The 68,551-nt window shown below is 53.0% G+C and overlaps 2 protein-coding genes across 3 annotated transcripts; one reads left to right on the top strand and one right to left on the bottom strand.

Moving 5' to 3' along the window:
• Window positions 1–8,594: 8,594 nt before the first annotated feature.
• Window positions 8,595–12,664, top strand: Prr36 (proline rich 36). The gene is made up of 5 exons (XM_023705127.1): window positions 8,595–8,787; window positions 8,950–9,040; window positions 9,207–9,349; window positions 9,445–11,700; window positions 11,882–12,664. The coding sequence occupies exons 1-5, from the start codon at window positions 8,595–8,597 to the stop codon at window positions 12,391–12,393; spliced, it is 3,195 nt and encodes a 1,064-aa protein (XP_023560895.1). The 3' UTR covers window positions 12,394–12,664.
• A 2,101-nt stretch (window positions 12,665–14,765) lies between these two features.
• Evi5l (ecotropic viral integration site 5 like) lies at window positions 14,766–42,249 on the bottom strand. 2 transcript variants are annotated; one of them, XM_023705117.1, is made up of 20 exons: window positions 42,149–42,213; window positions 30,921–31,104; window positions 29,359–29,548; window positions 28,863–29,087; window positions 28,713–28,787; window positions 28,107–28,232; window positions 26,893–27,036; window positions 26,704–26,793; window positions 25,951–26,048; window positions 25,807–25,867; window positions 21,416–21,469; window positions 20,334–20,366; window positions 19,265–19,405; window positions 18,253–18,381; window positions 17,198–17,338; window positions 16,966–17,121; window positions 16,724–16,870; window positions 16,555–16,650; window positions 16,352–16,447; window positions 14,766–16,227 (listed from the first exon to the last, which is right to left on the bottom strand). In XM_023705117.1, exons 1-20 carry the CDS (start codon window positions 42,159–42,161, stop codon window positions 15,949–15,951), a joined length of 2,478 nt encoding a protein of 825 aa, XP_023560885.1. In that variant the 5' UTR covers window positions 42,162–42,213; the 3' UTR covers window positions 14,766–15,948. The 2 variants fall into 2 exon arrangements, with proteins under 2 accessions (XP_023560885.1, XP_004644944.1); XM_004644887.2 differs by lacking the exon at window positions 20,334–20,366 and having other exon boundaries at window positions 42,149–42,249.
• Window positions 42,250–68,551: the final 26,302 nt, after the last annotated feature.

The raw sequence follows: 68,551 nt of genomic DNA on the forward strand, positions 1-68,551 counted from the left end.
TGGTGCTGGGGGATTGAACCGTGGTCCCTGTGCTTTGCTCAGCTTAGCTTGTTCTAAGTAGGTGCTTTAGACCACTGAGCCATCTCACCAGCCCCCTCCATTGCCATTTAGATTGACCTCTTTTTTTTTTTTTTGCGGAGCCGGGGATTAAACTCAGGCCCTTGCACTTGCCAGGGAAAAGCTTATTCCACTGAGCCATCTCCCCGGCCCCTGGCCTCTTTACTTTTGATTCTTAACATAAATCTGCCTAAAAGTCCCCAAAAGCAGCCACGTCACAGCCTCAACATTAGACTACCTTGAAATTTCTTCTGCCAGATTAGCATGCCTCCTTTAATCTCAGTCTCAGGCAAATTCTCTGGACATGCAGACAAACTTTCTGCCAAGCCACGGCACACATCACCTGGAATCCATCAGCCAGTGCAGTCCTCTCCAGCAGGAACCTCCTGGCCTGGCCTTTACCAGCAGGATTTCTACCAGCCTTCTGATAGAAGATCTGCCCAGACTCTCCCATACAGTACAGCTTAAATTCCAACTCTACTTTTTCAGCTAGAATCTCCAAATCTTTCCAAACTCTTCTCACATGTGTTTCCAAAGGCTCCTGAACCACAGAGTTAGGTATAGTCACAACAACCACCCCATTCCTGGTGCCAAATTCTTAGTCATAAATCTGAAATTGAGATTTTCTTTTTCTTTCTTTCTTTCTTTTTTTTTCTTTTATTTTTTTTTTTGCATTTTAGGGAGAGGTCTACAGGATGTTCTGAGTCTCACTACTAGATCAGACTCATAGTGATTTGCCTGTTTACAGTCTCCCAAGAGCTGGATTACAGGCACGTGCCACCACGACCCGTCTCTAAAATTGAGATTTTTTTCTTTTTGGCAGAAGCAGGGATTGAACTCAGGCCCTTGCACTTGCCAGGGAAGCACTTATTCTATTGAGCCATCTCCCCAGCCCTAAAATTGAGATTTCTGAATCATATGATAGTTCTATTTATGGGCCAGCAAGATAGCTCAGTAGTCTAAAGCACCTGCCTAGGCAAGCTTAGACAAGAGCAGGGACAGTGATTCAATCCCCGGCACTACATGCCATACTCTCCCCCAGGGAGAGCTGAATCAGCCATAAAAAGAAGAAAAAAAGAGGAGGAGGAGGAGGAGGAAGAAGAAGAAGAAAGAAGAAAGAAGAAAGAAGAAAGAAGAAAGAAGAAGAAGAAGAAGAAAAAGAAAAAGAAAGAAAGAAAGAAAGAAAGAAAGACTGACTTCTATTTAATTTTCTTGAGGAACTGCTGTACTATCTTTCTAACCAGTCACACCATTTTACATCCCCACCAACAGTGCCCAAAAGTTCTAGCTTTCCACATTATCACTAATATTTATTCTCTCTCTCTCTCTCTCTCTTTTTTTTTTTTTTTCAGAACTGGGGATTGAACTCAGGCCCTTGTGCTTGCCAGGCAGGCTCTTATTCTACTGAGCTATCTCCCCGGCCCCTACTAATATTTATTAATACTCTGCTTCTAAGATTTTGTGTCTGTGAGGTTCAGAAATGTACTGCTAAGTACCAAATTGTCATGAAACTTAGCAACTTAGAACAGTGAGCATTTATTGTCTCGTACAATTTCTGAGGGTAATGAACCTAAGAGTTGTTCTACTGGGTGGTTCATTGAACCTCCCTTCCCTCCCAGCCCCAAACAAGGAATCATTTGCTTTCTGTCACTATATATCTGGGGAGATGGCTCAGTAGAATAAGCGCTTGCCTGGCAAGCACAAGGGCCTGAGTTCAATCCCTGGTTCTGCCAAAAAACAAAAACAAAAAACCTGTGTCACTGTACATCAGCTTGGATTTTCTATAATTTTATATAGGGGAACTATATAATGCATACTTTATGTGTACTTTCTTGTGTTGAGCATTTTTTGTCTTTTTCTTTTGAGGCAAGATTTTGTTATACTGTTCAGGCTGGCCTTGAATTCACTATGTAGTGAAGGCTGACTTTAAGCTCACAACAATCCTGCTTCCACCTCCTGAGTGCTGGGATTACAGGCATACACCACCACTCCCAGTCTCAGCATGCATTTGAAATTAATCTTCCTTGCCCTCTCCTTCTCTCTCTGGCAACAATGAAGTCTTTCTATGTAGCCCAGGCTGGCCTTGAACTGTTTATGTAGCCCAGTCTGTTCTTTTTTTTTTTTTTTAGTGAGCAGAAAATATTTATTGAGGGAAAGAAAGCTCCTGTCCAAGAGATGGACAGGAGGGACCAGAGCAGGTAGTCCTCTCCCAGTTTGTTCTTAAACTTATGATCCTCCTACATCAGCCTCCCAAGTGCTGGGGTTATAGGTGAGCGCCACCATGCCTGGGTGAAATTTTATTTTTATTTATTTATTTGTGGTACCAGGGATTGAACTCAGGATGTTGCACTTGCCAGGCAAGTGCTTATTCTACTGAACTATCTCCCCAGCCCTCTGGGTAAAATTTTATAAAAAATATTGTTATAGACTTCTAGGGTCAATTAAGACTCAGGACATATGAGAACCTGTACTGTAAGGTCATGTAACTCTGTAGTGTCCCAAATTTTCTGATCAAGGAGATTATGGGGCCAAAGAGGAAAGTGATAGATGATGTAGAGTGTGCCTAAGGAGAGTCACATGGAGAGAAAACATTCTCTCAGGCTTTCACAGAGAGCACATTGGCCAAGCAATGGCCATGACTCATCCACATGGCTGACACTGACAAAGGTTCTACAATCCGAGGTACAGGATCTCAGGATAAATCCTGAGGGGATTTCACTGACCTTATCAGACCCAAAAGCTACAACTCTTGTTGCATAGGTCCTGCTTTACCTTGGTCTTAAGCATCCAGCAGAAAAGTATAAAAACGAAATATAAGAAGTAAAGCCATGGTGTTATGTTGAGCTGTAGGGGACTCAGGTCAACAATTTCTGACATTGCCAGTCAAGCGGAAGACCCAATACTATTATGGGCTACTGGACTCTTTTAGAATATTTTGCTGAGTTTACACACCTATAATATTCAAATAACGGAACTTAACAAAAAAAGGGGATTCAGATGAATGTCCATTTTGTATCTGTGTATTCAAAGTGGTTAGGATAGATATACAGTTACATTCTCTTAATGAATAGAGGGATTTGTTCTAATAGTGTTTGTAAAGAGGATATCATGTCTGCATCTTGTACAGCAATTAACCACTAGGAAGAATGTATGCAACGTGTGAATTATTGAAACTGTCCTACCGATTTGATTTGAAACTGTCTCATTACTATTTGTTTATCAATAAAATTATGGGAAAGATATTGTTATAATTTATGTCTGGATGTCCCGCCAAAGCCTCACACAATCATGGAGGATGGCCTTTTCAGAGATAGCTAGATATGGAGTTTGTGATTGATTCATGGTCCAATGCTGGGCTTATGGGTGTAAGGGCTACATGTGCCCTAGGTGGTAGCCTGCATACTACATAAGGGCCAGAGCGAGGCCTGTTCTCTCCCTGTCTCTCATATTGGTTTTGCTGTGTTCTGCCACATGAAGGGTTGCCCCTTTATAATGTGCCAACCTCAGAGCCAGCAGATTATGGACTGAACCTTCTAGAAGGTCAGACCTCTGAGGCAGGGCTGGACCCATAAGGGAGGCAAGCCAAAAGGTGAAAGCCCACTGCAGCTGTGGCCAGAGCCTCGTCACATGGAGCCCAAGCCTCACAGTAACAACAGAAGCACTAGACCTACATACTCTGTGTGTGTGTGTGGGGGGGATAAGGGCCAATGCCTGGTCTAGATAGACATCTGTCACCCCAGGGGCAACCAAGACCCCAGATCCTCGCCTACCTGAGAAGTTCTCTGGTCTTCCATGCCCACTGCCTACGTGGCTTCCGTCTCTGTTGGATCCGTATGACATAAGCAGCTACACTCAGAATCTCATTTGCTGATCATAGCTATAGCCCATATTGTACCCATGTGGGCATTGCTTGATGAAACTTCCCTAAAGAGTGGTGTCCCTGGGCACCCATTCAGACCCTTCCTGATCCTCTGACAGGAGCTTTCTACCTTTCAGTCAAGATTACCTACTCTTTTTTTCTTTTTTTGGTGGTACTGGAAATTGAACTCAGGACCTTGTGCTTGCCAGGCAAGTGCTTATTCTACTGAGCTATCTCCCTGGCCCCTACATTTCCTACTCTTAACCTCCATTGTTCCTACAATTCATGCTTTGATTTTTAGAGGACACAAGCTCAGCATCTCAGACATCTAATGGGTTGGGAGATACAATATTTCTCTTACATCCTATTTGGAGGTCCTGATGTCATCTCTTCAACAGTGCCGTGGAGCCCCAGGAGGGGTAGTCTTGGAGTGCGTGAGTATGCTGTTGCTTTTTATTGTTGAGTGTCGTTCCATTGCAAGACATCATTTGTTTGCATTGTCTAGCCCCATTTTGTTTGTTATTTTATTTATTTTTTAATTTATGTATTTGGTACAGGGTCTCACTACGCAGCTCGGACTCATAGTGATCGTCCTGTTTTCAGCCTCCCAAGAACTGGGATTGCAGGCGTGCGCCACCACATCTGGACTTGGTAGCCCACTCAGGTGCCTGGGGGTGGGGTTGGCACAGCATGTGGTGCTGGCGATCGAACTCCAGTCTCTGTGCTTGCCTCAGCATGCACTTAGTCCACCCATTTTGTTTGAGATGAAGTCTTCGTAATGCTCAGAGTGGCTGGAACCTTTAGGCTCGTGTGATCTTGCTGTATCAGCCTTCCGAGCAGCAGGGATACGGGCATGTGCCGTCTCCCCTGGCTTTGTGTCCCTGTGGGTGGACACTGGGGAGTGACTTTAAAGAAGGCAGGGGCCAGGTCCTAGCTAAATGCAGGGTGAGTTCAGTGCAGCCTTGGGATCCTTGGAGGACCCCTTCCACCATAATCAGAAGGCAGCCAGTCAGGAAGGGGTGGGGGATGGGTGAGCAGGTAGGCAGGGCAGTGTGAAGACATCAGACTATCAGAGGCATGAGTTCCTCGGCCTAGATGCCCAGAGGAAGTAGAAGCACAGACAAGGCTTTTTTTTTTTTTTAATATATTTTTTATTTTTTGAGGTATGGGGGATTGAACTCAGGACCTTGCACTTGCCAGACAAGCGCTTCTTCTACTGAACTATCTCCCCAGCCCTTCACAGAGAAGGCTTTAATGGGTATCCTGTTCCAGCACTGACAAAGGGCAGCTCAGGCCAGCATTTTTCAAACACAAGGAAAAATACTTGTGCCAAAATGTCCAGTCCAAGTCCTGCATGTACAGAAAGGAGTCTGATTGGCAGAGAGTGTCTGGTCAGTGTCTGGGCTCCGCTGCAGGCAGCTCTCTGCTCAGAGAGGCAGGCTTCTAGGAGGCTGATCCTGGCTTGGCTCCTAGGCAGTGTAGGATGAAAGTGGGATGTTTGTAGCTACTGTATTTTTAGCTCTGGGTTATGTGTCAGCCCTGGGCCCCCATTTGTGTTCTTGTTTGGCTTGGCTCTAAAAGCAAGGGGTGAAAAGAATGGTGGCCGGGCACGGTGGTGCGTGTCTGTCATCCCAGCACTCGGGAGGCTGAGACAGGAGGATAGCTGTGAGTCTGAGGCCAGCATGGGCCACAGAGTGTGCTCAAGGCCAGCCTGAACTGCATAGTGTCTCAAAAAGGAAAACAAGGGGGGCCAGGGAGAAGGCTCAGTAGGATAAGCGCTTGACTGGTAAATGCAAGGATCTGAGTTCAATCCCCGGTTCCGCAAAAAAAAAAAAAAAAAAAAAAAAAAAAAAAAGAAAAAGAAAAACAAACAACAGAATAGTTCCCGCAGGGCCCCATTCACAGCATTTGATAATTTTATTACATTTTGGGTGGTCCCTGAGTCTCTCAGTAGCTAAAGCAGGTGACAGTCAGTTGGTCTGTGTGGGAGCTGAGGCCCAGAGATCCAGCCAGGAGGCGGGGGTGGGGCATTCAGTTGAGGTCGCCGTCATCCTTCTTCTGTTTCTGGAAGCAGAAGTGGGCACCAGTCTAGAATGGAGGACTCTCAGGCTCCTGCTTCTAGTCACATTTCAGTCAGGAAGCCCTCTGAGCTCCAGGAGGAAACAGATTGCTCATGCATGTGTGTGTCCATGTGTGTGCTTAGGGGCCAGGGCCAGGGCCAGGGAGCTGGTTTTGGGGCAAGGGTGGAGGGCGGCTGAGTGCAGAGTGAGGAGACACTGTGGCAGAAGGCACACGGAGGGGCCTTGCGGACAGAGGCCCCAAGTCCAGATCTTCAGGCACAAGGAGAGGCTCCTCGAGATCCGCTCCTAGCCAGTGCGGTGGCGCATGCCTGTCATCCCAGCACACGGAAGGCTGAGGCAGAAGGATCGCTGTGAGTTGAGACCAGCTTGGGCTACAAAGTGAGCTCAAGGCCAGCCTCAACTGCCATGTGGCCCAGGTCAGAGAAAAATTCAGAGATGTCCTCCACTTCATTGTAATGACTTGGGATGGAGGAGAGGCACAGGAGTTCACCAGGGAACTGCTAAATCCAGAACAACAAAGCCACATTCTGAAATGTATGTTCAAACGTTAAGCCCGGTGAGGTGGCACAGCCCTGTAATCCAGCATTGAGGAGGCTGAGGCAAGGAAAAATCTCCTTAAAACTTAAGGCCAGCTACACAGTGAATTCAAAGCCAGCCTGAACTACATAATGTTACCTGTCACACCACCACCACCAGCCACCTAAAAGCTTCAGTCACATCCTGTGGCTGCCCATTAGGTGCCACTGTACGCTGCACACCAGCCAACTGATCCCAAAACAACAAGGCTTTTCCTGGCCAATTGCCCCTCTATCCTAAAGCTCTGGCTTCCAAAAGCACCTCCATCTTTTACCTGTAGCCATGTGAGATCAATTTAGAGCCTGCCTTACCCAAGTTTTTAAATAAAACTGTTTTTAGTTCTAGGTCCACAGGACATATCTTCAGGGCTCTGTCCTTGCTTCTAGAAGTTGCTGTAGCGTGTCCCAGGACCTGGTCCTTTTTCTGGCTGACACCCACAAAGGTAAGATAAACCCCTTTACTGCAGAGATCTTTTGGTCTCGAGCTTTGGGTTAACTCATCCAGGGCCGCAATCCCCTGTAAGATCCTCAGCCAGATTCCTCACAAATGCATGACACTCCACAGCCCAGGGTGGGCTGAAACCCTCACACGGGGTGCTCCGCGTTGCTTCATGGCCTGGCTTTGCCCCCCCCCCCCCCACGGCCCAGGACACCTGTGCTGACTACGCCTCCAGACAGCCCCGAGTGTGTGGGAGCGCAGGTGCTGTTCTGCGAAGGCTGGGTCAACTCTACCATGCTTTTTCTTCTTTCTTCCTCTTTCTCCTCCCTACCCCTTTTTTTTCCTCCTCACTCCCTTCATCTCTTCTCAAAAATCTAGGGTCTGCCTCCCATCCCCTAAATCTCCAGGCTGCTTACTTCCGGCAGCCCCACTCGCCCTCATTCCTGCCTAGGGTCTTAGAAGAGCTTTGGAGTCTGAGAGAGAGAGATTCCCACATACATCCCTGGCCTCCTCGGTCGCTAAGGCCGGGAACAAGGACCTGCGGCCTAGAGGGGCTGGATTGGTCGGTGGGCCCGAGGCGCAGAGGTCCCGCCCTCTGGTTGCCAGGGCTCAGCCAATCCACGTCCAAGCCGGCCTTGGTTTCCAGGTGGTTGCGCGTAGGGAGGAGGGTGTCGGAGCAGGTGCAGGAGAGTATGTAAAGGGTCTGGGGTTCTCCAAGGGATCGACCTTCTAAACCCCTCTGTTTCGGTCTCTGTGCTTGTCCGTAGCAGCCTCGGAAACCGGCTGCTAACCTACTCTACCCCCTACCGCTGCAACGCCACTCCTCCCTCCGGCGCGCACGCCTTTCCCCAGCCCCTCCGCGCGCACCCGAGTCTGGCTCGAGCTCCAGCCCTGGGCTCCCCCGCCCGCAGCCGAGGGGCGGGGCCGGCCCGGCTCCCCGGGCGCAGCCGTCTGTAGCCCCCTCCCCTCGCCTTCCAGCCGCTCCAGGCCACCGAGGCTCTCGGGCCAGGCCCCACCCAGGACCTAGAGTGGAGCGGGAAAGCCGAAGCCAGAGGTGCGCGCAGTTCGAGCAGGTGGAGACGCGGGTCTCGGAGCGCGGGCCAGGGACGGGCTGGGGGAGGGGTCGGGCCCCAGACCCGGCTCTTTGTCTCCGGAAGCCCGATTGCGGGCAACGAGGCTGCTCTTCCTCCCGGCAGGTGCTGGCATCCTCGGGGAGGTTGGGGAGGGCGCGCGCTCAGGTCCTGGGTGAGGGGAGCTCTAGGCTCCCTGTGGGTCACCGAGGTCCCTGATGGGCGAAGGGTAGGGGCGTGGATGTTGGTCTTGAAACCCAGATGAAGCCAGGGTGAGGTCGGTGAGGGCCTCTCAGCTTCGGGAAGAAGGAGGTGGGGGTGGGACTTAGGGACATCAGCGAGCAGCTGGGCTGCGGAGTGGGTGTGGGTGATGTGAGGGAAGCCGATTCAGGCACCCATGGGTGGCGATGCTGGGGGAGGAAGCTGCGAGGTGCCATGATCCAGAGCTCAATAGGCACCGCAGTGGTCCAGGACCTGGGGTGCTGATCCATCGGTCTCCTCCTCAGGTGCGGGATGGACAAGAGGGACCAGGCAAAGGCAGGGGGCACCGTGAGGGTGCCCGCTTCTCGCCCTCCCGGCCTACCCATCCCTAGGCCCCCAGGGTCTCCTCGACCCCCTCCTCCAGTAACTGCTGCAGCCCTTCGAGTTCTGGGAGCGGCAGGGGCTACAGGAAGAAGACCCCTGGCAGAACGCAGTGGGGGCGTCGGTAGAGCTGAAGCTGCCACTCGAGGAGGACCATCGCGAAGTGCTGGCACAGGTCCCCGGAGCCCAGGTCCCCAGCCTCCTCCCTCTGTCCTAGCCCATCTTCCCATCCCCCTTAGACACCCCTTCTTTCCGAGACACTGTTGACTTGACCATCTCTCTGCAGCTTCCAGGCCCCCAGCGACTGGGAGAGGAGAGCGGCCCCCTGCCAAGACCCCAGGCCAGGTCTCTGTCTCTAGCCCAGCCCGTGCCAACAGGTAAGGAAGGAGCTCTCTTAGCGGAGCACCGCAATCTGTAACCATAATGTTACACATGAGCTAGGGGTTTGGGAACACTTGACCCTCACTGGCTGCAAACTGGATGGAAACCATTATTGGTATCCCGGAGAGGGTGAGCACCTCTCTCTCTCATATAGTAATATAGTAACATAGAGCTGGTTTATTCCGTCCCCAGGTCAGGCCCAGGAGGCCAGAAGGGATCACAGCCCCCAGGTGAGGAGCCTCTTGCCAGGGGAAAAACCTCGGAGGCTCCCAAAAGGAATGCAGTGAGCTCTGGAGCGCGGAGAGGTACCTGGCCTGGGGAGGAAGTGGCCCCTAGGCGTTGGGTTGTGGGCTGCCTGGGTGTTATCTGAGACCCCTTGGGCCTTTTGGTTTGTCTCCAGACTCTTCAGGGCCCACCTCAGGGGCCCCCTCTCCAGCGGCCACACGTCGGACCAAGGCTACAGGCTCAGAGGTTGGACTCCCCCGACCGGCCCCCAGTGCCCAGCTTCGGCCCCAGACCGAGGTGCCCAGGAGATCTGTGAGCAGCGCCACAGAGCGCAGCAGTGCCACGGACTCCAGTCCCGCGGCCCGGAGGCGGCCCAATGCCGGAGGGGCCCTCCAGAAGCCGGCCTCGCGTTCCCTGGGCTCCAGCGCTACTCATCTGGCCTCCCCAGCCCGCTCTGGGGCCTCGCTTCGTGGACCCCGGGCTCCTGTGCAGGCGTCACAGCCCAAGTCCAAAGCGCTGCAGGCTGTGCGCCCTCCGCAGGCCGCTTCTCCTAGGAAGGAGGCGGCCTTAGCTCAAGGCCGGCCTTCTTCCTTGGCCACGCCCCCTCCACCTGGTACCACCGCACGGCCAGCACCCGCTCCCCTGCTCCCTGGCGCCCAAATGCTGGCCACACTCCCTCCCTCTCCACCGGCCACGCCCCCTCCACCTGCCGCCCTTCATCTTCAGGCTCCGCCCGCCCAGCAGGCCCCGCCCCCTCCGAGAATCCCGTCCCCTCCACTAGTCCTGCAGAACCTCCCCTCCCCGCCAGCCACCCCCCCTTCGCAAGCTCCACCCACGCAGCCCAGCAGGCCCTTTTTGGAGGTGGCAACCTTGCCCCCGCTGGCCAAGCCTGCACCCTCTCCCTCACTTTCACCTCCGCTGCAGAATGTCCTCCCTTCCCAGGCTTCTCCAGTTTTACCACCGCTTCCAACTCCCTTGGCCACACCTCCTCCGTCCTCCCCAGCGCTATCTTCAGCCCCGTCCGCTCTACAGACCCCCGTCTCTCCACCAGTATCTCCCAGGAACCTGCCATCTCTGTCCACGCCCACTCCGCCGGCTCTTTCCACTCTGCCCACGCCTCTCCGCAGCAGTCCTTCCCTGTCTCCATCCCCTCTCCAGACCCTGCCCTTTAAGATGCCTACACCGCCTTCGCAAGACCCGCCTCGGGCCATATCCCCTGCCCAGGGTCCTCTAGCTTCTCCCTCTCCTCCGGCCTCAGCGCCCTTGGAGGCCCCGCCCAAGCCCCCTCGGTGTGCCCAATCCCCTCTGACCTCGCCACCCGCACGAGTCCCACCTGCTCTGGCCGCGCCGCCTCCTCCGGCCTTGAGCCCTCAGCAGGCCCCACTTTCTGTGGGCTCACCCCCGCTGCAGGCCACGCCTTCTTTCCTGCCCACGCCCCTTATGCAAACCCAAACCTCTCTGACCTCGCCTCTGCAGGCGTCTCTGACCCCGACCACGTACCCTTTTCCCCTTCTCTCTCCCCCTGCCTCGCCTCCTCTACAGCCTCTTCTCTCTCCTCCAGCCTTACTGCCTCTGCAAGCCTCTCTGTCTCCTTCTGCCTCCCCTCCCCGGTCTCCTTTGGCCACTAGACCTCCACTGGCCCCGCCCTCTCAAGACTTGCACCCGCCCTCTCCCCTAGCCACGCCTCCTTCACAGGTCTCCCCTCTGGCCTTGCCTTCCCTGCAGGACCCGCCCTCTCCTATGGCTACGCCCCCGGCGCCGGCCTCGCCTTCCCGGGTCTTTTCGCTTCAGGGCTCTTCCTCTCCCAAGCTCACACCCCCTCCTCAGGGCCTACTTCCGCTGAAGGCCCCGCCCTCTTCGCTGACCACGCCTTCGACACAGACCCCGCCCCCTTTGGCCTCGCCCCTCCCTTCCTTTACCCTGACCACGCCGTCCGCAGTGGTCCCTTCTCTGGCCTTGCCCCCTCTGCAGACCCCGCCCTCTCCTGTGGCCACACCCCTTCCACGGGCTCCACTCCTTTTGTCCTTGCCGCCGCTGCAGGCCCCGCCCCCTGCACCGGCCGCGCCTCCCCCGCCCTCGCCCCTTTTGCAGGTCCCACCCTCTCCCCCCTCCTCCCCCGTTCGGCAGGCGCCCCGCCGCCCTCCGACCCCTGGTCCAGATGCCTCCATCTCCGGCCCACGGCTGACCCTAGCGCTAGCCCCGGCTCCACCGCCACCACCGTCGCGCAGCCCGTCCAGCACGCTGAGTGGTCCAGACCTGGCTGGGCACAGCAGCAGCGCGACGAGCACGCCCGAGGAGCTGCGAGGCTACGACAGTGGGCCGGAGGGCGGTGCTGCAACCTCCCCGCCAGCTGATGCGGAGCTCGCCGCCTGCCACCCGGCTGTCTGGAGCCGAGGCCCTGCCCCGCCGCTGGCCATCCGCGGTGCTCCAGGTAGGAGGAGTACATCTGGGCCCGGCCGGCCGGGGCAGGGGGCGGGGCTCGACTCAGAGGCGGAGCAGCAGGAGGGTTCTGGCTGGACGGTGAGGGGCGTGGTTAGAGCGAGGGAGTGAATGGAAGAGGGGCGGGGCGGAGCTTCCGGCTTCCTGGACCTGCCCTGCGCTTCTCCCGGCAGGAGCTTCTCTGCCTTGGCCTCCAGCCGCTGGGCCCGGCTCTGCTGATGGCCTGTGTACCATCTACGAGGCTGAAGGGCCCGAGCCGCCGACTCCCACCCCAAGCGCGCTGGATACGGGACCCGGGCCCAGCGCCGGCGGTGGAAAGACCGGGGCTGGCGCCGGGCAGGGCACCTCCTCTCGGAGCCCGAAGCCGGCGCCCCTGGGCGAGCTGCCGCTGGGGGCGCTGCAGGCGAGCGTCGTGCAGCACCTGCTGAGCCGGACGCTGCTGCTGGCCGCCGCCGAAGGCCCTGGGGGAGCCAGCGGCGGTGGGCCAGGCGGCGCGGGGGGCATTGGAGTCTCGGGGGGCGCCCGAGCTCCGCTCAGCGATGCCGAACTGGGTCGCTGGGCCGAACTGCTGTCTCCTCTGGACGAATCCCGTGCTAGCATCACTTCAGTTACCAGCTTCTCCCCAGACGACGTGGCCTCCCCGCAGGGTGACTGGACTGTGGTGGAAGTGGAGACTTTCCACTGAGCTCCTGCCTGGCTTTAGGGTCCGTTTTCCTTAGGCCCCGCTCTCGTACCCTACAGTGTGACTCTGGTCCCATTGGTTTTAGGCCTTAGAGCTCTCCGAATGTTTTGGCCCAGACTCCAACCTGGCTCAAGTGGGGCTCGTGACCCACCCACGCCCTACTGGTTGGCCCCTTTGGCTTATGATAAGACCTTGTTCCTTCTAGCCAAGCCCCTTGTCCAGTGCAGTGTCTACTACGTGCAGCCCAAGTTTGCAATAAACCCAGGACGCCGGAGCTCTCCTGCCTTCGCTGTTGCTCTGGGGCTGGGATTTGGGGTCCTCCCATGGGTCTGGAGGTGGGGGGCAGCTGAGTAGCGCCGGGGGAACAGGCATGTACATGTTAGAGCTCTGGTTGAATTGTGTGTTTTTTGTCCTGTCGAAGAGGAGCCGGGGAAGTGAGGCTGGGTCTAGGTCTTGGTGCTGCGCAACCGCATGCCCGAACTTGTGCTTCTTCTCCCCATCTGACTTCTGGTGGAAACGTCAGGCTGATCGGAGGAAGTTCTTTCCACACCGTGCTGGGGCACTGGTGCTCCTAGGGAACAAGTGAGAAGGGCTTGGCCTGGGTGGGGACTGCTTTCCAAACCTCTGTGCGGTGTCCACGCCCTTACCTGCATGTCCTCAGGTGAGGGACTTCCCTTGAGGGCAAGACCTGGAGCAAGAACTCTGTAAGTGGGAACCCAGGGAAGGGGCACATCCTCCCCTTGCCTGCCTCCTGACCCTGGGTGCTTGCTCTGCTCACCAAGGAGGCGGTTGTGCACAAAGCAGGCCAGCAAAATAATCCTCCACAGATGTGGAGTCCCTGGCTGACTCCACAGGGTTGGAGGTGCAGGGACGAAGCGGGCTATCCCAGGGTTGGATAGGGATGTGGAGGTCCACACTGCCCCTCTGGGTGGCACATACACAAGGGATTTTTGTCCTGTGTGCTACCTTGGGCATCCTCATTAACTTACACCCAGCCTCTTCACTCAGAATCCCTTTCCCTTCTTCCCCTAGCTTAGTCATGGACTGGCTTGCCTTCCTGCCAAATGCCCTTCCCAGGGAGCTCCTTGGTAGGTCTTTCTTCTCCAATGATGCTTGGCTTGGTACTAAGAATGAGTGCAGCATCCTCAGGGGGCAAAGGACAAACTAGGTCTCAGTGTGGGATCCTCAGCTCTCTGTCTGGGGCTGGCCCCTTTCTGCACTCTGTGACTATTGTGGGCATCTCTGACACATACCTCCCATCCTGGGGTCTGCATGGGCCCTGCTAACTCCTCTCTAGACAGTTGGGGGGAGGGAGGCCAAAAAGCTGCCTCAGTCAACCTGAGGTTTGTGAGAAACAATTTGCAGCTCCCCATTGGTGGGCACCAGGTTGTCCTTATTCTGAGTCTGCAATAAGCCCCAGGGGAGAGGTGACTCTGACAGACTGGGCAACTCCCCTGAAGGGGAAGGCACACATTGATGTCCTCTGGGGCCCTACCCCCACTTGTTGGAGTTAATCACCCTGTGGGAGACAGAGGTGTAGGCAGAGACCATTAGGTCTCAGCATTTACTCTATGTAATGCTGGGACAACAGGTGAGACCTGGCTGTCCTGAAGTGGAACATGTCATGCGCAGCTGTGTGGCTTGGGCAGCAGGAGGGGCCACTTTGTGGGACCACACTGGGGTACAGCAGGGCTTGGATGGTTCTGCCTAGACCTGATTAAATTTTTGCTCCTAGGTAGCCTTCAAGCTTTGCCATTTGTGCCCCTGTCCTCCACACGCCAGCCCTATGAGGAAGACCCAAAAGGATACTACGCATGCCTGTTGGGTCTTCTTCTGGGGATTCCCCCATCTGCTGTCCCTAGTGTCTGCCACACTGTGCTCTCTCCACTGGTGTCTCTGTCTCTTCAGCCACCCCTGGGCTCCTCACAAGCCTCAGTGAAAGCCATCCCCACTTGGCTCCTCTAGTAGCCCTGTCCTGGTCCAGCTTCACCTGTGTCCTGTTCCTCCTAGTGGCAACACCTAGCCTTTATGCTTTTGCTCCTAGAGGAGACGGACAGCCATGACTTCCTGGCGCAGTAGTCTGGTCCACATGAATGGCAGCTCACCCTCCAAGCCAGTGCTCATGCCTGAGGCCCCAGAAGGGCTCCAGAAGTGCATGTTGGATGAATGCAGCCTGATTCTGCCCTTTCCGAAGCCAGTATCCCTGCCTATCTCTTGTGAGGTTGGTGTGGGAGATGTTCCCTGCCCTGGTACCAACTAGCTCTGCCTCCCACCCCTCAGAGTCTTGAGACAACCGGTGAGCACCTGGCACCCTTTTACCTCTCCCTCCTGCCGCTCGCTGTCTGGCTATGGCCAGCACCCCTGGTCCGTGACTGTGTAAATACACTTTATTTTCCATCTTTCCCTCCTGGGCGATATGTGGAGTGTGAACAGGCAGTGTGCAAAATGGTGGTGGGCAGTGTGGGGGGCACACTGGGAGAGCCCCACAGGTGCCCACCCTGGTCCCCAGGCTTTGTAACACTGAAGAGTGGGTGACCAGGAAAGGGGACTGAACAGAGGTCCCCCTCCAGGAAGCGCCGGGGAGATTGCTTCTGACGCTACACTACTCTACTCAGGCTCCAGGAGCACTGAGAGGGTGGGCCGCAGGGTCACAGGGCCTCTGGGTTGGAGGGGAAAAGGGGCCTGGGGACACTGCTGGACTTTGGCACCTTCCTCAGTGCTGAGTGGCAGGGACCTCGGGGCTACAACCCGAGGCAAGGGGAGGTGGCTGCTGCACCACTCCACCCAGGGGGCTGGGCCTCGCCTGAGGTTGGGGCTGGGCCCCAGGGAAGAAAGGGGAGTGGCTGGAGGCTTCCACCCACAAGAGCAGGAGCAGGAGAGGGGACTCTCAGTCGCTGGCCAGGATGAGGAATGTGTCTCCCAGAGGAAGATGTGGGGCGCCCGCTGGAGAGATGGGTTTCTTCACTCCTTGCAGCTATTCTGGCCTCAGAGAAACCAGGAGACCTCACCAGGTCTGAGCTGTCCCCACTGGCCACTCACATCCCTGGTGGCCCTGCATACAGGAGGAGGGACTTTGGTTTCTGCTGCAGGGGCCAGGAGGCCCACACCAGGCAGGTGGCTCAGCTTCTGTGCCCCATGGCTGGTGACCGGTTGGCCAAGGGTTAGTGTGTTCAGTGGTGTCTTGGGGTGCTAATGTTTGGCCTAGAGCTGCCTCTCTTTCCTCAGACTTCTAGCTCCTGGGCCCTTCCTGGCTGGGCCATCTTGGGGTCAGAAGGAAGCCAGCTGGGAAGTGGTGCTTCTGGCTCACTCGGTCCATGTGTTGCGTGTCCCCTGCCCTCGCCGTTGGGGGATACAGCCTCGTCCACCACTGGCCCAGGATGCTCTGGGCCACAGCAGCGGAGGGGTCGGGCCAGGAGGGGTAAACACTGCTGGGAGGGAGAGCCTGCGCAGGCTGTACCCTCTGCTCATAGCCACTGCTACAGCTCCCTGACCTGGCCCTGGGGCAGGCGGAGCCACAGAGGCCTCGAGTCCCCGAAATGCGGCGCATAGGCCGCAGCCTCAGTTGTCCAGGCCCTGGCTGTAAGGCGCAGCCAGCTCGTCGGCATCACTGTCTGAGCTGCCCTCGCTGTCCTTGGCTGGCCGCTCCAGACGGCGGAAGAAGCGAGCGTCTCGCGGTGACAGGGGGTAAAGCGCGTCCTGCAGGGCTGCGCCCACACCCACACCCAGGAGCTCTTCGTCCGAGGATGGCAGCGAGTCCTCATCCAGGTGCCGCGCCAGGCTCAGACCGTCGAAAGCCAACGGGTCTTCGAAGGGTGGCGGACCCTTCAACAGCCGCACCTGGTGCGGGACGGTGTGCTAGAGGCGTGGACCGCGCATCCACAGGAGTGTCCGGCTGGGTGCCCCTCCCAACCTCCCGGCCACCTAGCCCTTCACCCGCCTTCCTTCCGGGCTCTGCACTCACCTCTGCCTTCAGCTCCTCGATCTGGTCCTTGAGCTCTCGGATGTACTGCGAGGAGTCCGAGTGGTTCAGCTGGCCCTGGATACGGCCCTCCTCCCTCTGTGGGGCAGGGCCAGATATCCTGGTCAGCAACAGCTGCCTCCCCTGCTCCCAGGTCTGCACCCAACCGCCTGCCCGGCCCGGCCCGGCCCGGCCCCGGCGCGCACCTGGATCTCCAGCTCCGCGATGCGCTGCCGCATCTCAGCCACCGCGGCCATGCTGTCCGCCTCGCGCAGGCGCACAGCCATCACCTCCTCCTTGCTCTGGGGGTGGGGACAGAGGGTGGGTCAGGGTGGCTCCGGGCAGGGGCTGCGCGGGCGTGGGGCAGGGCAGCACCTTGCACTCAGCCTCAGCCTGCTTGCGGCGGCTCTCGCTAAGCTGCGTCTGCAGCCCCTTGTTCTGCGCCGCCAGATACTGCAACTTCTCCTGCAGTGTCGCGCGCTCCGCCTCCACGCGGTTCAGCAGGTTGCGGTGGATGTGGTCCTGGGGACGAAAGGAGAACGGACCCGCGGGGTCACGGCTGGGGCAGGGGCGGCCGAGAGGCTCTCCCGGAAGGGCGGGCGGGCTTGCGTGCTCACCTGCGTCTCGAGCTCCACCACGCGCTGTCGCAGCTCGCGGCCCTCGGCCAGCGCCTGGGCCTCACGCAGACGCACGCTCATGAGCTCGTCCTGTAGCTCTCCCAGCACCAGTTTCCGTGGAGACTCCTTCCAGCGGCCGCCGCGGGACAGATGGGCCTGGGGAGTGTCCGAGAGGCCGGCGTCAGCCTCATCCAAGGAGCCCGAGGTGTGCCTAACACCAGGCGGTCCTCACCTGCCAGGCGTCCGACAGCTCCTGCAGCTGCAGTTTGAGCTCACGGGCCGAGGCCACAGCCTCACCCTCCCGCACTTTGAGCGCCTTCAACTCTTCCTGCAATCGAGCCAAGTTGTTCTCATCCGGCAGCGAGCTATTCCTCTGTGGGGAGAAAGGCCCCAGGCTCTGTCTGCGTGATCAACACTGCAGCCCCTTTCCTCTATGCTAGCTCGCCTCGCCTTCGGGCAAGAGAAGACCCAGGGCACAGGGCCCTGCAGCCCTGAGCAGACCAGTGCAACCAAGAGGCGCGCTTCCTCTTTAAAGTGGGCGGGGCTCATAGTGCAGGCCTGGGGCAACTCCACACATGCTGGGCCCCGCGATATGACGGCCACTAACAGGGGCAGGCACTGGCTCAGCTCCACCCCTTCTCCCTGCGCCTTCGACCAGACAGGGCATCTGACTACATTCCACGCCGGCCAGGCAGCCCTTCTCCCCAGGAGCACACAGGCTAGGGGACAGCTAGTGTCTGGTCCTGATGTCCCCTAGGTCGGTGATGGGGGATTTATCTGTTAGCAGCCTCGTGGCCAGCTCCTCACCGACCCTTGCGTGGGTCCAGGCCTGGCAGGCAGGCAGGCAGGCAGCAGGACCTATGTGGTGCACATTTTGCCCTCTAGAGGCAGCTGCGGGCCAGCGCCTTGGCCCGGGGCAGTGAGCAGGCTGGCATGGCAGGGGGCCTTTCAAATTACAGGATCAGTTTTGGCCTCTGTGTGGTGTGGGAGTGGGTCCTGGGGCTCCCCCGGCTGCTAGCAGCTCTGTGGAAGAGTCCATTAAGGGGAGCCTTAAGAGGACTGTGCCGCCTCTCAGGCTGCAGGCAGGAGAGGGGGCCCCAGTGGGACCCCTGAACGGTGTTTCCATGAAAGTGGGGAGAGTGGGCCCCGTGGGCTCCAGAGCAACCGGTGAGGGCACTTCCTCCATAGGGCCTGGTTGCCCTTCCTTCTGCACCCCCAGAGCTTTCTGGGGACCCCCTTTCCTTTCCGGTCCCCTGACACTTGCCCATGACACCCCCGTGGCTGCACCTTTTCCATGTCCAGAACCTTGTCCTGCATCTCCCGCAGGGCCCCCAACGTCTCTGTCTCCCGAAGTCTGGACTGCTCCAGCTCTGTCTCCAGGTGGGCCACAAAGTCCTCTGTGAGGCGCGGGTTCTCCTGGGGAGGCAGGGTGCCATGTGGGGCCTTGGCCCCCTCCACTGAGCCCCCAAGCAGGGGCAAGGATGCAGGTATGGGCGTGCTGGGTTAAGCCCCACTCTGCATGCCTGAGTGTCCTGTCCCTGGGTGACCCAAGTGGCCAAGACACTTTCCTAGGGAGGCTGTATTGAGGGAACTTTCCATGGCCTCAGAATGCCCTCTGAGGGACTGGTCACTGTGTAGTGTCCCAGGGTCCCTAGCAGGGTGGCCAGGGCAGGGCTTGGGATTCAGCCCTGGCCCCTGAAGTCCTTCCTCTGCCTCCCTGTCCTGCTCAATTTCAAAGCTTGATGGATGGGGACAGTTTGTTTTGGGAGGCCTGGCTGTACCTGGGCCTGAGATAGGAACCATGCTGCCCTGGTGGCCTGGCAGGGCAGATTCCTGGGGGATACCCTTAACCTCATCTAGCAGGTACCTCCTACCTTAATGAGGACCTCCAGCTTTGTGCCCTGGACCACTGTGGTGCTCTGGGTGTCTGGAGCCCTCCCTCGCTCAGGTGGGCACCAGGCGTGGAGCCGCACCTCTGCTGGGCGGGGCCTGAGCAAGCGCCCTTGGGCCCCGCCCATCTCTTCACCCCTGCTTCCCAAGCCAGAGCTCAAAGCCTCTGGTTCTCAGTGGCCTCAGTGCTGGGACCAAGGGTGCTGTCTGGCTAGATGCAGATGCCCCCCTGGAAGCAGGAAGTCAACCTCCAGTTGCCCCTGGGTCTGAGGCTGCTGCTGCTTGGAGGCAGCTGGGGAGGGAATGCATGCTGGTGACCTCACCCCTTCTGAGGCACAGGACAACCCCGCTGAGACGGGCCATCCAGGGCCCTGACAGGTACTAGGCAAGGGTGGCGCCTGGGGGCTACCTGCTGCTCCTGCAGCTGCCGGATGGTGCTCTGTGCCTTCTGCAGGTCCTCGGCAGCTGAGCTGCACTGCTGCCGCACCACAGCCAGCTCCCGCTTGATGACATAGTTCTCTTCGGCCTCCTGCGCGCGTGTCACCTGGCCCTGAGCACAGCGAGGAAGGGGCCATGACTTCCTGCCTTCATCCCAGTCCCTGCCTGTGGCCACAGAGAAGGCCCAGAGCGGGTGGGTGGGCGAGGAAGGGGTGAAAGCAAGGCCTCCTGCACTCAGCCTGGAATGGGGTGCCCATGCCAGTGTGGGGGTGTAGGAGGTGGGGGAAAGCAGGAAATGACTCCCCAGTTTATCATGCTTAAGTAAGGGACCGGGTCCCCCTCCAGGGATGCTGCCAGCCCCTTTCCTGCCCTGCCCCAGGGCCAAGGGCACAGCAGAGGCTGCCTGTCCCTTTCTGAGCGGGCTCTGTGGGGAGGGTGGTGTTCTGGGGCAGCCAAGAGCCCCAGAGCTCTTCTCAGGGCTGGGATGAGGACTATAAATCTCACTGGGCTCTTGCACCTTCAGGACACTGAGACAGCCCCCTGCTCTCTCATCCCCCCATCCACTTTGGACCCCATTCCAGGCTTGGAGCCACCAGGGTAGGAAGCGTTGAGATGAAGCCATTCAAGGTGAACTGGCACAGAAGCAGGTGGGGAAGGCGGCGGGCATGGTGGAAGCAGAGGGGCACGAGGGGCCAGAGGGTGTGTGCACGCATGCGCGCGTGCACATGCCTGGTGTCAGCGTGAGGTCTGAGCCTAGCACAGTGCGCGCACTGGGGCCTGAGCCGATGCCCAGGGTCCCAAGCCCTCCTGGCTCCCCCACCTGGCTCCCCACCAGGAGGGTGTGTTCATGCGCCCTCTCTATCCCACACGCCCCCTCCCTGGAAGAAGCAGAAGTGCCCCATGCACCGCACGATGTCAGGCCTGCCCCTCTTCGCCCCTCGAATGGCAGCGGCCAGAGAAGAGGCGGTGACTGGCTGTTATGTGCGGGGAAGGGGCCAGGAAAGACGGAACCCGGAGAGGGAGACAAAAAGCTACAGTACCTGGATTAACCTATCAGCCAGAGCAGCGCTCTCCTACCAGGTGGGCACGCGGGCGGGCGGGCGAAGGGGGTTCCGAGCGACAGGGGGAGGAGGCAGAGCGGAGGGTGCGGGACAGGAGAGGGAGAGACAGACAAGAACCACTCGTCACTAACGCAGCGGACTACCTCTAGAAGCAGGGGAGAGAGGAGTGAAGACCACAGACCCAGCAGGAGAGGACTCAGAGGAAGCCCAAAGCCAGAGCCAGCTCCATCCTGGAGAGGGGATCGCAGGGAGGGCGGGCGGCCGCAGGGCTGGGGCCGGCCAGGAAATCTCAGTGCAGTGCACGTTGGCCTCACTGGGTTTTTTTTTTTTTTGTTTGTTTGTTTGTTTGTTTGCTTGTTTTTGAGACAAGGCTTTGCTGTGTAGTTCAGGCTGGTCCTGAACTCACTATGTAGCCCAGGCTGGCCGTGAACTCAAAGTGCTCCTCCTGCCTCAGCCTCCCAAGTCCTGGGATTACAGGCATGTACCACCATGCCTGGCCTTTTAAAATTTTTTTGGAGACAGGATCTCACTATGTAGTCCAGGTTGGCCTCGAACTCATGGAAATCCTCCTGCCTCAGCCTCCTGAGTGCTGGGATCACAGGTGTGCACCACCATACCTGGATAAAACAGCTTCATTGTGAGGAGGAGCATCTAGGGAGGTCTGGGATTGGGAATATGTTTTAAGGGGGAGCAAGAATTGAGGTTTTTGGGGCAAGGGCAATACAGGCTTCCCATGACCCACTCACTTCCTGTGGTCAATGGGAGGAGCAGGAAGTGGAGTCCTGGGGCTGGGCCCAGGGAAGCCACCAATTCTACCCTCTTTAACAGTGCGGGGCCCAGGACTGTCATGTTTGCAACCCATGGTCATAACTCAGCTCCAAACCCGAGTTAACCACATTGCCAGTGAGAGCAGAGCCCCGTTACAGGTCATCCCAAGCCTCAGCCAGGCCTCAGTGGGTTCAGTGCTTCTCAGAGCCTGCTGGTTCAAGACAGGTCCCGGATGTGGGCCAGGAAGAGGCCTGTGCGACTCAGAGCCCCGGCCGGGCACCCACACTGCTCACCTTCTCCAGGGTCTCGATCCGCTGTTTCAGGAGCCGGTTCTCAGTCCGAAGCCTCTGCGGTGGGAGAGGGAGACACGTGAGGATCTGCCCCAGTTCCCACACACACGTCCCTCTCATGCACTCACCACTGAAGTCCAGGTGGGGCCCCCGTGGGGCGAGTCCACCTTCAGGCAGGACGGAGCCCGGGTCTTACATTCTGGATCAGTGGTTTCAGAGGCAGAGCCCAACAATCCCGTTCAGAGTCGCCCATTAAAGAAAATGTGGTACTGTATTTGTACACAGGGGAGCACTACTCTGCCATAAAGAAGGATAAATTGGAGTCATTTGTAGGAAAGTGGAGGCACTTGAGACCATCATTTTAAGTAAATTAGACACGTGGGCTTAAATTCTGCATGGTTTCTCTTATATGAGAAACCCAAATTATACATGAAGAGCAAAAGAAAAGAAAAATAGGAAACAGGGAGACAGATCTTTTGTAAAAGGGACAGGAACCAAGAAATGGAGGAAACAGGGAGGGAGGGCAAGGAGATTAAAAAAAGAATTAAGATGTGCTATTAAGTAGCCAGGCTTGGTGGGGCACACCTGTAATCCCAGCCCTCAGGCGGCTGAGGGAGAAGGAGCCTGGTGAGTTCGAGACCAGCCTGGGCTACACAGTGAGCTCAAGGCCAGCCTGAACCCGAGACAAGGAAACCCTGTCTCAAAAGAACAACAGAGGTGTGCTATCAAACACAGGTACCAACTCCCCATAAGGAGTGCAATCATTACGTACTACAAACATGTACTGATAAGAAATTTTTCAAAATGTAAAACAACATTGCTAGACACAGTGCACACCCTCAATCTCCTCAGCACTCTGGGAGGCTGGAGCAGGAAGATCTCAAGTTTGAGGCTAGCCTGGGCAACTCAGTGGGACCCCTGTCTCAAAAATAAAAAAAATAGGGGCTAGTGAGATGGCTCAGTGGTCTAAAGCACCTACTTAGAACAAGCTTAGCAAAGCACAGGGCCCGTGGTTCAATCCCCCAGCACCACATGCCAGCCCGCCCCGCCCCCTGGTGGGCTGAGCTGGCCACACACACACACACACACACACAAATAAAATAAATAAATTTTAAAAAAATAAAATAAAAAGGGCTGGGGGTGGGGGGCCGGGGAGATAGCTCAGTAGAATAAGCGCTTGCTTGGCAAGCGCAAGGGCCTGTGTTCAATCCCCGGTTCTGCAAAAATAAATAAATAAATAAAAAAGGGCTGGGGATGTAGCGCAGTGCAAAGGAGTTCCATTGCCAATGCCACAAAGAAACCAAGCAAAGCAAGCATGCAACCGAAAACTTTACCAAAGGCATTGAGAGCTTCCACCACTGTGGGATCCCCAGAAGTCTGTTTACAACCCATGCTTAGGTCTGTCAAACCCCAGCCCCTGGGTCAGGGTCTCCTGCAGGAACTGCTCTCTGAATCTGGGTCCTGCGTGCCAGACACGCAGGCTTCCCTCGCTCCACGGCTCCACCTCTGTGACTTTATGGAGACTTCTTTGCCTTCTATCCCGAGCTGAGGGATGCTGGGTAGGTGTTCTCAGCTTTGGGGAACTGGGACATTTACTGCGTGTGCGGTCTGCCCTGATCTGCACCCTGGGGATGGAAAAATGGTTTGGATCATGGGGTGTGGGTCTCGCCCGTGGGCGGCACGGAGCATTTCCTGTGCTGCCTGTGGGAGAACTGGTGCAATGGTTTCAGGAAGTGGAGGTGGTGATGGCCACCGACTGACATCGTGGGGGGAAACGACCGGTGGGGGCAGGGGTGTGTCCCAGTCTCCCAGCACTGACAGGGCAGGCATGGGTAGGGGCCCTGCCCCGAGGGTTGCTCTGCCTTCTCTGGCCTCAACCGACCTGTCAAGGTACCAAACAGGTATTGTTGGAGGACTTGGACGGGCCTGGCCCAGAAGTCCTCTCTTTCCTTCTTAGCCCAACGAAAAGGAGGCGAGGAGGACCAGGCAGGAAGCTATGCACTAAGCATGGATTTTTTTTTTCCTGTGCAGATATGGTTTAATGACCCACGTGTTCAATGACTGTTCAGACTTACAACCCAGCTGCTTGGACTCTTGACCTGTCTTTGTTTTGTAAACTTCTGTATATCTGGTTTATAGAGCCTTGGTCCTTTTGCATAATTCACCTTGTTTCTACATTGCTGTCTCTTGCTGATTGTGCTGTACAGCACTCTTGATCTACGTTACAGTACTGCTTATAAGAGTTACGCAGATAAAAGCCAAGCCATCCAGCTGGAGCTGCCTTTGGCCACTTCTTCGCGCTGAATGTTGTCATGCATGGACTGTACATGGCTCCTCGTTTAGCGGCCTCGAGGCAGGATCCGAACTCGATCAAAAAACGGGGCATGGGGTCTGGGGAGATGGCTCAGCAGAATAAGTGCTTCCCTGGCAAGTGCAAGGGCCTGAGTTCAATCCCCACTTCCACCAAAAAAAAAAAAAAAAAAAGGAAAAGGAAAAGAAAAAAAAAAAACAGGGAATATCTGCCTGTGCTTTACGGTGTGTCGACACCGTGCCTCACGAATTCTGGGTGAGCTCACTGCTAGGGAATGGTGTGTGCCTGTACCCAGAATCCGCCCAAAGCCCAAATCTCGGACCCCTCCTTTTCCTCACTGGCACACACCAAGCTGTTGCTTCCCCCTTTGGAAATCATCCCAGGCCTCGTCCTGGACAACAGGTGATCCCCTGTGGGTCCTGCCACTGTCCCTGTCAGGTGCGGAGCCTGTCCCCACCTGCCTGCCCTGCTCTGGCGGCTCCTCCTGTGGAAACCGCACGCGTGATGGCGTATCCCTGTTCACACCTCTGCCCCTGGATGCCTGCTCTGGCGGCTCCCGCACGCGTGATGGCGTATTCCCATGCACACCTCTGCCCCTGGCTGCCTGCTTCTCCTGGGCTAGCTGACACTGGCTCCACCTAGGTGGGCCCTGCCTGGGCTGGCTGTCCCCTCTCTTGGGACCTCTGAGTAATAAACTCTTTACAAGGTGTCTCTGTGCCTGTCGCCACGCCGTACCTGATGCACACAAATCTCTGGTACACTGCAAAACAGGCTACCGGTGGAGGGGAACGGGCAGGGCTGTGTGAGAAGGCGCCTGTGCGGTCACTTAAGGCCCCTGGGGCTCTCGCGGTCCTCAGGGGGGAGTGTGCAGGTTGGCGCCCCGGCCCTGGGTCTGCCGCATCCCTGCCACACTGGGCCTCACAGTAAGGACGAGAGCCCGTCCTCGGCTGTGTAGAAGCAAGGGAAGCACAAGTGCTCGGACCTGGGCATGCGGCAAGCCATGCTTCCTGAGAAAGGGGGTCGCTCAAAAACCCAGGGCACCAAGGATTTCTGGAATACCTACTGTCAGCGCCTGGACAGTAGCTGGACTCCTCCTCAGGTATGCGTGGCAGTCACCCAGATTCTAATCTACTTTCTGGCCCTACCTTCTTCCTACAGGAGGTGGGGACAATGCTGACAGCAATGGAGGGACGATGCTAATCCCAACAGCACAGCGAATGCCTCCACTTTGTGGACAGAGCCAGCTGAGGCCTAGAGAGGCGAGTTCACCGGCCAGGGGCCTGTGAGTGTCAGTCTGTTACACTCCACTTTCAGCCATTGTCTGACCCAGGTCCTAAAGAGGACAGAGCCAGTCTGTGTATCCCCATCAGTCCCTGGCAGCGGGCCAGAGGACCCTCATTCTCAGCTGAACCTTGGCATAAGCAGGTACTGAATGCTTGTCGGAGGGCATGGTGGTGCATGACAGTAATCCTAGCACAGGAGAGGCTGAGGCAGGAGGATCGCGAGGAGTTCGAGCTCAGCCTGGGTTACATAACTGGACCCTGTCTCAAGAAACCTCCAATAAATAAACCCATGCTTGAATGACTAATAGCAATGGTGCAGGAGGGTGAAATGGAAGGTGAGGAGGGGAATGTGGCCTCAGGGAGCCCCGATCTTGGCAGGGCTGGGGGATGGGATGTCAGGGTACGCGGCCCTGTGTGGGTGCCCACACGGGCGCCTGGTGCCTGCCCGCCTTGCTCTCCCGGCTCCCCTGCCACACCTCTTTCAGTTCCCTGCCGGGCCCTGGCGGAGCTTCCGGGCCGCCTCCTGGGCTTTCTGCCCTGGTTCACTGGGCCTGGCCTCCCCGCCCCGCGCCTCTCCCCCCGCGCGCTCGCGCCCAGAGCACTCTGCAAAGCCCACGCCATTTGAGTGGTTTATTACGCATCTCAGGCGGCCCTGGTCCCTAGAAGGGCAGGACCTCGACTGTCTTGTTTACCAAGGCGTTGCCAGGGCGGAGGATGCCGGGCCGCGCTGCCCTCTAGCGGCCAGCTCTGGAGCTGCCCTACAGGGTGCGCTGCGCTCCGGACTCCCTCCCGGGACTCACTTTGATCTCGATCTGCTCCTCCATCTCCTTGCTCTTCATGGCTGCATACTCCTTCTCCAGCCTGCGGGGAGGGGCGCATGTGACCCCCGCCGTGGCTGCCCAGGCCTTGCCCTGCCCGCGGCCCGTGACGGCGCCCGCACTGACCTCTTCATCTTCTTGGGGTTGTACTTGACCTGGTAGGCCTTGAGCACCAGCTTGTCTGGGCAGCTGTCGAACTGGTGGGGGATCACCCTCTGGAAGTACTGTGGGGACATAGGGACTCACCTCTGTGTCCTGCTGCCACCTGGGGTACGGACAGCCGTGTCCCCAACACAGGGCCGGGCCTTCGCTGGGGTGGGAGTGCTTGTGGAGTGAATGAATGAGGGCGCGTGAGACCTGCGTCTGGGGAGGGGAGGGAAGAGGAAGGAAGAGGGGGAGGGAAGGGGGCTGGCCTCCAGGTGCCGCCCAGGGGCAAGGCTCCAGCCCTGCAGGGGCAAAGGCGGGAAGGAAGGGGTGGGCGTGTCGGCCCCTCAAGGGGAGCCGCGGATGCAGCCTGTGGCCCGCAACCAGGCCACGTTGCCCCTTCTGGCAGTGGTGGACAATGGGTGCCCGTGTTCACAGACACAACTGTGGCTTTGTGCTTTCTTCCCCAGAGCACCAGCTGGAGGCTGCTGGAGGGGGCAGGGCCTGCCTGCGGGGGACCTGGTGGTGAGAGGGAGGCTGGTACCCGGGCCATGGGCAGCCAGGGCCTGGCCAGGGCACAGGAGTTGGAACCACATCTGGGTCAGTTGGGGCTGCTCGGCCAGCAGGTTCTGGGGATCTGGCTGAGCCGGCTCCTGGGGTTTGGCCTGGGCCCTCCTCCGCCCCATGCCAGGTGCCTGCTCTGCCTACTCAGGCCCCTCAGTGTCCCCGGCCCACCTGCGACATGCCCTCCATGTCCAGCTGCATGAGCTCCGCCTGGTTCACCTGCAGCAGGGCGAGGCCCACCCGGAACACGATCTCCAGCCCCTGCAAAGGCCAGGGCCGTGAAACTCAGCAGGGCTGTCTGGTGGCCCGGGGTCACTCACCATCCACAGCAGACAGGAGGGTGCCCTTTGAGACCCTCACCTCATACATGAAGATGTCGAAGACTCGAGTGGCCACGGGCAGGGGGAAGGTGGTGAGGAAGAGCGTGAGGAACCAGGATGAGGCATACATGGACGTGTGGAAGCTCTGAGAGCGGAAGTGGGTGTTCAGTTCCGGAAGCTGCTCCTGCAGGGTGTGAGGAGGCCAGCAGGCATGGGAAAGCAGTGTTGGGCAGAGTGGGTTCCCTCCTACCTGGGATGCTGGGCCTTGACATCCCAGGGAGCCTTCCTTGAACTGCCCAAAGGTCCTTTCCTTGGAGCGTAAGGAACATGAAGTAGGGAGCAATGGCTGGAGCCTTGGCAGCTACGATGTATCATGTGTCCACTGGGAGTTAGGATCTGCCCGACCATTTGACTGACAGCAGTTGGTGGTGTCTTCTAGACTGTCCCAGAGGGAGCTTATGTCACTCCCCAAGGCCACCCAGGGAATGAGATGTGGGCCCGACAGTCCCTGGGTAGACAGCTCATCTAGATATGTGACTCGCTGGCTGCTATGCCCATCATGGTCCCCAGCATGGAGGTGCTCAGAGGATACCCATTTAGGTGGCCCCCACTCAGGCTGCTGCACAGGGAGGGACCACTAGGGAAACCGAGGCTGGAGAAGCCCTTTGGACCCTGGGCTTCCTCCCGGAGCCAGGGGCTCTCTGCGCCTGGATCTACAGGTCCTCATGGCTGTGGGGTCACTAGCCTGGGGTGGGGACCCCCCCTTGTCTGCAGGCTGGGCCCTGCAGTAGAACGCCACCTGTCCTCAGGAGGTGGGTCCTCCCATGTGGCACGGCGCCCTGCCATGGGGTTCCAGCACAAGCCGGTGCATGGAAGTGGTGTGTGAGTGCGCACTGCTTGGCACTGTCTGCAGCCAGGAGCCGGCCCTGCGGGGGCTGCTATTTATAAACAGCCGTCTTCGCGCTCCGGTAATCAGCAGCCTCAGCCAGACTACACTCACCCCCTCCACCACGGCAGTGCCCAGGGAGGCCGTAGGTGTGTCTGACAGCAGCCCTGCCCTGGCCTCAGCCTGGGTTGAGGTACTCGGAGTCCCTGTGCAGGCCTTCCCAGCATCCTCTAGGGCAGAGCTCGCAGGCCCCATGGACACAGATGCCCCCTCTCGGCTGGGCTCTCCAATCACCATTACTCAGGCTTGGTGTTTTCAGTCCAAGGGACTCCTGGGAACAGGACCTCCTGGCTTCCCAGGCTGCTCACCTGTAGCAGGTATTCAAACTGGTAGATGCAGAGCCCCAGCTCCGCCATGCTGGGCTTGAAGAGCTCCCGTAGCCGATACTCTTGCATTAGCCGCACGAACACGCAGAAGGCCTCCTCCTCTGGCATCTGGGGGAACGGGTGGGGCTGAGTGTGCATGCAAGGTGCGGGCATGGGCCCCCCGCGCACGTTTGAGGATGCTAGGACAAGCTGCTGAGAGACGCGGCACTCGGTCGCTGCTCTCCTGCTGAGAAGCCGAGGCTGAAGTCCTTGGCTGGCCTCCACACACAGGAAATGCCCGGGCTGGGGCTGGAGCCCTGGTCTGGTGCACCCCAGGCCCCTGCTGCTCTTTGCCTGCCCGTCCTTAACCTTCTGGCTCCTCTGGAGCAGCCCCGGGGGCCCTGAGCACCACGCTGGCTGTTTGAAGTCCCACCCAGCCCCAGCTTGGGTGCTGGCGCTCAAGCCTGTGTCTGTCCTAGCCTGAACAGTGTCAGTCCTGGTGCCGTGTCCACCCACGGGGCACCTGGCCCGGCAGTCAGAGGGCGCAGCTGGCTGGAGAGGAAGGCTGTGCCCCCTTCTGGGGCTGACCGCCCTCCTTCTGCCGCCTACCTGCATGAGGAGCAGGCCCACGATGAACGCACTGCCTTGGCAGTAGCCCACCTCCCGGTCCACCAGAGAGTACGCCTGGGAGGAATGAGGTGGCGTGAGCACAGGGCGGCCCAGGGACTGACCCCAGGGGCGGGGGCTGCGCGGCCTGACCTTCATGACATTGAAGAGGACCTCCTGGCCCAGGCTGTCCTGGCCCTTGAAGAACTCATGCTCTGGGTAGGTGCGGGCGATGTCCCTGCGGATCAGCTTCTCGCAGGGCGAGGACATCTTGAGCAGCTCTGAGTACTGGTTCTTGACTGGCATGTCCGTGGCGCTGCATAGGAGCTGCCACACGATGGCCCGGAAGTGGTGCGGGATGCCCTTGCGGATCAGCTCCTGCATGGGACAGGGCGGGCAGGCCGGGCTGGACTCAGCTCCAGCCCCTGCAGGGCGCCGTGCCCTCCCCTGCCCCTCCGCCCCTGGCACTGAGGTGATCCCAGCCTCTGCCGTGGTCAGAGTCCATGGCATGCAGCGGGCAGCCCAACTCCGCGGGCAGAGAGCGCAAGGCCCTGTGGCACTGGCCTCTCCAGCTCTATCCTGTGCCCTGTCTGCACAGCCTGGTTTGTGCCACTTTGCCCTGGCCGAGTGACCCCACCGGCCCGGCCACCTTGAGCAGCTTCTCCTTCCGCCGTCGCCACTCCTCCCACTCGTTGGCGATGCGTCCCCATAGGATCCACGTGTCCTCCTCCAGGTGGCTCAGGTTGGAGGAGGCCGAGGAACTGGACACCAGCGAGGAGCCGCTGTTCCGCCGTGAGCCATTCATGGAGCGCATAGACTTGGAGTCGGCTTCCAGGAGCCTGAAAGGAGGGAGGGGCAGGAGTGGCTCCTAGGGCTTCCTGGGCCAGGGCTCTGGGGGACTCCAGGGACCAGTCCGAGTCATCTCTGCTGAGCAGCTCTGACCAATGCTCTAAGCCCGAGGCTCGTCCTCATCCACTGGGCCTAAGATGATGATGGCGGAGTACCATGTGTACCCACCTCCCTAAGCTCCCCACTTGAGGCTGTGGGTGGGTTGGGGAGGCCCCCATTTTATAGGTGGGGTTCGGAGAGAGAGACCTGGTGGAACCCTCCTACCATGGAGGGGCTATATTAACTTGGTCTTTCTTTTCTTTCTTCTTCTTTCTTAATACTGGGGATGGAATGCAGGACCTTCATGCCCAACTAAAGCCCAGTCCTTTTTTTAAAAAAAATTTTAAGACAGGGTCTCACTAAGTCACTAAATTGCCCAGGCGGGGCCTGAACTTGTGATCCTCCTGCCTCTGCCTCCTGGAGTGCTGGGATGACAGGTGTGTGCCATCTCTCCTAGCAACTCTGTGCTTCTGGCTTCAACAGCTGGGCCCTGGGGATCCCAGAGGGGCGGCCCTCCTGCTGCCAGCTAGTTCCTGGGGAAAGAAAAGGACCAGCTCCCTTCGAGGACACCTTTTATATGCAAACCAAGCAATCCCAAGCCCACACCCTGCTCGCCTCCTCTACCTTGCCTTCCTACCTGCTTCAATGTCCACCTGCTTAGATCACAGTGTGGCAGGTGACCGACACCAGGGCTGTGCCTGCTCCTTCCCATGGAAACCACTACTAAGGCCTCAAGACTGACCCCTGCGCTTCTCAGAGTGGCCCTGCAGAGCACGGGTTGGTCCCATGCCTTGGGAAGTACCCCTTTCATTGTGGTCATCTCCTGGCATCTGAGTCATATAAAGCCTACCTGGGCTGGGGTGGAGGTAACTGGCCTAGCACGTGTGTTCATCCCCAGCACCACAAACAAAACCAAACAGAACAGCCCACAAAAAGACAACACCCCTGGCTGTTAAGGCAGGGGCAGGCCAGAGAGGAAGGTGGCGGAGGTGTGGGGGTATAAAAACAGCTTGGAAAATGATAGCCAAGTTCACTTGACCTCTTTACTTTTATTTTTTAAGACAAGTTCTCTTTATGTGGTTCAGGCTGGCCTTGAATTCACTACATATTCCAGGCTGGCCTTGAATTCATGGCAGCCCCCTGCCTCAGCCTCCCAAGTACTGGGATTACAGGTGTGCACCACCATGCCCAGCAGATGCCCTCCTAAGTGTCCCCAGATTACCTGTTACCTTGTTGTGTGAAGGGGCCCTGGGAACTTCTGGGGGTGGGGGATGGGGGAGGCTGCAGTCAGAGCCCCACCCAGCTCCCCCGAGCGCTACTCACCGGTTCTGCTCCTCGAGCTTAGCCAGGAGCTCCAGCTCATCGGGGCTGAGGTTCTCAGAGTCGGAGGTGGGGGAGCAGGTGGGAGCCGACAGGGCCTCCTGAGACGAGGAGTCGGGGCTCAGCGTGGGGCTTGCCATGGTGGGCAGGCTAGTTGGCTGCGAACGGGGCCAGGTCACAGCTCTATCTGGGGTGCAGAGATGCATGTGATCAGTACTGTGTAGTTGCCCTCCTGGACCCCTCTTCCTTACCCCAGGCTTTCCAATGCTGGGCTGCCCCTGGGGATCCCTGGGTTCCATGTGCCCTGACACAGCGGCCAGCCAGGTCAGCTCCTTCTACCCAGACCCTGGCATGGGGATCCTGGCCAGGTTCCTGCACAGGGCCGGGCCTGAGGCCAGCAGCAGAGCCGCCTTGCTGACCCTGGACGTGAAGGCCAAGGCTTAGCTCCACAGCCCAAGTCTGCTGCAGGGCCTGTGCCCATGGCTTCCTCTCACCCAAAGTCCCAAGCCCTCTGCAGGCCCTGAGGGGTGCAGAGGCCCTTCTGACATTGTGGTCACTTTCTCCAGCTTTGGCTGGCTGTGGGAGCCCAGCAAAAGCCTCTGACCTTCTCCATCTCATAAACCAGAGTGGGCTGCTGGCACGGCCAGGGCAATTATTCTCCACTGTTAATTGTCTGGTGCTGCCGATGGCCAGAAGAGTCGACTCCCCTCGGGCTGGGAAGCCAGGGTACACATCCAAGTGCTAGGAACCTGTGCCCTGGCGGACTCACAGCCAGACCTGCGGGCCCTGCTGGGGTCCTGACCTCTGCCAGCCATGTACAATGCACATCCCTTTATTCTTCCTGGCAAGGTCTGCCTTAACTTTCTGGGGCTTCAAGGGTACTGGCTTCTCGCCCTCCGCCAGCCTGGTAGGAGCCGATCAGCACTGCATTGAAACAAAGGCTCTGGGTTCAAATGGACCTGAGGTCTGAGGTCTGGCGCCTCTTGAGCAGCTGTGTGGATGTTGGCAAGAGCTTGCCTTCTCTGGTCTCCAGACTGAGGCCCTACCTGACAGGCCCCAGAGTGCCTGCAAGGCCTGAGCAGCTGTGGAACGTAAGGTGTCACAGTGGCGCCTGGCACTTGGTGTCCACCCCGAAACACTGCCCATTGCTCCTGCCTTGGGCCAAGGCCTGTGCAGCGCTGCTGGCTGTGTGGGAGCCGGCACCCTCCTTGGAAGGGGTTCCTGGAGCTGGAGATTGCTCTAGCGGGGAGGCAGGAGCTGGGGATGCTGTCCCGTTCTTCCTAGTGAGCTCAGCTGGCACCCAGGGTCTGAGCAAATGAAGGTACCTGGGTCTTGGAGGCAGAAGCGCACACAGGTCTCAGTCTCTGGCCTGGCCCCATGGCATGGGCCCTTCCCCCTCTCCCTGGGGTGCTTGGCATCCGAGTCTGCTCCAGGCCCTGGTACCCCACCTAGCTCGGCCCCCAGAGGGGCCTGGCTGGCTCCCTGCTCTCTAGGCAGCAGAGCATGTCACAGCTATAGCCTCTCCAGGTCACCAGGCAGCTTCCTGCACCCAGTCTACAGCCAGCTGGCCTTCACCCTGGCCTGCACTTGACTCCGCCCCCCACTGCCCTCTATGGGGTGGGGCCCAGAAGCCTCCTCTGGGCAGGCAGCTCCAATAGCCTTGGTCCTATCTCTGGCCCCCTGGGGCTCCCTGGCCTGTTGGGACCTCCCATGGCCCAGCTGGCTGGGCACCTCCTGCCCCAGAGGCCAGGCCACCAACAGATTAACTCTCAGGAGTTAATCATTCCTGAGAGGGGCCACTGTGAGCCTGCTGCAGAGCCTGAGCTATAGCTAGCCCAGCCAGACAAGAAACGCTGAGCAGAGAGATCTTTCTGGACAGGGAGAGGCTGTGGCGGCAGCTTCAGAGCTGGAAGGCGGGAGGAGGCTGAGGCCAGGGTCAGGGCTTCGGAACCCCCACTGGGTCTGGCCACAGCAAAGTCAGGGTGTGGAGTGAGAGGCTCCTGTCCGTGCTGGGCAGAGGGGACCCAGCCTGGGGGTGTCGGCTTTACCCTCACCCCCTCGAGGAGCTGAGAGGTTCTGATAAAACTCCTGAAGCCCAGGGGCCACCCCAGGACGGTCTGTTCAGCCGCTTATCACATATTCATGTGCATTTCACACAGGAAATAAAATGCATTAAATACACAGAGCTGAAATTTACAGTCTGAGAGGCAGGAATCTTCTGATCCCTCCAGAACTTTCTCTTGACTCATCCTCATGCTGTCCAAACACTGCCCAAGCCTGGAAAGCACCTCCTGCAGTCTGTGCACACACACACACACACACACACACACATACACGTGTGCATGCGCATGCACAGCCATATACACTCACCCCCCCACACAGTGAGACAGAGACTCCCTGGGACACATGCAACCCATTCACACACATATACATTCTTATTCACACCCACATGCCACACACATGCATACACACACACACTTGGGTAACACTTTCTTTGGCACACTGACACACAAAACATGTACACATGGACACACCCATTGGGGCGTTGCACTCATCCACTCACATACATCATGCAGAGGCTCCTCCACACACGTACACATGCTCGTGCACCCTTCTATATGTGTGCACACACTCAGGTGCACACTCTTTCACATCTACATCGAAGCGCCCTTGCATGCACTCGCATTGCTGTTGCCCCACCCCCACTCTGACTCAACATGTTCACACTCATGGACACGCGCATGTGCACACACACACACGTCCTGCACTGCTGACACCTCCTCACCCTGGGAAACTGGCAGATATGGATCTAGGGCTGCTTGCCTCCCTGTCCACAGCACCCTGGCTCTCAACAGCCCAGGCCCTCGTGGGCAGCATGGACCCTGGGCTGCTGTGGGGCTGGGCAGTGTCCCAGGCAGGTGACTGTGAGCAGAGCCATCCCTCACAGGAGGACACCCACCATCCTCCCTTGCTGCCTGGGAATGGAGGGGCCCAAGAGTCCCCATATTCAGTGCAAGTTCTTAGCCCCCACACTCTGTCTGCTGCCCATGGGGTCCTGGTATGGGTCCCCACTGTGCCCTCCCTGTCATGTTGGCTCAGGATGGGCCTGGATCCTGTACCATCAGGATGGTGGAGCTGAGGCTGTGGGTGTCCTGGTGTCCCGTGCTCCGACACCACCAGGCATGCTTCTTTGTCCATGGTCAAGCCCTCCAGGTGAATGATTCCTGCCCTCTGGCCAGCTGGGTCACAGTTTCCCATGTGGCACCGCTTCTTCCCATGTCCTCCCCATGGCGTGGGTCCTTTAGGTCCCTGGGATCTCCCTCTGGGGGCCTCCATGATGGGGACCACTGGCGAGTCCACAGCCCTTATGCAGACGCTGCTGGGGCCAGGATTGCCAAGGGCCAGAAAAGGCTCCAACAGCCCCCCCCCATTCATGTTTCTGTTTCCTCCACCGAGGCAGGAATAAAAGATAGGGTAGGATGAGAAACAGCCAGACAGTTTCTCGAAACCTTAAACAGAGTTAGCATCCAGTCCAGCATTCCCCTCCTAGCTATCTACCCAGACAGATGAAAATGCTTCATCCAAGCACAGCAGCACGGTCCTCAACGGCTCCAGAGCAGAAACAACGCCAATGTCCGGCAATGAAGGCAGGCATTGCATGAAGTGGGCCATCCTGCCACGGAGCATCACTCAGCCACTAACAGAAGGAAGCACTGACATGTGCTTCGCCATGGACACGCCTTAAAGCCATTGTGCTGGGTGGGGGGAAATCCAGCCACAAGAGGCCTCTAATTGTATGTCTCCACATACGTATCAAATATCCAGGACAGGCAGATCCATCGGGATGGAAAATTGGCTTGTGCTTGCCGGAGCTGGGGGAATCTGGGAAGAGGAATGGCTGTAGAATCCGCACGGGTCTCCCTTTGGGAGGACGGAACTGTTCCGGATTCGCTAACAGTCCTGATTGCACAACGCTGCATGGGTGCAAAACTTCGTGGAATTGTGCACTGGGTGTGAGGGTGGGGTTGCTTGGATTATGCAAATTAAGTGGGCTGGCGGAGAGCCTGTGGGTGGAAGCAGGCAGGGGTGGGCGGGGCTTCACAAGAGCAGGGTCTGCAGACGCCAGAACCTTCCCTGCCGGCTCAGGTAGGAGCTCACCGGCTTTGCATTTTAGACAGGAGGGGTGACCTCCTACTTCTGGTCTGTCTGTTGGCCTGGACCAGGGTACTGTCTGCTCGGGCCCTGCCCACTCTTCAGGCCAGGCCTGGCTGTCCGATCCTTCCCTGTCATCCGGCTCGATCCCTGCTGGGGGATCCGAAGAAGGATTGGAGCCACCTCGAGTTTGGGCTCAAGACCTGCGCCCTCACTGGGCTCCATCCACAGCTGCGGAGCATTCCCAGAAGGTCTCCTCCAGAGTTAGCCCCGCCCCTTCCCCTCCCTCCCAGGGTCTCCCCAGGACCTGGTCTAAGCATTCCTTTCCTCAATTTACTTAAGAGAGACAGGGTCTCTTAAGGGTCTCTGTGATCCACTAAGTGGTTCAGGCTTGGCTGTTCCTGCCTCAGCCTCCCGGAGTCTTGATTGTTGGCGTGCATCACCACGCTCTGCGAGTCCCGCTATGAAATCCTTTTCCCTGCTGGTTCAGGAAGGAGCTAGGGCAGAGGCGTATCTTAATTTTCTGTTCCGAGCCCTGCACTATTTAGCATTCAGTAGGTGCTCAGTAAACATCTGTGGAATGAATGAGGACAGGAACTTAGGTGCCCCTCAGCCTGCGCCTCAAGGTCAGTGTCAGCAGGAGCTGTGGAGGACGCCAGAGCTCTGGAGGGTGCGCCACGACGCTGCGCTCGCTTCGTGTCTGAGCTCTCCTCCTCCAAGCCGTGGGCCTACGCTAACCGGGAAAACACGCCACACACACTCACACCAGGGACTCCACAAAACACGGGTCAGCCCCTCCTCCCACCTGTCAAGGTCGTGGAGCAGAGAAAGTCCCAGAGAATCCCCAGGAGACGTAATGACTGCATGCCACGTGGGAACATGGCTGTCTCCTGGGACTAGAATATTAGGACACCAGACTGGGTGAAATCCCAGCACTCTGGGAGGCTGAGATAGGAGGATGGCAAATTCAAGCTCAGTGTGGGCAATTTAGTGAGATCCTGTCTCAAGCATGAAGGGCTGGGGATGCCCTCTGTGAAGGCCCGAGGTTGAATCTCCAACGACCCTCCCCCTCCAAAACAAAAGACATCAGGGGAAAAATCGAGGAAATCTATAAAGTATGAAAGTATGAACTTTGGTGAAAAATAACATGTCAGCATTGCCACAGAGATTGTAACACACGTACCACATTACACGGCACCATTATGTACATGTACCAACTCCCTAATCATATGATCACTATCCACTGCCAACATGTACTAATTAAAAATCTTTTTAAAAGATAGCAACAACCGGGCATGGTGGTGCTTGCCTGTAATCCCAGCACTTGAGAGGCCGAGGCAGAAGGATCCACATGAGTTTGAGGCCAGCCAGCATTACATACAAATACAGACTCTCAAAACAAACAAACAAACAACATTAATAATTGGGGAGTAGGGCCGGGGAGATGGCTCAGTGGAATAAGCACTTCCTGGCAAGCGCAAGGGCCTGAGTTCAATCCCCGGTCCCGCAAAAAAAAAAAAAAAAAAAAAATTGGGGAAACTGGGTACAGGGTCCGCGGAAACGCTCCATAATTGTCTCAATTATTCTGCAGAGCTAAAACTGGCCTATAAACTGTTCTTTTTTATGTATTTAGTACAGGTCTATAGGGTCTCACTACACAGGTCAGACTCGTAGTGATCCTCCTGTTTTCAGCCTTCCAAGTGCTGAGATTATAGGGGTGCACCACCATGCCCAGTCTGTCACCATCTCAGAGCGCCCCGGGGAGAAGAGGAGGGATCGAACCCGGTCCCTGCTCCTGCCTAAGCAGGTGTTTTAATCCTCTGAGCTATCTGGCTGGCCCTTGTTTTTTGTTTTATGGTGCTGGAGATGGAACTTAGGACCTTGAGCATACTAGGTAAGTGTTCTACACTGAAGCTACATCCTACCCCTAAAAAATAACTTAAAAAATTCCATGCCTGGCATAAGCACCTGGCATGGCCAAGGTCCTGAGTTCAATCCTTGCTACTGGAAAAAAAAAAAATCATGCAAGCGTAGATGGAAAAGCACGGGACAGCTGTGACATGTGAGAAGTACCATATGCACTCGGGACTCCCTGCTGGTGTCTTGGTTAGGAGGGAGGATTTGAACTTAGATTTCTTACTCTGGAGGCTTTGTCCCAACCTCATGACCTATTTCCCTTTTCATTATTATTATTATTATTATTATTGTTGTTGTTGTTGCTGTTGTTTTGTATTTAGGACAGGGTGTACAGGGTGTTCAGGGTCTCACTACTAGATTGGACTTGTAGTGATCCACCTGTTTACAGGGCCTTCAGCTTCCCTTTTGGGTCTGGCTCCCTTTGTTTTTTTTTTTTTTCAGCCCACCAGGGGGCGGGGCTGGCTGGCATGTGGTGCTGGGGGATTGAACCGCGGTCCTAAGTAGGTGCTTTAGACCACTGAGCCATCTCACCAGCCCCGTCTGGCTCCCTTTGGTCCTGCCTTTTCAGTGTTGCTTCTCTTCCATGAAGACTGGGGGACACAGACTATTCTGGATCTAGACCTTGAAAGTGCTAGGTGACCCCAATTTTCTGAGCCTGACCAGCAGATTTCCGCTATTCTAGCTGGCTCCCAACCTTGGAGACCCGCAGGGCCTATTCTCCTGATCCTTCCTCCTTGGCAAGGGTGGGCGACCCAGGGACGACAAAGGGGCAGCTGTTATTTGGAGGTGACTGTCTACCCTCCTCCAGCTCCAGTTCTGAATGCTCCCCGTGCCAACCTGGCAGCTTCCATACCCTTGGCCTTGGAGTAGGAAGAGTTCTCCCAGATCTCTGAGCTGCAACTGAGACCCTCGGAGCCAGCAGCCTGGATTCAGTTCTGTCCCCACCCTCTGCATGATCTTCAGGACCATCTGCTTTGCCTGTCCCCCTCCTCCATGCTGGGATTGAAATCAAGGCCCCTGCACTGACTATAACCCCCTCAACCTTTCTAGTTTTAGTTTTGAGACAGGGTCTTGCTTAGTTGCCCAGGTGAGCCTGGAAGCTGTGATCTCCCTGTCTCAGCCTCCTAGACTTTTCTTTCTTTGCAGCACCAAGGATCGACCTTGTGCCTGCCAGGCGGGCGCTTATGCTGCTGAACTATCCCCTTGGCCCTCAGCTTCCTAGAGAGCTGGGATTACAGGTGTGCACCACCACTCCCAGCTGTGCCTCAGTTTTAAAATCTGCAAACAAGGCTCACAACAGTACCTGCCTTGTGGGCCTGGTTTGTGGGATCAATGAGCCATATTAACTTCCCACTGCGTGGAGAGTTCCGTGAGGGCTGGGGCTGTTCAGCCCACTCTAGGATCTTAGGGTCTGGAGCGTCATCAGACATCTGGTGTCTGTGGAGTGGATGAACAAGCCCCCCTCCCCTAGCAGGCCAGCCCGTGTGGTGACTCTGTTTAACCCTTACACACGCTAAGACCATCGTCAGCATTAGTAGTAATGACAGCAGTGGCTGGGGCCTCCAGGCTAGGCTGGGGGGCGAACAAGGGCAACCAATGAATAATCCCTTCTGACCTATAAAGTTTACTACTCTGCGACCTCATCCTTGCCAGCTGACTTTCTGCTCTGTGACAGGCTCACCTTGGGCAAATCTCCCATCTCTGTGTGAGCATCCCTGAGGATGACAAGGAAGATGAAAGGCCTCTAGGGACAGGTGAGGAAGAGGTGTGGCATCTGCTGTCGCCTGTGCCAGCTGTGGACGCCTGCTGGGGAAGGGTGAGGCAGGCCAGCCCTGCTTTCAAGAGCTCCCGGGAAGGTCGGACCTCAGCGCCCTGTTCCTCAGCAGTGGCCAAGAAGGGAAGCCCAGCAGCTCCTAAAGCTGAGCACGACACTGCTGTGGCCTGTGCTCCCCTGGGGTGTGACTGGGAGCAAATGGGAGAGCTGTCCTCTGGCTGGGGTGGGTAACAGATCTCAGAGAGACTAGGGATCCCTTTGGCCCAAGATTGCCTGCAGTGTGGATCCAATGAGACACACCAAGACTGGTACAGTGAATCTCATTGGTCAAGGCTGGGAGAAAGTCACCCTGTCTCTGGAGAACCACCGCGGCTCCCATCTCCTGGGCCTCTGGCCAAGCACTCTTGCCGCTTGGGACACCCTTCCCAGCCACGCCTGCCTGGTGACTGCACCCATACGTCACCCCTGCCGCACCCTCCCTGACACACGCTGGGCCCCTTGTCTAGGGCTTGCAGTGGCATGGCACACACGCTGCTCAACATTCCCCCGCAGCAGGGGCTTGTATTGGAGCCCTGGCGCTTCCAGGTTGTTTGGAGGATTAAATGAGATAATATACATAGGTTGCTGGGTGCAGTGCCGAGCACAGAGCACGGGCTTGAGCAGTGTGCCCTTCTAATAGCTGCTGTCCTTTCATGTGAGTCAGGGGCCTTTGGGTTCAGGGCAGGGGCCACTTCCACATGCCTTGGTCCTGGCACCTCACTCAGTTCCCACGGCAGAGTGGGGCTTCACCCACCACAACTGGCACCTTCGTTCCACAAGAGGAAATAGCAGCCTAGGTTCCTCCCTGTCTACCACACAGTCTCTAGAGCCAGGTGTGCACCCCCAGGCCAGGGCCAGCTGGCGCGACTGGTGCTCCGTCTATCCCGGCCGCCTCCCGACCCCACTGTGTCAGCGCAAAGTCCCATCCTGGGAGGCTCTGGAGTTAGCTTCCCGTGAGCTATGTGACCAGCAGGGTCTTTTCAGCAAGTCAGTACGTCAGCGTCTTCCTACATGATGTCAGGGGTCTACGTGGGACATCAGGACGATCAGCCACCAGGCCTCAGTTCACTCAGGACGACCACAAATCCTACAGTGGACCATCTCTCATCTTTCTAGTTCTGACTCGAGTCAGATTCCTACAGGATGGCTGAGCCCGAGAGAGACAGCCATTAGCCAATGAGGCCAGGGACAGGGGTGGCCAGGATTCTGCTAATGCTATAGGTAGCCCACTACCTTCCTAGGCCTGATGGTCCCCTTCCACATGGCACCAAGCTCAGAGCCACACCCTAACCTCCCTCCCTTGCAGTGCAAAGCACCATCCCATGGATCGAGCCCCTGTTTTCCAGATGGGAAAGTTGAGGCTCTGAGCCAGGATGAGCTTTGTCTGATGCTGTGCAGAACCTGGGCTTTTATCTGGGGCCTTCTGGGCATGCCTGTTGTTAGAAGGATCCCAAATGCAGTGACCAGGCTGTACTGGGGCTAGCTGGATCTGGATCCCTCTTCACACCCTGCAGCCTTAAACCACAGTGTCTAGCGTCAGCGTCTAGTTCTGGGATCTGTCTCATCCCTTGTGCCGGGGCCAAGCCACCTGCGAATCTTTCCAAACCACCCGCAGTCAACCGCAGAGGCTCAGGGGACCCCACAGGTGGGACCCCCAGCTGAGAGCTGTGGGGTAGCAGGAAGATGAGCTAGAAGGGAGCTGATGCAACCCAGAGAGGCCAGGACTCAGACACCCTGGCTAGGGGGCGACAACCAAGCCACACACTCCCTCATGTTCCTTCCAGCCTCTCCAGCATTCTTCCCTTCTGGAAAGATTCTTTAACAAAGGGCTCTGTGCTTCTGGCAGGTCCTGACCCAGCCCCAGAGGATCCCACATGCCAGGGGAGCAGGAGGTTGTTGTGTTACGGCCAAGTGCAGAGGTGGTGGGTGAAAGAACCCATGAGTGCTGTCCGAGGCCAGCCCCCAGAAGCAGCCTGGACGTCTGCACTGTCATCTGAGGCCAGCAGGTGGACAGGGTCAGTGGGCTGGTCCTACCAGTTGGGCCAGGCTTCTGGATTGGGGCCAGGAGCAGTTAGAACCTTGTCCCTTCCCATTAGGGAGGGCAACACAGGCAGGGGTGATCAGTGGGTCCTGTTGGGATGCCGTGGGGAAGCAGAGAGAGTGTGTGAAAAGGGCGAAGCAGGGAGAGGATGACCATGGTGTGGGAGGAGAGCTGGGGCCAGTGCCCGGAGGGCCTCACCACCCCTGGTGCCCACTGCGGGTGCTGGCTCAGAGAGCTGGGGTGCAGTGGTGGGCAGCTTTGGTGGCTCTGGGAGGGCCTGGGCAGTGGGATTTGAAGAGATGTGTAGTAGAATGAGCAGGTTGGTGTGTGTAAGATGCCAAGTGCCTGGGTCTTGTCAGATCTCCTAAGTTTCTGTGTGTGTGTGTGTGTGTGTGTGTGTGTGTGTGTGTGTGCGTGCGCGCGTGCGCATCGTGTATGTGTGTGCATGTGTGCGCGCGTGTGTTTGTGTGTCTCAGGAAGATGGTGGGGAGGGTGTGTCCATGGGTGAGGAGGAGAGCTGGTCTCCAGCCCTCAGGAGGTCCTGAGCTGGAGGTGAGGGCAGATTTCTCAGAGGGGTGAGGCTCTAGATGGGTCAAGATTAACGTCAGTGTGGAGAACTACTAGAGTGTGCTGGGAGGACCCCCGGGAGTGATTTTCATGGATGCCCTTGGGCCTGTGGACTGGGACAGGAGCTGGGCCAGCAGGCTGAGCTAAGGCCTGTGCGCAGTAGGGGTGGGCACCAGGTTTAGGAGACTAGGCAGGGGTCGTGGGGTCAGGAGGGACAGATAGGTGCCTGAGACCTATCTCCTTGGGGGGAAAGGGGGAGAAGCCAGGCGGGAAGACAGGATGCCAAGTGTGGGGGTTGGGGGTGTGGTGTTAAGATCCTGGGGGATCATTGGGGTGGATGGAGGACGGGTAGGGGTCCTGGGCTTGGGGGGAGCTCTTGGGGGGCGGGTCTGCGGGAGTGGGGGATGGGAGAGCCCTGATGGGGGTCCGGGAGGGGTCCTGGGGGGTCAGTGAACGGGGTGGGCGGGGGTCTTAGGGCTGCGGGGCCTCTTAGGGAGAGTGCAGGGTGGGGGAGGGGGTACTGCGGGGCGCCCCGGGAGGGTCCTGTGGGATCTGGAAGGACGGTGGGCGGGGGCCGGGGCCCGTGGGGTTGGGACCGGGGCTGAGGGTGCCGAGGTTCGCCGCGCGGGCTCTAGGGTGAGGTGGCCCGAGTGGCGGTCTTGCCGATCCCCGCGGGCCGCAGCGCGAAGCCGCCGGCCTCAGCAAGCGTCCGACAAGGAGGCCCGGTCCGTGCCACCTTACCTGCACCAAGCATGCCGCCATCGCCGCGCCGAGCCTCGCCGTCCCGGGCCGCGTCGCCGGATCTTTGCCGCCCCGCTCGCCCCGCAGCCCCGGCCCGGCCCCCTCAGCCGCCCCCCGGGACCGCGGCCGCCGCCGGCTCCGCCGCTGCCATTTCACCCGCTGACAGGCGCCGCTGCCCCGCCCCCGAAGCCCCGTCAGCCAATTCACCGCCCCCAGGCACTCTGGCTCCGCCCATCCCCTAAGAGTGACGAAGTGTCTGACCAATCCGTACCCATCCCGTGAGGCGGGCCCTGGTTACGGTCTGAAGGTTGCAGCCTCCAAGTAGAGAAGCAAATTGAAATGAGGAAAATAGTGACGGACAGATCGATTTGCCTATCAAAGTGAGAAATTCTGTTGATCAACGTTTGTAGGGACCAATAGAAAGGTACGAGGGTGCGTCGCTGAGGGAGGCTGCGGCCCTGAGAAACCCTAGGCAGAGGCGGCCAGGAGGAGGACACTAATTCCCGCCCAGGGCCGGGCTTTCTGTCCAATAATGAGGCTGCTTGAAATGTCCATTATTGTGGCCCTGGCAACTGTTGCGGTGCTATTAAGATTGACATCTAGCAAGCCAATGACATTGTAGAAGGGCGGGGAACTGACAACCTCTGACCAACGGAGTTGGGAGATTGGTGCGAGATTGGCGTTCTGGGCGGTCGGGCTTGAGACCTGAGTTGAATGAAATGGAGGTGGGGCTAAGGAAGGGGCGGGGTCTAGGCCAACGTTAGGGCGGGATCAGGGATAGTGGGTTGGGTCTGAGAAGGGGCGTTGCCAGTATGCGCATCCTCCGTGCAGGTCTTGGCGCTGTGGGCCGGGCGGTTGGGTTGAGGTGATGAAAGCTTAGGGGACTGTGGTCAGTGACCCTAGTTCTGTCTGGGTTGAGTAGCTTCTGTGAAAGTCCCAGGTGCAGCTTGTTTATCAAAGCACGGATCGCACTATGATCCCTATTTACAACCCCCTCCCGGTCGTCCCAGGCCGATAACTCCTATTTGGGGTATGGTTGGGGTTGGGGAAGAAAGGCCCAGGTCAGGTTTCCCTTGGATCCTCGCGTGACCAAGCAGGGGTCTTAATACCTGGGTACTGTTAAAAAATGTTTGATAAATGAATGAATGGGTCTATGATTCTTTTAATAGGCAAGGAAAGTGTTGGGATCACTCGAGCTGGGGGAGGGACTGTATAGGGGCCATCCCTGACAGCAAGCAAGATTTAGCAAAATGGAAAAGATGCACCCTCAGATGAGGGGATGGATTTTGGAGAGGGAGGGGCAGGGAAGAGCTGTGTCACAGAAGAGAGTGTGACATAAGCCCCAAGCAGAGGCTGAAAATGGGGAGACAATTAAACATAAGGTGTTTAGGATGGGGATTGTCAGCAGGACTGGAACGTCCCGCTATCCTTCCTAGCTGTATTACGCTTATTAAAATGCTAGAGCTATTGGGAAAATCCCCAAAACATTTCTAAAAACCCCGGTGGTAAAAATAAATATAATGCATTCCTCCTCCCCTCTATATTCCCATACTGCTTTCCCCTAATTTTTTTTTTTTTTTTCAAAGAACAAATCTGTCCTTTTAAAGCCAGCTTATGTGCTGGGCTTTCCATCACAGAACACTAAACTAAAGTCAATCTCAATGGCATTGTCCCCAAATTCCTAAGTGGGCCTTGGAGGGGGCATGGACTCCCCCACGGGCAGGTACTAAATCAGGAGGGAAAGGGTGAAGCCAGGTTGGGTGGAGACCACATGAGCAGTAAGGGGGCAGTGCCTGAGTCAGCTGTCTAGGGTCTCCCAGTGTGGGTGTCTGAGGGCCCCCAGTGTGGGGTTCACCACCAATATCTGAGGTTCTTCCCCAAAATGATGCCTCCAGGAAAGAATATATTGGTGGCAGCCAAAGTCCTTCCAGGAACTTAAAACCAGGGACCTCTGGTCCCCGCTGGGATGTGGAGCTGCCTGTGGAGGCCCAGGGTGGGAATAAAATTGTACCAACAAATATGGCCAGGGCATTTGACCCTCTTTTCACACTGTGATGTCCACATAAAGGATGATTTTATTTTGGGTTCTCTTTGATTCCATTTTTATAGGCCCATCGGGAAAAAAATCCAACAACTTCGTATCAGAACAGAGTTGTTTCAATCATAAACTATGCTTAGCCAATGAAATTCCTGCATTGCTTTTTTAAATTCAATGCAGTATATAGAATATTTTTCAATTTTTCCTTTTATTTTAATCAATAGACTCCCTTACTATATTGGAGATTTAACTCAGGGAACATGCTGAGTTGCATCACAAGTCCTTTTTTTTTTTTTTTTTGTCTTTTTTAAAATTTTTTTTATTTTTTTTGTCTTTTTGAGATAGAGTCTCACTATGCAGTTCAAGCAGGCCTTGAGCTCACTTTGTAGCCCCGGCTGGTCTGGAACTCACAACAATCCTCCTGCCTCAGCCTTCTGAGTGCTGGGACTACAGTCATATGCCACCATGTGTGGCTTATCACAAGCCCTTTTGAACAATGTTTGTTTTGGAAGTCTTGCTAAGTTCTGAACTTCAACTTGCAGTCCTCCTGCCTCAACCTTGGAGGGGGTTGGGATCACAGGCACGTATGACAATACCCAGTACAGGTCTTTAACATAATTGTGTCTGCTACTTTGCCAAGGCTGTCCTCAAACTCCTGGGCACAAGGAGTTCAAAGCCTCAGCCTCCAGAGTAGCTGGGCAGCAGGCGCACCCACCATGCCTGGCTTGTCTCTCTCTTTTTTTTCAGAACCAGGGATTGAACTCAGGCCCTTGCGCTTGCCAGAGAAGCGCCTATTCCACTGAGCCATCTCCCTGGCCCCCATGAGTTTCTGGCTTGTCTCTAAAAGTCCTTTTTATTGCAAGTATTTTCCTCTGTGCAATATTTATAGTAAATATTATAGTAAATATTAGTTGCATTTATTAAACTTAAAGAATAGAATACTTGTATTTTTTAAGCTCTCATCTTGGGGAGGGAGTGATCCATTTCTGAAGTGACATCTTAAAAATAATCTAAAAATTTTAATTGACATGTAATTGTGTACATTTATGGGATATAGTGGGATAATTTGATATAAGTACATAATGTATAGTGATCAAATCAGGGTAATTACTCTCTCTCTCTCTCTCTCTCTCTCTCTATATAGGGTCTTATATATATATATATATATATATTTAAATAAGGTCTTGGGCCGGGGAGATGTCTCAGTGGAATAAGCGCTTCCCTGGCAAGTGCAAGGGCCTGAGTTCAATCCCCGGTTCTGCAAAAAAAAAAAAAAAAAAAGGTCTTACTGTATAGTTCAGGCTAGCCTTGAACTCACTGTATAGTGCAGACTGGTCTTGAACTCCCAGCAATCCTTTTGTTTCTCCTGCCTCAGCCTTCCAAGTGCTGGGATTACAGGTGTGTATCACCATGTGCAGCTATTTCCATCTCTTAAAATATTTATCATTTCTTTGTGTTAGAGTTTTGCAAACCGCTCTCTTCCAGTTCTTTATAAAATACATAATTAGAGGGGCTGGGGAGATGGCTCAGTAGAATAAGTAGTTCCCTGGCAAGCTCAAGGGCCTGAATTTAATCCTCAGTTCTGAAAGGGAAGAAAAAAAATATATATATATATATATATATTTAGAGTTGAGGCCATCCTGGACTACCATATGAGACCCTCTCTCAAAATACCCTCTCAAGGGGCTGGGGATTTGGCTCAGTGGTAGAATGCTTGCCTGGCAAGCTGGAAGCTCTGGGTTTGGTCCTCGGCACCAAAAACAAAAAACAAACCTCTCCTCCAAATACCCTCTCAGCGTTGGGGAGGCTGCAGCAGGAAGATCTCCATGAGTCTGAGGCTTGTCTGTGCCACACAATACGATCTTGACTCAGAAAAAAGTTGTCAGCTGTAGTTAGCCCGGTGCATCTTAGAACATGAGAACTTACTCCACTAAAACTTTTGTTGTGGTGGTGGTAGTACTGAGGGTCAAACCCAGGGGCACTCTGGCGCTGAAGTACATCCCCTATTTATCTTGAGACAGGGTCTCACTAATTTGGCCAGGCTGACCTTGAACTGGGGATTCTCCTTTCTCAGGCTCCTGAGTAGCTGGAAGTACAGTAGCACACCACCATGGGTAGTTACAACTACATTTTGGTGCCTATCATTTAATCTGTCCCATTCCCCTAGCTGGGCTGTTTATGTCCAATATTTATGAACTACCAATTCTATCACCGATTTTTTTTTTTAAGGGGGAGCACACGTGTCATTTTGGAATTAAGTTTTGAATATTTAGCTTTATTAACTGACGGAAGGATGATAGCTACTACTTAAGGAAAAATGAAAGAATTTGATCGCCGGCACCACATGCCGCGCCAGCCCCGCCCCGGGCACGCTGAGCCAGCCACCGAGGCCGGATGTAATGGTGCACATCTGTAATTCCAGCGCTGGGGAGGCTGAAAACAGGAGGATCACTGCAAATCTAAGTTGGCAGTGAGAACCTGTACCAAATGTAATGAAAAGGAAATAAAAGAAATGATACTTCTTTAGTTCTGAGCCTGAACCATATCATGGTTTGTGCTCTGTCTGCTATTTTCTGAGACAAATTGTGATGAAATATACGTAGGATTAAAATTTCCAGTTAGCCTTTATAAACTCTACAATTCGGTGGTGCTAACTCAACTTGCAATGTGATGCAAGAGTATTACTATCAATTTCCAAAACTTATCTCCGTCCTGTCATCAGAAGCCATGAGTCTCATTCGCACTTGGCCCCTGGAAACTTCTGCTCTACTTCCTGTTCCTCTGAGTTTTCCCGTTCCAGGTGCCTCATTGTGTGAGGTGGCTCTCTGTCACTCTGATGAAATCCCCGGGACATCAACTTAAAAAAGAGGAGAGGTCTATTTCGGGTCATGTTTCAGCGGGAAGATTGCTCACCTCGTTGTGGCAAAGAAGCAGAAGAAGAGACAGGAAGGGAGTTTGGTTCTAATGTCCTTGTCTGTTACTTTTCTCATTGCTGAGGCAACATACCTAACACCTGAAGATAAACGTTTTTTTTTTTTTTTTCAAAATTTTGATAAACAGATAGCAATGAGACAGTTTCAGATCAAATCGGAAGTACAGTTTCAACAAATAATACACTGCATATATTCTTCTTAGTGCTTAATTGCTGTAAGATAAACGTTTGTTCAGCTCACAGTTTGTAGAGGTTTCAGTCCATAACTGCCTGCCTCCAAAGCAGAGTGGCACATGGCAGAGGGACAACCATTCTTGGCAGTGGAGGACAGAAAAAGACAATTGAAAGAGAGAAGAGAGAGGGAGAAAGGGAGGCAGACATACAGTCAGACAGACAGACAGACAGACAGACAGACAGACAGACAGGAAAACCTCCTTTTTTTTTTAATTTTTAAAAATCTTTTAAAATTTTTATTTATTTTGTCCAGGGTCTCACTACCCAGCTCAGACTTGTAGTGATCCTCCTGTCTCATCCACCCCAGTGCTTGGATTACAGGCATGTGCCACCATACATACCCGGTGGGCTTGTTGTGGAGCCAGCATGTAGTACCAGGGATTGAACCTGGGTCCTTGCATTTGGTAGACAAGCACTTTGACCACTGAGCTATCTCCCCAGCCCTAGGAAAGACTCTATCTGTCCCTTATATTGTATGCAGGCTACCTGCCCCAGGCTGGGTGTAGCACTCATACCCTTTGTCCAGCATTGGACCATGAATTAAACACAAGCTCTAGAAGCCCACCACCATAACTGTGTGTAGCTTTGAGGGAACAGCTAGATACAACCCATAACAATCCACTTCCGGGTCTCCCCCGCATTGATGTCATTTCCTCCTACTGGGCCCTGCCTCCTAATGTTCATCACTCCCTGCATTGCCACATGCTGGGAACCAAGATGGCCACATGCAAGCCTTTGCAGGATATTCAAGATCCAAACTATTCTGTCCATAAGTGGAGTCATCCAGTGTGTGTTTATGTGTCTAGTTTATTTCACTGACCATAACGCCTTCAAGGTCCAGCTGTGTCATAGCTGTTAGTAAAAAGGAAAAGAAGTAACAGAGGTTAGCTGTTAGGAGAAAGGAAAAGAAGTAACAGAGGTATGAACTCAACAGGACGGGTTTATTGCAGAACAAACCTGAGAGAGTCCATTCTGGCTCTAGAGACCAGACCGGCTGCTCTTCCACAGGTGATGGAGTCTTTTGCAATGTCATGGCAAGGGGCCAGTGCAGTGAGAGAGGACTGTGGCTCCCTGGCAAGAACAAGGGTTGACAGCACAAAGGATATTGGGTAGCCAAGGATGAGGCTGCGAAAGCACAGGAAACGGCTGCTATCAGAAGCAGGGCTGGTAATGTTTGGAGCCCCCAGGCACAGCTATGTAGGGAGGAGTGGCTCAGAGGGGCCTCTGATGGTCAGATTCCTTTATTCCAGGCTTCATGGTTAGATAAAGAAAATGGGCAGGGCATTTCTGCCTTAACTACTTTCTGCTGATTAGGGTTGGTGATTGTTGGGGTGTTATCCGGGATGAAGAGTAACTGTATTGATGTTGTCTTTGGTTACTGCCTGTGAAATGGTGAGAAATCTTTGAAACATTGATTAGGCGCGGTGTTATGGTGTGCGACTAGTTGTCCCCCCAGAACCTCATGCAGTTGTGGGGTGGACTTCTAGAGCTTGTGATTCATTTGTGGCCCAATGCTGGGATTATAGGCGCAAGTGCTGCTGGGATTATGGGTGTGAGTGTTATACCTAGCCTGGGGCAAATAGCCTGAATGCAACATAATAGGGGAGAGAGGCTTGCCTACTGTCTCCGCTGCTGGCCCCTTGTCCTCGCGCCTCCCTTTTCGCTCTTGCTGTTTGGCTGTATCTTTCCTCCGTGAACAGCTGCTTTCTGCTGTGTGCCACTCTGTCTTGGAGCCAGCCAAGTATGGACTAAATCCCCCACAAACTGTGAGCTAAATCAATCTTTCTTAATTTCTTTCTTAATTTTAGGCATTGGGTATTTTGTTCCAACGGTGAGATAAAAGTGGGGCTGGGGAGATAGCTCAGTAGAATAAGTGCTTGCCTGGCAAGCACAGAGTCCTGAGTTCAATTTCTGGTACCACCAAAAAAAAAAAAAAAAAAGTAAGGAAGACACATGGCAATAATAAACAGGTAAGTAGAAAGAGGAGAGGCACTATGGAGGAAAGAATTTAAGATAGGATAGTGAATGTCCACAAATCTCATGAATTCTTCAGGAGGTCCTGGGACACGTTGTATTGCTTGGATCTTGGGGTCGCTTATAGAGCATTAGTTACATTCTCATGATTATCTGAGCTAAAGGTACAGCATGTTTTATGAAGCATGGTGAATGTACCCCCTTGGGCAGACCTTGCATGGGGAAAATAGATCCCGGGCACTTTTAAAAATATTTTATGGAAAAACCCACAAAATTTCATAATAAATAATAGAAGGGTAACAATAGTTAATACAGTGCATATTGTTGTCTTTATTTTATTTATTTTTTTATTTCTTTATATTTTTTTTTGGGCAGAGCCAGGGATTGAACTCAGGCCCTTGCGCTTGCCAGGGAAGTGCTTATTCCATTGAGCCATCTCCCTGGCCCCCCTGTTGTCTTTTAAGTAGTTATTCCGAGTGCAAGATATGGACATTAAATTTTTCTCCAATCAATGTTGGCGTAAACCTTCCTTTACAATGAACTAAGACATTAATGGTATAACTGACTTGCTTTCTTCCCTCCTGTCTTTTCCCCTTTCCTCTATCCTAATTCCTTTTTCCTTTTGAACAATTTATTTCCATTTCACAATATCTATTGTACATTTTAGACCTTATTTATTCTTTCAGTTTCTCACACCAGGAGACAATCTGATAGTTACACATGTGAGTCTGATTTATTTCACTTATGAGTATGGCCTCAAGTTGCATCCACTTACCTATGAAAGTTTATCCTTCTTTATGCCTGAGTAGCACTCCATTGTACAAGGGGATCACATCTTTTTTATCCATCCCTCAGTTAATGGACATTTGGGTTGTTTCCAAGATCTAGCCATTACAAATTGTGCTATAAACGTAGGTGTACATATGTGTTAGTTGATAAATTGTGTCAACCTGGCTGAATCAACTCCAGCAGTGTGGGGGCCTGCCCTGTAGGTGGGCAGGGCCCAGGAATTGAGAAAGGCTCCCTGCTCTGCTTCCCTGGAGAAGTACCAGTCTTCGCAGCCACACCACTTTGGAGGAGCTCCGATCTTCACTATGGAACGCTGGTCTTCGCAGTCAGTGCAGAAGGAAGAGAGAGGCTTGATGGATGCCGCTGCAGCTGCTGCTCCTCCTCTGCTCTTCATTGTTTTGAACTGCTGTTGTTTGCTTTGGAGCCAGCAGGATATGGACTGAACCCTCCAGTAACTGTGAGCTAAATAAACCTTTCCTTCCTTCATTTTGAGTGTCGGGTATTTGTCCCAGCAACGAGTAAAAAGTAACTAAGACAACATATATCACTGTGCTATGAGGATTTCAATTATTCTGGGAAGATACCCAGAAGGGAAATATCTGGGTCAAATGGGACTCCTAATCCTAGCAATCTGAGGCACTTTTATTCTTGATTTCATCTGCATAGCCACTGGGAGTTAGATAGTCTCCAAGTGAAAAACAAACATTACCAAGGGATTAAAGAATGTGTGACTGACACATAAACATCAGAATGGAAAGACAGATTGGTCACGGAGTCATGTTCAGGCCCTGTTCTTTAGGAATTGCAACAGCAATTGTAGCCAGACAGTTGTAACCTGCTGTCTCCTAGACTTGTCTATAGGTATGGCCAGGAACTGTCAGCAGGGGTCAGTGTCTGGAGCTCCCTTCTTATGTTGAGCCTATATTACTATTATGTTAATGTTTTTGGTGGTACGATAGTTTTCTGTGAAGTGTTCAAGACCTAGCAGAAAGGAGGCCTGTGTTAATCAAAGTTAACCTCTTGTTATTTGTCAAGGTCAGTCAAGTCTCCTTGGGCAGTACTTTTGGGACCATGTGCAGAGCCTCTCAGCTCCCCTGTCAGTGTGTCACCAAAATGGGTCGTGGTCTTAACTATGTGGCTTTCTGTGGAAGCATGGCTGATGGCCCTCTTGTAGCACACCATAAGTGGGTTGACTCATCTTCTGTGATCCAACAATCTCCCTGCTCAGGAGGTTGGTGGGCTCACTGGTTTTAGGCTACTGTAGAAATGTCCTCTCATGTCTGGGTCCTTATTGATCTTGGAGGGCCAGGGTAAAACTATTGACCATCTTTTTCTTTAAAAAAAAAATTTTTTTTTAACATTTATTTATTGTGTGTGTGTGTGGGGGGCAGCTCAGCCCACCAGGGGGCGCAGCTGGCTGGCATGTGGTGCTGGGGGATCGAACCGCGGTCCCTGTGCTTTGCCAACCTTGTTCCAAGTAGGTGCTTTAGACTACTGAGCCATCTCTCCAGCCCCTCTTTTAAAAAATTTAAAAAAAAATTTATTTATTTATTTATGTGTGTGTGTGTGTGTGTGTGTGTGTGTGTGTGGCCAGCTCAGCCCACCAGAGGTCAGGGCTGGCTGGCATGTGGTGCTTGGGGATTGAACCGTGGTCCCTGTGCTTTGCTAAGCTTGTTTTAAGTAGGTGCTTTAGACCACTGAGTCATCTCACCAGCCCAGACCATCTTTTTCTTTTTGGTCCCCATACCTTAGTAGTTTAACACCTAGGAGATCAGTTAAACTGGTATTGTAGTGGATGCCATAGGTTTAATCTTATGATTTTGATATCAAGCATCTACCTTGAGATACATAACATGACTAGGGAACTATTTCCTTACCAATCATGGTTGTTTTACAATTTGGATCCCTGTAGCTGGGCATGGTGGCACATGCCTGTAACCCCAGCACTGAGGAGGCTGGGGCAGGAAGATCACCATGCGTTCAAGGCCAGCCTGGGCTACATAAGTGAGTTTAAGGCCAGCTTGCACTACATAGTGAGACACTGTCTCAAAATACACACACACACATGCACACGCACACACACACGAAAGAAAAATAAGCTGAATCCTTGCACAATGTTAACAATTATAATATGTCACTGAGAAAACTTGAGATTACACTTCAGCATAACAATCATTAAATGACATCATCATTAAGTGACATGAAGACATGCTTCAATTTGTCATCTTTCTTTTTTATTATTTAAGACCTTTATTAACAGGTGCTTGCAGTTTGTTGACTTTTTGAAAAAATCAAGTTGTAAACTTTTATCACAAATTAAAAATGAAGTTCTTAAAAATCTCAACTTGACCAGACATGAAACAATTTAAAAAAATCTCTAAAAGTGTATTGAGAAAAACAAGGCTTTTTGGGGCCGGGGAGATGGCTCAGTAGTATAAGTGCTTGCCTGGCAAGCACAAGGGACTGAGTTCAATACCCGGTTCGGAAAAAAAAAAAAAATAAAAGAAAAAGAAAAACAAGGCTTTTTAAAAAAACATGTTTGTCATTATCAAAAAGAGACATCTTTAGGTAAAAATTAAAAAAAAAAAAACAAAAAACAAAAAACAACAACAACCCGTGCTGCATAGATAATGCAGATAGTTCTAGTTATCTGGCAAAAAGCAAGCACTTAAGGTCTTCAGTTCCAATCTTTTGTTCATTTCTTATTGCTGGAATTTCCTTTTCGTTTCTTTCTTGCTGGATGACTAAACCCGACGATGGTAGAGATGTTAAGCTGGCGTTTACTCAGCCTGCCCTGCTCAGCCTTGGGAGGGACAGAATGGAATGAATTCTCAGCTGGTGGATCGGCTGCTTTTGTCTCTTTGCCATCTTGTGGTTTAGGATTTTCTGGGCGTCTGCGTGGGTAACTGAAGGACCCACCTTGAGGCGGCTGCTGACCTTGGTCTCATTTCCTTGGTGTTCCTTATCTCCTTCCCTGCCATCCTCTCTGGGCTGTCTTTGGCCAGGAGGCCCCTGCGAATCGTGGTCGTGGTCTATAACCTTGATACATATTCTGTCCCCCTTGTCTATATTGTTCTCCTGCACCCTGGTTGTCACTTCTTGCACAGGAGGGTTGGAGTACTGCGGTCAAGGCCCACAGAGTCTCCGCATGTAGTAAGGAGGGAACCTGGGCCTGCGGTAGGGCTGATGCGGCTGGGCCTGGCCTTCGGGAGCGCCCTCCGATCCCTCATTCTTTCCCCCACTCTCACTACTCTGGTAATTCTGCTGGTAATTGCGTGGTGGATGCCTACGAGGTGGATAATTGCGTGGAGGATGCCTATTGCATGGATAGTGTCTGTGATGGCTAAGATTGCTGTGTATTTACTGCCTAGAGCTGGAGCTCCACCAGGGCCTGGAACCATCAAGCTCCATAGTCTCCTGCACCGCCATGGTCCTTCCTGGGCTAATTTGGAACCAGGGATTGAATGCAGGCGCTTGGCAAGCACTTATTCTACTGAGCCATCTCCCCGACCCTCTATCCGTTTCTTACACTGAACCATTTTACTGTTTCCAGAATCTTCCTTGCGATGACCCTTGTACCCGGCAGCAGGCTCCGCGGACCTGAGGCTGCCGGGGGCCACGGCTCCCTGCGCTGCGGCCGGTAGTGCTGGGCTCGGTGTCAGCAGCGCTCAGGGCGGGGGCGGCAGGCGCTGCTGGGTCAAGGCCTGCTCGTGGTCGCGGTGCTGGTGACTGGGGCCGGCTGCGCAGCTGCGGCTCCTCCCAGGGTGTGATGGTAAGTAGGCCGGTGGCGCGGTGGGGCTGCTCAGGGCTCTCTGGGGTCTGCTCTCCGCTACTACTATGGATTGAGCTAGCGAGAATGGCGGGACAGGCTTGTGGTCCTTCAATAAGAGTACCATCTAAGAAGAATGTGTCTAATGTGACATTGTCTGGCCAAGTGTCCGGGCATCTCTAAGTGTTGTAACCCACAGGTAACATAACATACACTTAAACAGTGTCGACTGTCTCATGCCTGATTGATATGCACGTCTTTTTTTATTTTTAAAAGAGAGCGAAAAATAGTATTAAAACAGAAAGATTATAAATGATACAGAACTTCACTAAAACAAAAAAAAAATCAATTTCATAGTATTTGTGGTATTGCATAGTGCTGTCTTCAAATTAGTTGTTTAAAGGGCCAGTGAGATAGCTCAGTAGACTAAGTGCCTGCTTAGGCAAGTGCGGGCACTGGGGTTTGCTCCCCAGCACCACTTGCAACACCAGTCCTGCCCGCTGGCACGCTGAGCTGGCCACCAAGACTGGGTGTGGTGGTGCACACCCATAATCCTAGCACTGGGGAGGCTGAAAACAGGAGGATCACTATGAGTCTGAGCTGCGTAGTGAGATCCTGTACCAAATACATAAAAAAATTAGTTGTTCATAATACCAGACATATGTGTGCAAAACTGGAAGAAGGAAAAAAAAAAAAGAAAAAATACATAAGAAAGTAAGAAGAGAGAAAAATGAAAAAGGAAGACAAAACAAATTAAGGATTAATTGTTTCTTACCATAGACCAGCAGAAATGCACAGTACAGTTGTCCAAACCATCCTGCTTATATACGTAGAGACATCTCTTTCCCCCACTCCCTCTCCTGTCTTTCTCCTCAACTCAGTATTCCTTCCCAGCATTCACATCTTACCACAAGTAGCTGGAAAACAACTAAAGGAAACCCCAATGCTTGAGCCTCGAAGTGGATCACCATAAATAGCTACCTGGAAGGTCACTGGTATGAAGGGACGTCCTTCAGCTTTACAGTTGTCAAGACCTGTACACTTGGGAACCCTAACTCATGAGGTCAGCAACCGTGAGTCACAACCCAGGTTGGCACCGCACAAGGAGGCAGCTTTGTCTTGTCACTGAACAGTCTAGGTGTCCCTGTTCATCCTGCAGAAAAGCTTGCTTGTGTTCAGTATCAATTTCAGAAATTAGATAGTCAAAGCCTCTGTCTAAAAGTTGCAGTTACATTGAAGAGGAAAGTTAAGCCTGGGAAGAAGTGATTGATTATCTCAGAATTGGGGCCATAGGCCCGCTTGCAAGTCTTTTCTTTTTTCCCCCCATTTATGTATTTGGTACAGGGTCTCACTATGCAACTTGGACTCATAGGGATCCTCCTGTTTTCAGCCTCCCCAGCGCTAGGATTACAGGCTTGTGCCACCATGCTTGGACTTGGTCGCTGGCTCAGCATGCCCTGGGTGAGGGACCAGCGTGGCATGTGGGACTGGGGATCAAACCCTGGTCCCTGCATTTGCCAAAGCAGGCGCTTAGTCCACTGAGCTATCTCACCGGCCTTGCAAGTCTTTTCTGAGCGACAAGGAATGTTTAGAAGGAGCAGCCTGGGCTCTACCAAACCAATAAGCAGACATGCACAGTTCTTTCTATAAACTGTGTCCTCCTATGAACTTTTCTCAACATACTGGAGCCTTCATTTCTGCTGCTATCTCAGACAAAAACTTATACAGAATCATCTCACATCAAATATGCCTTGATTCTTAAAGCTTTCTCCATTTTTTTTTTTTACTATATCCTATGTCCTATAACTTTTTCATAATAAATTTGGCATTGTTGCTTGGCTTTTTAGAGTGCCTTTTTTTTTTCCTGTGATATTTGACAGGCTGCCAAGTAACCTTGAATAATAAAAATTATCTTAATATCTGCAGAAAGCAGAAAGAAGAAGGAGTTAGCACTGTAGTTGTAGTCTGCATAGAATGCTTAAGAAATGTTTTAAGCATATCAGTTAAATAAAAGTACCCATTCAAATTGGATCCTAGAAATACATTTATTGTTTTTTGTTTTCCTAGGCCTATACGTCTTATTGTTCTTCACTGGCTGGTTCCCGTGACTGAGTTTCCAATTTTTTTTCTTTGATACAGGGTCAGGGAGAAAGCGCCCCTTGCTACCTCGTTTTGCATTGAGGCCTTCAATTCTTGCTTCAGATACTTGCTGGGCCCTGGTGACCCACTTCCCTCCTCCTCTTCCTCACGTGCTATCATCAAGTTCTGGACACTGAATCTGGGAGAGTCTCGGTGCACTGGGTCACGTACTCCTAAGGGACTCTAGTTAACCTCGGTTCTCAAGGTGCATTCTTTTTTCTAGTGGCTTTCCCTGTGAAATGGATTTGAAACATCATCAGAAATTACCTGGCCGTTTATTCCAGGACCCTCAGTCCTCTCTTGTTGGTTTATATATGTGTCCTATGCTAAGACCACACTGTCTTGTTTATTGTAGCTTTGTACTAAGTTTTGAAATCAGAAAGTGTGAGTCCTTCTGATTTTCTTTTTGTAGTTTGGACCCTTTGTAACTTGTATGAGTTTAAGGGTTGGCTGTTCCATTTCTGCCAAAAAGTTGTTAGAATTTTGATAGGGATAGCATTGAATCCATAGACAGCCTTGAGAGTATCTTAAGAACGTTGTCTTCCATCCATGAACTTGTGATGTTTTTCCAGTTACATATTTTTTATTCTTTCCTCAATATTTTGTAGTTTTTAGTGTACAAGTCTTTCAAATCCATGCTTCAGTTTATTTGTAGATTAAAAAAGTACTAGATACTAAATACTATTAGATATTTAGATACTATTGTAAATGGGATTATTTTTATTTATTTATATCAAGCACTTCTCTTTTTTTTTTTTTTTTTTTTTTTTGGAGGAATTGGGGATTGAACTCAGGCCCTTGTGTTTGTCAGGGAAGCACTTATTCCACTGAGCCATCTCCCCATACCTGTATATCAAGCACTTTAATTAGTTACATTTTGGATCATTTTAGGTGCATAGAAATGTAACTAACTGCCTGGATGCGGTGGTGCACACCTGTAACCCTAGCTATTTGGAAGTTGAGGGCTGGGGAGATGGCTCAGTAGAATAAGCGCTTGCCTGGCAAGTGCAAGTTCCTGAGTTCAGTCCCCGATACTGAAAAAAAAAAAAAAAAAAAAAAAAAAAAAAAGATTAACATAGGAAAGTTTCAAGCTTGAGAGGCACTTGAACAACAAAACTTTGGGGAAAAAATGAAAAAGAATGAAAAAGGCTGGAGGTGTAGCTGAGTGGCACAGCACACCTGGACTCAGTATTAAAAAAAAAACAAAACACAAAAAAACCCCCCAGTATTAAAAAAAAAAAAAAAAGCTAAGTTTTGCATGTGTTTCTTTTGTGTTCTGCCACTTTTCCAGCAGCCTCTTGTGGATTCCTTCGGGTTTTCTGTACATAACGCCATGCAAATAATGCCCGGTGTGGGGGGTGCTCCTCTGTTACAGAGCACTAGGAGACGAGGTAGGAAGCTTGCAAGTTTAAGCCCAGCCTGGAAGAGATAGTCAGACTCTGTCTTGAAAAACAAAAGAAAAAAAAATCGTGTACACAGAGGTAGTTTTCGTTTTTGTGGATGAAATTCATTTCTTTTCATTCTCTAACTGGCTGGGACCTGAACTGCAGCGGTGACTTCTGTAACTCTCCAGCTTACACACGGCCTAGTGTGGGACTCCTCAGTCTCTGTGGTCCTGTAGGCGATTCCCTTAACAATCCCCTCCACCCGCTCGCTCTCTCTCTGAAATGCTGTCGGGCACACCAGGCCTTTGCGTTTCTAAAACCAGTTTGAGTTTTCTATTTGGGCAATTTGACCTCGGTCGGTTTCCCGGTGCCTGCCTGCCTGTAGGACTGACCTACTCTGTCCTCGGACGTCCCTGCTCCTCGTTCCCTCCGCGCTCCAGCGCTGGGGAAACGCAGCCTCCAATCCCGCAGCCCGCCCTCCCTGCAGCACGCCGAGATCTGGAGGCGAAGACTAGTGAGTGACAGCGCAAGTCAGGGCTGGGGAGGACAGAAGGAGCCCGCCAAAGAGCCAGAGAAAGTCCTGGGCGAGGAGAGATCCAAATGGAGGGAGCGACAGACGGCGCACCCGGACGTGCGGGGGAGCAAGACGGGAACCGGGTGTTGGTTCCTCTGCCCAGTTGCGGTTCTTGGTCACTGAAGAGAGGGGAGGGTGTCCAGGCAGCCAGGCGAGGAGCATCGAAGGCTGGGTTGAGGACATTTTTCAGGGAGTTTGGCGACACCTAGAGGACAGAGGCAGGATTTCCCCCAAGGCGCTGCTTAGCTCCCGGAAGTCTTCGGAGGCTGAAGTGAGGCTCAGCTTCTCTGCACCACAGGAATGAAGTGTCGCCAGGGCTGCCGCAGCTGACTTCAGAGCCAGCCTTCCCGCAGGGCAGATGTTGTGCAGCGGAGATCCTCCTTCCTGGGGACAGCAGTGCCAGGAGGACAATGCTCAGAGCTGGATGATGCTTGTTTCTGTTTTCCTCAAGCCCTTCTCAGTCTATGAAACGAAGGTGCTTCGTGTGTCCCTTACAGTACTCGACTTCACGGAGCTAAGAGTTGCGGGGTTCTAGCACCAATCACAAGCCAAGTGCACCAGCCAGCTTTCCCGTTGCTGGGACACTGTGCTGGACTCCGGCGACAACTTGGAGGAGGAGAGGTTTAGTTTGGCTCCGAGTTCCTGTGGGTCCAGTCAATGCGAGCTGGCTCCGAGGCAGAGACAGCATAAATGAAGGGTCCGGCAGAGGAAACTGCTCACCACCAGGCAGCCAGGAGGCTGAGAGGGAAGGGGGGAGCCGGGCGGAAATGCACCCGTCCAAGCCACGCCCCCTCCCACCAGGGCCCCCTTTTGCACGTGAGACTTACGGGAAATATTTTTTTTAAAAATGCATTTAGGACAGGGTCTCTAGGGTCTCACTACGTAGATGGGACTCGTAGTGATTCTTGTAATCCCAAGTGCTGGGATTACAAGCACACGCCACCATGCCCAGTCTCAGTCGCCTTCAGCGCGCCCCAGGAGCGAGGCGACACCGTATGCCGGGTATTGAACTCTGACTGCTGAGCTCTGCCTAAGCAGGCACTCTAGACTGCTGAGCTATCTGGCCGGCCCTACTGGGGGAATATTTTGTATCTAAACCACAACAATTTAATCTTTGACTGAGATAACCTGGAATTCAATAGAAATTACCTTTCTGGGCGTCCCCACCTTTTTCTAATTGATTCCTCCACCCAGGCGTCCCTGAGTAGCCCTCTCCAGAGCAGGTAGATGCTCCTGTTGGAGAGAAGGGAGACAAGATCCCACCAGCCTATCCACCCTCGAACCGGCGCATGATTCCTATCTCCTGAAACATCTCACAACACTTCACTTACTCTTATTGACTATTTGTAAGTTACAGTTGGTCTGGTGACCTGAATGTCTACAGAAGGAAACATTAACTGTGGCATAAAAGGTCAGGTAGAAGTGAGCACTTCTCAGGCTACAAAGATCACTTTAGAGATAGATAGAACCATTGACTGGAGAGATTTGGCCCTGTGCACTGAACCAGTCTCCAGACACTTGGTTTCCATCTGATCACCTAGGCAAACATTTCTAGCAACTGAACAAGAGTTAACCTTGGAGCTCACAGGTGAAACATATTTATCATCTAGCAATCACATTTTACATGTTGGTAAAAGACAATCCAGCTGGCAAAAATTTTACTCTTAATTAACACATAGAGCACAGATGTAAACTTCCCCGATAACCAATATTGTAAACCATCTGAGCCTTATTTCTGAAATAGTGACCCATTAACTTTTCTTTTTTTTTTCCCATTAACTTTTCTACTGAAAAGCTCAGGTGGAAGTCCTACTTTACTAGCAGAGAGGGAGAAAGTACAACAGGTAAGCGGAGGTCTTTCAGTGGCCAGGGGCCAGTTTCCACCAAGGAACCTTCAGGTTTGGCTCCTTCTCCCCTCAGGCATTCTCAGTTTCTTTGGGCCCACAAAACCAGAGATGTCTCCAGAAAGGAATCCAGCTGTTTCTCTGGTCAACATTCCATCAGCCATAGGCTTCAATGGGGATTCACCAAAGAACAGCGGGGGAAACCTGTCCTCTGCTTCAAAGAGTGGCAGCTGCTCTAAGAGCATTTACTAGCTGGCAGAGTAACCACTGTTTGTCCAAGTTCTGTAAGGGATAGTTAAAAGCCTGAACAAGATTACCTAACACTGAAAGCTTTAAAGTCCATAACTTATCTCTTATGCACCTAAATGATAACGACCTAGGAGAAAAGATTGAATCCTCCCTTACAATAAATGTGTTTTGGTCCCACAAGTGTGCTGCTTTTGGAGATAGCTCCTTCTGGTGTCACCCAGAAGTCGGTTCTCTCCACTGTGTCTCAGGTTTAGCCTCCCGAAGGAGACCTGCCCAGAACACTAAGCCGGGACATGGCTTTTATATGTGTCCTCCTGGACGGGTGTAGTCCTCTTTGTCTCATCTGACCCAGAGACGGGGTATGTGTCCTTTTTCTAAAATGACTTCCCTGTCTTCGGCGTTAACAAATGCTTATTTTCTAAGGGCTTCACTTAGTTGGAACAGTCAAAGTTTTCTTAATTTTACATGCATCTAGAAGGGAAAGTACAAAGAGGTAGGAAAATTAGGAATAAAGTCAAAGCAAGGAAACTGAAACAGATCAGGCCTGACATTCCCTGTAGCATGTAGAGGGGGATCAGAACCAGTCTATCCCAGTGAAACCTGTCCTCCAAGTCTTTAAGAACGGTTGCCGACCTAATGTCATTTAACTGACAAAAGGAGTCCCATATTTCATATACGAGCATGTATATTTTCTAAGTCTGAGCTGGCTAAAAGGTCCCATTTTACAGAAGTTATAAAATCCACTAGGAGGCTTCTAACCTTACTCTAATGCTATGTCTAAAATCGAGCAAGGAATACCAGTACGTTTAGTCAACCCATTCAAAGACAACGTATACGAATATACAACAGTCATAAAATGTCCCATTAATGAAATATCATGAACTTGTAACATTTCCACATTTTAACTTAAGATTTACCAACAACATTTTGACCAACATTTAACCAACAATATAAGACAAAACAGAAGCAATTGTAAGCAATTTTAACAGTACTATTTGAAGCAAAACTGCATGAGGCAAAGCATGAACAATTATGAGCAATGGGCAAAGACATATTAACATTTGAATCATAAATTTGTTACCTAAGCAAGACCCAATTCAGAATTTATGAAAGAAAAGCAAACTCATACCTCTGTCCAATGATCTTGGTGGCAAACTCCAAAATGATACAGGGAGAAAAACTGGTCTCGGGTGGGTGACCTCCAAACCATATAAGGAACCTCCAAATGGCATAGAGAAAAACTATCTCTGGACCTGACCTGCACGAGTTCATGTTCTCTAAAACCGAAGAATGAATTTTAGGAACAAACGGAGGTTATAAGCAGAATATATTTATTGAGAGAAAGAAAGCGCCTGTCCCGAGAGAGGTACAGGAGGGGAGGCCTGAGGGGGTAGTTCCCCCCCCATCCTAACCATTTTGAATACACAGATACAAAATGGACATTCATCTCTATCCCCTTTTTTGTTCAGTTTCCGTCATTTGAATATTATAGGTGTGTTAACTCAGCAAAATATTCTAAAAGAGTCCAGTATTCCATAATAGTATTGGGATTTCTGCTTGACTGGCAATGTCAGAAATTGTTGACCTGAGTCCCCTACAACTCAACATAACACCATGGCTTTACTTCTTATACTTCGTTTTTATACTTTTCTGCTGGATGGTTAAGACCAAGATAAAGCAAGACCTATGCAACAAGAGTTGTAGCTTTTGGGTCTGATAAGGTCAGTGAAATCCCCTCAGGATTTATCCTGAGATTCTGTACCTCAGATTGTAGAAGCTTTGTCAGTGTCAACCATGTGGATGAGTCATGGCCGAAAGCCTGAGAGAATGTCGAGAAACCTAATTCTTTTGCTTCTGCCCTGAATGCAGATGGCAGACGTGCCTCATTCCGGATTCCCAGTGAATCCCTGGGCCAGATAGCCTCTGACCCTTGTCTCCCATGTCCCAGAGGTGTCTTCCTCTCAAGAGTATAATTTTCAGATGCAGAACCCAACCAATCTAGACTCCAGATTAGACTGGCTCCTGCATTGGGCCACTAGACCACTCTCCAAGCTGACTTCCAAATACCTAGGGAGAGAAGCTGCACCCCAGAGTCCACTGAAGTGTTTCCCACTACCTCCCCCTAAGGCCGCCTATCCCCACACGCCTTCCAGGTTCCATCACAATAAAGGCTCTTGCTTACAGTTTCTCCACCCTTTGTGTCCTGATTGTCCCCAGTCCTTCCCCACGGATCCCCCAGGTTGATGTGTATATGCCCTCTTGTGGGAACTGAGTATAATACGCTACCTTTTCCAAAGGCCATAGACCTTTGAGCTCCAAGACCTTGGCCTTACTGTACTTTAAGGTTTTTATTAGTATATATTTGTACTGGGGATTAAACTCAGGCTCTTGCGCTTGTCAGGCAGGTGCTTATGTTCTGAGCTATCTCCCTGGCCCTGTATATTATATCGCAAGCCATGTGCAGACCTTCCCTGGGTCTTGCTCCTCTGCACTTCCAACAGTGATGAATTGAGCATCCAATGGATTGAGCATCCATTTCCAGGCAGAGAATGATGGAGTCATTCCGGACCCTCTGGATCGGGAGAATTAACAGTTGCCTTTGAGAAATGTCTGGTCCCAGGGGCAGGGCGGGCTTGCGCGTTGTGGGAGGTGGGTGGGCTAGACCTGTGTTCACACATTGGCGGTGTTCCTGTTGAAGCCCTGACCAGTCACCCTGGGGGATCACTCTCCTCTCCACTTCCTGAGTTCCTTTCCAGCTTCAGCAGAACCTAGGACTCCCGCCCCATTTGCTCCAGATTGGGAGAAGGAGGGGATTTGGAGCCCAGAATAGAGGCCCAGAGTCAGGCGTAACTTGATGCCCACAGTGTGCATGTCGTCCTGTGAACCCCAAGTGCTGTCTTCACGGTTCCACTGTGTTTCTGAAGAGGAGGAAGGAAGAAGGAACTGAGGTTCAGAGAGGGCTGGGGACTCAGGCAAAATGGTGCTGCTCTCTCAGGTCCCAGGAGCCCAGTTTCTGTCCGCTCACCTACACTTTCATTCAGCTGGATTGATTCCTGGGAGACAGTCCCCTGCTCCCAGGAGCTCTGGACTTTGGAGCTTGTGCCAGACCAAAAGGAACCCACAACTGTTCTTTACTGAATGTGTGTGGTTGGTGGTGAGGGACCCCAGGGGCATCCTGTCTGCAAGCCAATGTTGGGTTTGAGGAAGCCGAATCCTTAGAGCAGGAGCGATGGTCCCCAGCCTCAGCCTGTCCTGATCTTGGACAAGGACCACCACCAGAGTCACGGCGAAGAGCACCAGGGAGAGCAGCTGGGAGACATGGAGGGGCCCAGACACCCTGTGGGAGAAAGTGATGGGGTTGCAGTGCACCAGCTCTTCTGGCCCAGTGACAGCCTGGCCACGGCCTTCTTCCCAGTGCATAGGATTCCAGGTCCCAGTTTCCATCTCTTCAGGGCATACAGGTTTTCTACTCTCAGCCTGAGTCTTCACCTTCCAGGGGCCAGGACTCTTTTTTTTTTTTTTTTTTTAGAATTTCAACTTCCATGTCCCTGAAATCTCAGCCTGCCTCCCACAGCCCCACACAAATATGGGAGGAGCTGTCCTCTGTCCTCTGCTCCCATTCCTACTCTGCTTGGAAAGTTATGGAATCCAGATGTTGAGTGGACTCCAGAGTCTTTAAAACACTGTCTAGTGCTGCTGGTGTTCTGCTCCTCCTCTAAGTGGGAAGAGCCTCACTGAAGCTTGGAGAGGCTGAGATCTACTCCTCCCCACCTTATCATGAAGCTCCAGAACCCCAGCCCAGCCCAGCCTTGCCCAAGGGTCCCGGCTGCTGTGCCTTCTCTTCCTGGGGGCCACTCATTTTCACGGCTGTTCCTCAGTGTTGGGACTGCTGGGGCTCAAGTTTGTGACTGTCACCCCTAGTTTCTCATTCCTTAATGTCCTCTCACTCAGGAAGAGAAGTGAGGAAATAGGCACCGGCGTAGGCAGAGGTGGAAGCGATCGTGCTGAGCACTTGATAGAGTAGTCGTGCGCCAGACGTTTCAAGAATTTCAGAGAGAACGCTGCATTGCTCAACTGTGTGACTTCAAGAATTTTTTTTAACTCAAAAAACAAAAACAAGTAAAGCTAGAGGGCACATTTAGCTTTTGCCTATGTAACAGACAGTCCCTGCTGAAGTGACATAGTCTGAATAAAGAGACAAAAAGCCTCCTGCGTGCTTTATTTGGAACTGTCCCAAATTGAAACAACCTGAAGTGAACCACCTCTAGGTCAGTGGAGAAAAAGAAGCATATTCACAGCATGGAGCGATACAGGGCTGGGGAGTTAAGTTGCAGTCTAAGTGCCCGCCTGGCAAGCACACGGACCCAGGTTTGATCCCCGGTACTGTACGCTGTGCTGGTCCCAGAACTCCAGGCACGCCGTGAAGTCCCCAAAAATGGGCATAGTGGCACACGCCTGTAATTCCAGCGCTGGGCAGGCTGAGACAGGAGGATCACTAGGAGTCTGAGCTGCGTAGTGGGACCCTGTGTCAATAATAATAATAATAATAATAATAATAAAGAATGGAGCTATACAATGGAAAACAATACACTGATGTAGGCTTCAGAATGCATACATTTCCAAAAGAGGGAAAGAACCTAAGCACCGAGTTCTGCCTCAATTGAATTTGAAAAGTGGTTGCTGGTGAGGGACCCGAGGGGCATCCTGTCTGCAAGCTGGTGTTGGGTTTGAGGAAGCCAGATCCTTAGAGCAGGAGTGATGGTCCCCACCCTCAGCCTGCAGAGCTAATCGCTGATGATACTTTGAAATGTAAGGCACCCGGATGCTGTGAGTCTGGACTCCCCAGCAGGGGAGGCTGGGATGCTTTCTGTGCCCAGAAATGGTCTGTGTTTATATCTGCCAGGCGGCTGCGTGGCGCGTGCCTCGATGAAGCTGTCTGAGTTGTACGTTAAAGACGTTTCCACTGTATTTCTTGTGTGTGATACAGGTGGGTATTTGGGGGCACAAATATGATTAAAATATACACACTGGGACACGTGAGATATTTCACTTCCCCTGCCCCCAAATATGGGAAATGGCAGGGGACAATGGGGCTGATGGGTGGTGGAGGATTACCGAATAGGCCGTGTGCAAGGACAAGTCAAAATGAAGCCTATTGGTCTGTAGAGCCAGTAGGCACGAACGAAGAGCGTGAACTTCCCAACAGTGGAAGATACACAAGTGGATCCTCTTCAGACTGAGTTTCTTTGGTCTTACTTTTGTTCCTTTAATAGATATTTATAATCATTTCAGTTTTGTGCAACACGGCAAAATCAGCATAGGGGTTTCCAGCATTCTTTTCATCCATGTTCCCCGATGCCCACCTTCCATGTAGTAAAATGTGATGATAATGGGGAAAGCACCAGCGATGACTTCTTAAACTTTTTTTTGGCGTATTTGGAAGGCCGGCCAGATAACTTAGCGGATTAAAGTAGATACAGATAGCTTGCTTATGTAGATACAGGGCCCGGGGTTTGATCTCCGGTGTGCCGTGCTGGCCCTGCCCCAGGAGTGTGCTGAGATGGTGATTGAGACTGGGCGTGGTGGTGTGCGCCTGTAATCCCAGCACTTGGGAGGCTGAAAAATAGGAGAATCACTACGAGTCCGATCTGTGGAGTGAGACCCTGCAGACCATGTACTAAACAAACAACAACAAAAAACAAACAAACAAAAAGATGGAGTTGGCGCAAGGTCTCACTGCACAGCTTAGACTCGCAGTGATCCTCCTGTCTCAGTCTCCCCAGCAGAGATTACAGGTGTGGCGCCACCAACCCAGGTCTAAACTTTTTGGTTTTTACTAGTCCGTATCTGCAGTCCATCATGCTGATATTGCCTCGCGGGAAGTTGGTGTGTACAGATGACACATCTTACTCTGTTTACGGTCTCTTCCCCTCCACTCCTTCCCACTCATTTGCAATCAATCTCGCTGTTTCCTATCAGTGCTGGTTTCTAATTGATGAGCAACACACACAATATACTCTGCCCAGGCTTCCTGCTTTTCTGTTTTTTCATTAATTCCTGTCTTTCTTTCCCAAATTTCCAGTCGGACACCACATTATGGTTTGATATCCCATCTCCTTAGGCTTTTCTAGACTCTCACAGTTTCTTTGATTTGCCTTCTTTTGATAACCTTGACCATCTATTTTTTCCCCATAATTTTATTGAGAAACAAATTGCAATGAGACAGTTTCCAACCAAATTGGTAGGACAGTTTCAATAATTAACACAGCACATATTAAACTTTAGAAGATTTTCTTTTTTATTTTTTTTGCGGAACCGGGGATTGAACTCAGGTCCTTGCGCTTGCCAGGGCAGCACTTATTCCACTGAGCCATCTCCCAGGCCCCTACCTTGACCATCTTGAGAACTGCAAGTTAGAACTTTTTATTTGTTTCTTGAGATGGACTCTCACTAAGTAGCCCAGGCTGGCCTTGAACTCCTGGTGATGCCCTAAATGCTGGGATGACAGGCATGCACCCCCATGCTGGGCAGGCCTGGTATTTTGCAGTGTCCTAGACTGGGTGTGATGATTTCCTCCTGGTTGCTCGAGGCTCTGAGTCCTCAAGTGCCATTCCTGTCACATCCTTTGATTAATGGGAACAGGTCATTCAGGAGGTGGAGCTGGGTGAAGAAAAGGGTGAAAGAAGGGGAAAAGATATATTTGGGTAGATACATGGGATAGTTTGGATAATCATACTGCTGATTTCCACTGGTCTGTTCAAAGGAGCAGCTACTGCTTAATTTTTAAATTCAGCTAATGCTTAATTTTTAAATTCTTTTAAATTTCTTTTTTTTTTTTAAATTTTATTTATTTATGTGTGTGTGTGTGTGTGTGTGTGTGTGTGGCCTGCTCAGCCCACCAGGGGGCGGGGCTGGCTGGCATGTGGTGCTGGGGGATTGAACCGCGGTCCCTGTGCTTTGCTAAGCTTGTTCTAAGTAGGTGCTTTAGACCACTGAGCCATCTCACCAGCCCTCTTTTAAATTTCTTACAACTTTCTTTTCCTTGTTGTTTTATTATTTTATTAAAATCAATCTTGCAGGTCTATGTCTGGCAACCTGAACAACTAATTTGAAAACTGCATCATTCAAATAGCAACCATTGTTGAATTCCTGTAACTTTGTTTAATGAAATTTTGTATCATTCTTCAAAAATGTTACAAAGAAAAGTTGTTCTCACTCTGACATATATTGCATATAGCTTTTTTTTTTTTTTTTGGTTGTTTTTACATCTTGTATTCTTTTTTTTAAAATGCATTTGGTTGTTTCAGAGTCTCACTACACAGCTCAGACTCTGGTGGTCCTCCTGCTTTCAGCCTCCCCAGCACTGGGATTACAGATGTGTGCCCCCATGCCTGGACTCCAGCTAGCTCAGCCCGCCCTGGGGGTGGGACTGACAGAGCATGTGGTGCCGGGATCAAAACACATCCCTGAGCTTGCTTAAGCTTGCCTAAGCAGGCACCTTAGACTGCTGAGCTATCTCACCAGCCCTACATTTTGTATTCTTAAAAAAAAAAAAAGAAGTAGAGCTTTGTGATTGGCTGAGGTGGGTTTGCCAGTTTCTCCCCAGACTTCCATTACAATTAAATAGCATTTCTGACAGCTACATAAACAGATTCAGGAAAATCAACCAATGTAGGATAGAAAGTATTTCAAATTGAAAACTTACATTAGGGTCTCAGTCGATCAAATCCACGCAAGCAAGAGACCTCAACATGGGTTCATGAATTACGTTTTGAAAATCCTTAGTTCATTAAAACTAAAATGAAATGTCCTTCACAAGGTAGTGCCATCCATAGGGAGCACACAGAAAACCTCAGATCTGTTCCGGACAAAAGTTGGAATCATTCCCTTTGAGATCAGGAGGAATGAAAAGAAAAGCTACACACTGGAGAAAACACTTACGAGTTATCATTGTGTAAAGAAGGATCTCACATCCAGAGTGAGTACAGAGCTCCCAAAACTCGTAAAGAAGAAAACAGGGCTCTTGGCTTTGAAATGGGCAAAGGTAATACCCAAGAACTGAAAACTGAGGAACTAAAAAAAGAAAAAGACAAAACTTGAATAGACAAGTTTCAAAAAAAAAAAAAAAAAAAAAGCTATACAAAAGGCCAATATGTACATGCAATGGTGCTACAAATCATTCATCCAAAGTGAATATTACTTCACAGCCATTGAAATGCTGGCTGGGAAAAAATGAAGACAACAGCAAACATTGTCCAGGATGTGGAGAAATCACAGCCTTTGGACAATGGTGGTGGGAATGTAAACTGGTGGAGCTCCTGTGAAAATGTCAGTTAAAATTAGGAGTAGAATTATGATTAAACTCAGCAATACTAGTTCTATTTATATATCCCCAACAGTAAGAGAAAAGGCCCCAAATTACTCATCTATCTATCTATCTATCTCTATCTATCTATCTATCTATCTATCTTTGTGA

This window comes from Octodon degus, unplaced genomic scaffold (assembly GCF_000260255.1).
Source record: "Octodon degus isolate 3935 unplaced genomic scaffold, OctDeg1.0 scaffold00214, whole genome shotgun sequence".
NCBI classification, from domain to species: domain Eukaryota; kingdom Metazoa; phylum Chordata; class Mammalia; order Rodentia; family Octodontidae; genus Octodon; species Octodon degus.

What these genes read in the sequence shown, in the direction of transcription:
- Prr36 (XM_023705127.1), top strand. Translation starts at nt 8,595, where the DNA reads ATGGACAAGAGGGACCAGGCAAAGGCAGGGGGCACCGTGAGGGTGCCC. An exon ending in AGAACGCAGTGGGGGCGTCG is followed by an intron (nt 8,788 to 8,949) that starts GTAGAGCTGAAG and finishes ATCTCTCTGCAG; the next exon opens with CTTCCAGGCCCCCAGCGACT. An exon ending in GAGCTCTGGAGCGCGGAGAG is followed by an intron (nt 9,350 to 9,444) that starts GTACCTGGCCTG and finishes GTTTGTCTCCAG; the next exon opens with ACTCTTCAGGGCCCACCTCA.
- Evi5l (XM_023705117.1), bottom strand. An exon ending in AGTTTGAATACCTGCTACAG is followed by an intron (nt 27,037 to 28,106) that starts GTGAGCAGCCTG and finishes CACACCCTGCAG; the next exon opens with GAGCAGCTTCCGGAACTGAA. An exon ending in TCGAGGAGCTGAAGGCAGAG is followed by an intron (nt 16,228 to 16,351) that starts GTGAGTGCAGAG and finishes GTCCCGCACCAG; the next exon opens with GTGCGGCTGTTGAAGGGTCC.